General features: G+C 46.5%; 3 protein-coding genes across 3 annotated transcripts in view; 1 reads left to right on the top strand and 2 right to left on the bottom strand.

Annotated features, from left to right (window-relative positions):
* The window catches only part of LOC119387915 (glutamate receptor ionotropic, delta-2), a 21,121-nt gene extending 15,772 nt beyond the window's left edge, over positions 1-5,349 (bottom strand). Inside the window, exons 1-4 of the mRNA XM_049412677.1 lie at positions 5,183-5,349; positions 949-1,043; positions 747-886; positions 365-518 (exon numbers count right to left, since the gene is read on the bottom strand). Coding sequence (XP_049268634.1) covers positions 365-518; positions 747-886; positions 949-1,043; positions 5,183-5,349 — 556 coding nt within the window. The remainder of the gene's footprint in view (positions 1-364; positions 519-746; positions 887-948; positions 1,044-5,182) is intronic.
* A 52,987-nt stretch (positions 5,350-58,336) lies between these two features.
* On the top strand, positions 58,337-61,541 carry LOC125756343 (uncharacterized). Its single transcript, XM_049410915.1, has one exon. It carries the CDS (start codon positions 58,575-58,577, stop codon positions 61,167-61,169), a length of 2,595 nt encoding a protein of 864 aa, XP_049266872.1. The 5' UTR covers positions 58,337-58,574; the 3' UTR covers positions 61,170-61,541.
* A 3,356-nt stretch (positions 61,542-64,897) lies between these two features.
* Positions 64,898-67,578, bottom strand: LOC125757237 (uncharacterized). Its single transcript, XM_049412674.1, has 3 exons — positions 66,978-67,578; positions 66,584-66,813; positions 64,898-65,050 (listed from the first exon to the last, which is right to left on the bottom strand). Exons 1-3 carry the CDS (start codon positions 67,576-67,578, stop codon positions 64,898-64,900), a joined length of 984 nt encoding a protein of 327 aa, XP_049268631.1.
* Between the last annotated feature and the right edge of the window lie 4,511 nt (positions 67,579-72,089).

Here is a 72,089-nt window from a genome sequence, read left to right as displayed (position 1 = left end):
CGAACAATGATAGTCGAAGTAATCGAATAGCCTTTATAAAGCTATTCGGTTTATGAAGGAATGGCTCACTTGAAGGCGTTTATATGCTGCACCGAGGATATTTAGGTATCGTTTTTTTTTTTCATTACGTTAAATTCGTTGAGAACAGAGCCGTTAACCATCACATTGTAGCAGTAGTGCAGGCGGAAGATACGACAGGAAGATGCTGTCAAAGTATATTTGTCTTTTTCTTTTTAGGATGAGGAAAAAGCTTTGTACGAGTTGACATGTGCGTACACACCAGTGAGAATGTATGTGTTTCGTTGATAAAGCAAGGAGTGAACAGTTTTTCTTTAATTATTGCAAGCAAAAAAGAGCCACCTACCTTGTCCCACGAGACTGCTGAATAAAGCCCAGAAGTTTGAAGCAACTTTGCTCGCTAGCTTTCGAGCGTCGCCTTCGGCCTTTGTAGAAATGTGCCTCAGCGCAGGTATTATGAGGCTCAGTGCAGCCACCGAGATCAAAAGGCAGGTCCACGTCTGTAACCGATCCATGGGGATTATTAAATGCGTGAACATCATCGTTACGCGTAACCTCGTTCAGCAAGTACACCACCTCGCAATAGACCACAGCGCACTGCCTATATCAGGGCAACGCCCTTTGAACTGCTTTGGAGAATCGTGTTGTACACGCTTCAAGTTTAACGTCGATGGGGACCGCTAACGAGCGTTTTCCCGTTCACTTGCACGAGACTGAAGTCCACTCACGGTTAAATCAAATGCGCTGAGAATGCGGAAGTTTCCCGTGGCGACATCTTGGACTCCGCTGGTGATTCCTATTTCAACGAAGTCGTACACGTCCGACAAGGTAGTCTTCCATATTGAATGGGCCAAACCCAATGTTCGCCCTCTGAAAGAAAGTCCATTTACATTGTTAGCCCGGACTCCTGGTAAGAAATGCCTTAATCACTCACTTTTAAATACGTATCCCTCAACATGCCGGTGTACACACCTTCGGGACTCTTGGTCCCCCACTGCATGTCTGGAGGTTTCACAATGCGGTAGCTGGAAGTATCAAGCATACTGTAAATACTTTCCGCCACGTTTTGGTGTCGGTGCAAAGTGTTCTGATGTTTGCCAGCGAAACTGGTGCAGTTCCGGACACGCGGTCGCCGAGCGTCGAGCGAAAGTGCCACGTCATTCGTGCCGTTTCAGCGCTACGTCATCGTGAAAGAATGCAAGGCGTGCAAACACGTACACAACTGAACAGAACAAGACTACACAAACGCCGAAGCAGTGCGTCGGAACGGAACGAAAACCAAAAACGAAAAACGAAAAAAAACGAAATTTTGACCGGAACGAAAACGTAATCGAAACGTCATCTATTATTTTGTTCCGGAGCCGGGGAAACCGAAATATTTTTATCGTTTTTCGGTTCACGGAAAAATTTGGCGATGTGGAACAACCGAGGACATGCAACGTGAGCAATAATGCATATTTCAGGGTACAGTATTATTCCAAAGTAAAGATGTGTGAAAATCTTGCGACAAACGAAAACAGTGGCAACCAGAGCTGTTTATATTAACGCAAGTGGACTTTCGTGTCAAGGCCAGCGTGAAGAACGCATTCTCGGCGCTGAAGTATGTTTTATCAGAACAGCGGTCGCATATCAGAGAGTACACTCGATGACAGGCTGTTTCTGAGATCATGCTCACTCCCTTAACACACTGGCAAATTGAGCCTACCCAGAAAATTCGTAATTCAGTTTTGAGAAAATCAAATACTATAATAGAGGGGTACTGTTTTGTGCTAGTTGGTAGGAATTCGTGGTATATGGTTACTTGCACTCCTCTTAAGAATGTGTGAAGAGCGTATTTTACCGCGATCCCATGTTCTTAAGAGGTGCGCAAGTAACTATACCACAAATCCTACGTTTTTATCGTTACTTTAACTTCAAAATTTTCTATACAAATAAAAACCGTTACGAACCGTTACGGATTTTTTTTTCGTTCCGGAACAGAAACGGAACGGAACTTTTTACAGTGGAACGAAACTAAAACCGAAACGAAAAAAAATGTTGCAGTGGCTTAGCTCGGCTATGCCAGGATAACGTAGCGTTAGCAAATGTTCAGCTAATTATTCTTAGCTTTCCTGATTGTCTAGGATTAGCTTGATTATCATGCTTACTGCTGCTCCAATGACACACACGCGGTATACGTATTATGTGGCACATGTATATTTATTTTGCCAGGCAACTACTTCGGTATCCGATGAGTTAAGCTTCTCCGCTGTTCTGCGCCGTTGAGCAGCATTTTCGCTCTCCTTCTCCATGGCTATACCACACTGGCAAACGCCAGTCAGAGGCGCTATCAAGCGGCTGCAGCGCAGTGTCAGAGGGAGACTGCACAGCGAAGGCGAATAGCTGCGCGCGCGCCGGCGCCGATACGTCTGCCACGGCTACAGCGTCACTCCTCTGAAAAGCGCAGACCGGCGGCGGCGAGTCGCGCGCGGCAGCGGCGGAGTGCGCGGGAGGTGCCGGCTCCGGTGCGTGACATCACTGATCCTCGCGCATGCGCAGCACGGCTCTTGAGGAGCCACGCGAAACTGGCTCGGCTAGGCCAGTGTATAGCTAACGCTACAAAACATTTCGTTCCGACACCCTGCGCAGAAGTGCTACGTCATTCGTGTATATAGCTTGCAAGGACAACCGATCCGCCACGACCGACGCCAACATTTATAGCTACAATATAGGAGAGCCCTGAAGACACGTTTATCCAAGGCGGAAGTGCAGCCATCCTGGTCAGTGATCATTAACTCGTCCAGTCAGCTCGCCTGCAGCAGATGGGCGCGAGCTTCAAACCTTCACTGCGACGATCTGCCTCCAGTGAGCACTGCTGAGGGCTGACACACGTCAGAACGAGATCTACGACACTTCTGCAAAAGATGTAACCAAGAAGAGGCGTCCCTGCGTCCTTTCGTGGCACGTTGAAGGAGATGACGATGACCAGCGTCATCAGTGCATGATGAAGTTTTATCGTGTATTGCATTTTATTTTGTTATTACTAAACAATTTATTCTTATTATCACTCTTTTTAATTTATCTTTTTTTTAAGTATTACCAAACTTGCGTAAAATGTGAACTTTTTTTTTTCTTTTTCTTGAAATGTCCTTTCCTTATTTGCCACCGGTTTGGCCAATCCCCCGTAGTGCGATTAGCCAAGAACAAGCAAGCAAGCATGCATGTGTTGTTCGCTGGTCTACTGACGCGCACACCCGCAGCTTACAGACCCAAAACCCAACTGGCAAGCTCACACACCGCAATGCAAACACAGCATGTGTTGCCAACGAAATCTGCTGTGAAAAAAGCCCAGGACAAAAACTATTTTTCGATTTTCGATAGGGCATAATTACTATAGTGTAAAAGGGACAAGGACTAGAACAAGGACTTCTTCTATAGAAAAATGTACGTTTGGCCCAGCAGTCCCAGTAATCCTTGGAAAAAAAAAAATGACGTTACCTTTCCGTCCTCCGCCTTTACAAGCGACACATTGCGCTCACTTGTCCTTGTCGTCGGCTTTTTTTCCTTGCCCCGTCACTTGTTTGCATTGTGAACTCAAGCAAAAAGATGGTAAATGTGCGCCGCTGCCACAATTTAAACGCTGCCATAACGCTGAAGCGACGCGCACACGGAAAGAAGAGTCATGGACGGCGCGGTGCTTTCGAGAGCCCCTTATAATATCATGTAATCAGTCAAGTCGGCGTAGAAATGCGTGAGTATTTCTATGCCGACTAACGAGAAACCTGTGCGTCCATACGTCCGCAATGTAAGACGAATCGCCATAAGTATTTAAAACACCATGGGTTCTCCTGGCGGTAGTGGGTTTCGAACCTACGCCCCCATGCTCATTAGCCGAGTGTCTTACTCATTGGGGTACACATCCACGCTTGCTGAATGTGAATACATCTGAACCATATGATTGCTTTGCACCGGTGATACAAAACAAACAAAAAGACCCACCACGGTGGTCTAGTGGTTATGGTGCTCGACTGTTGACCCGAAGGTAGCGGGATCGAATCCCGGCTGCGGCGGCCGCATTTTCGATGGAGGCGAAAATGCTTGAGACCCGTGTACTTAGATTTAGGTGCACGTTAAAGAACCCCAGGTGGTCGAAATTTCCGGAGCCCTCCACACGGCGTTCCTCATAATCAAATCGTGGTTTTGGGACGTTAAACCCCAACAATTATATAAAAAAAGAACACATTCTGTGAAGGCATTGCTGAAGTGTTTTGTGGCGCGTGTGCGCGCAGTCTAATAAACGAGCAGAATGAACTGCTTTTCACGTGTGGCGACGTTGACAATCATCTTTCCTTCACCGAACATGCGCTAGGCCTTATGGCACTCGCAATCTGGCGATCTCGCTGCACGGCGATGTCATAGAGTGACGCATACGGGCTGATAACGCACGCCCGAGCCTTTCTCAGCAAATGGTGTGCGCTTACTGAGTGTTCCAGATACCATTCCTTTCCCACTTTCGTTCGAGGAAACTAGGAATTCAGCACGGTCATTTGTACGGTCATTTTAGTCACTACACGCGTTATGTAGTCATACTATTAGTTCAGTATCTGAAACGACTGAAAACAGTTTTATTTATAACTAATGACGTACAGAACCGCACGCGTTATCAACCCACGTGCGTGTTCACATTGACCTGCGGCGCAGTGAGACAGCACCTTCTGAGCATGCGTACATTCGGCGAAACAAAAGCGGTTACCGACATCACCGCTGGTTTAAAGTAATGCGCGAAGGTCTGCACGCTTTTTAGGCGACGCATGCTTCTATGCGGACTATGTCGGATTGGGTAATCACCGCAAGACGTTGCCTTTTGGAACGAAGCATAGAGTCACTACGAATCAGCCAACTCGCGCGCTCTTCGCAACAGTCAACGGCACTGCATCATTCAGTGTTCACACTGACAGCGAGGCGGCGAACGCGCGCGATTCTCTCAGTCAAGTCGAGAAAGTTCGATTCTCGTACTCTGGGGCTTAACTTGTTCTCTACAGCAATAAACGTATACATGCTAACGCTGCTGCTGCTGCTGCTGCTGCTGCTGCTGCTGCTGCTGCTGCTGCTGGAGCATTAATAAGCAGGCTCCTGTTGTTGACCATGAAACCAACTAATTCGAACAAACTGTCGACGAACTCACCTGATATTTAGGGCAGCCGTAACATTGTCAATGCCCGAGGCCGACAGTCCGTAGATGCGGGTTTGGCCGTTTCTCTCGTAGTACATCACAAAGGGAGGAAACTGCACGGGACGAAAGTGTAACGAAGGTGAGTATAGAGAGTGAAAACACTGATTAGCGATGGGCATTAGAGAAGTAAAACTACAGTATAAAAGCCGTTTTTAATATTTTTTTTAAGTCAAGAATTCTGCAACGGTAAGCGAGAGTTGAACGATTGGCTTAAGTGAACTAACCGCTTGAGAGACAAGAAGAGATCCATTTTATCGCGAGGATAAAAACTAAATGAAGAAACGGCGGCAATAGAGACAGCAGACAACCTAATCGAGCCGAATCAAAATGTAATATCGTAGCCGGTGACGCCTACCGGTACACACCGTGGCTTCGCCACGCGGTGCTAACAGCTCCGTCTTTCGCGCGCGGCGCCACTTTAAGTGCTTCGATTTTGGATGATGATCGAAAGGCCCATTGCACCGGCGCGTGATCAAGCAAAAGAGAGCGAAACGCCCGAGTGAAATTAACAACAAAAAGGAGCGACCGTCCCTATTTAAAAGTGGTGTGCATGGGAAGCTTGCATACTTGAGCTGCGTCGCGAGAATAAGGTGAGTTCCTTTATCAAGACGAGAGTTCCCACGTGTAGCAAGGATGGATATACTCCCATCCTTGCTTGACACCTTTCAAAGAAAACAAAACCAACGAATGACTTAAGATAGGCTCCTCGTACGGCCAAATGAAGCTACGAGCTTTCAGTATGGTGCAGACAGTGTGTTCATCTGTTTTAACAAGCCGAGCTGTTTAAGCTTTTCGTTGCGCCGGGTAGTGCGAACCGAAATTATCATCATCATTAACCGGCACGCGCTCTCCTCATTCTCTTCTTCATCTTCGTCCCCTTCTTCTTCGCTCCCAGAATACGTGCGCCGATTTGACCGCCGTGGGATGTCCGGCGTGAGAGATTGAGAGGAAATTCTTGGCGAGATGCGAACCCACGTGCCCACGATCCGAAGGCGAGCGTCGTAGCCACTCGGCTATACAGGCTTTTTCTTTTTTTTTTTTACTCGGCTATCCGGGCACGCTAGCAGAGCATAGCATATATAGTATAGTATAGTATAGTATAGTATAGTATAGTATAGTATAGTATAGTATAGTATAGTATAGTATAGTATAGCATAGTATAGTATAGTATAGTATAGTATAGTATAGTATAGTATAGTATAGTATAGTATAGTATAGTATAGTATAGCAAGGAGGTGAGAAAGGAAACTGAGGGTGAGGAGGAGGGAAAAGAGAAAAGGAGAGAGTAAAGCATAGCATAAAAAGAAAGAGAAAAAGAGAAAGCGAAGAACAAAAGAGAGATAGAGAACTAGAGAGATAAGGAGATCGAAAGAAAGAGGAAGCGAAAAATAGAGAGAGAGAGAAACAAGGGAAGAAAGAGAAAGAAAGATAGAAAGGGCGAGAAAGAGAACGATAGAGAGATAAAGAAAGATAGAAACAGAAATAAACAGAGACAAAAATGAAAAATAGAGCAAGCATAGCCATGCATAGTATAGTATAGCAAGGGGTGGGAAAGAGAGAGGTGATAGGGTAAAAGCCTAGCCAAGCCAGGACCAGCTAGGTGGCCACCAGCTCTGCTGTGACCCACCCTTGCGCGACTTAGTCCAAGCTGCGCTAATTTCTTTATAAGAGCGACCCGTAAAGTTCGGAACTTTAAGAAAAATTCTCTCTCCAGGAAATGCAACTGCTGAAAGAACTCAGAACGGATCCGTCCGTCCGTCCGTCCGTCCGTCCGTCCGTCCGTCCGTCCGTCCGTCCGTCCGTCCGTCCGTCTATCTGTCCGTCCGTCCGTCCGTCTGTCTGTCTGTCTGTCTGTCTGTCTGTCTGTCTGTCTGTCTGTCTGTCTGTCTGTCTGTCTGTCTGTCTGTCTGTCTGTCTGTCTGTCTGTGCGTCCGTCCGTCCGTCCGTCCGTCCGTCCGTCCGTCCGTCCGTCCGTCTGTCTGTCTGTCTGTCTGTCTGTCTGTCTGTCTGTCTGTCTGTCTGTCTGTCCGTCCGTCCGTCCGTCCGTCCGTCCGTCCGTCCGTCTGTCTGTCTGTCTGTCTGTCTGTCTGTCTGTCTGTCTGTCTGTCTGTCTGTCTGTCTGTCTGTCTGTCTGTCCGTCCGTCCGTCCGTCCGTCTGTCTGTCTGTCTGTCTGTCTGTCTGTCTGTCTGTCTGTCTGTCTGTCTGTCTGTCTGTCTGTCTGTCCACATTGCAATGACATTGCAGATATAGCTTCGCGTAACGGAACAGTTCTCTTTTTTTTGCGTACGCTTGCCTAGTGTATTCAAAGTAGCATGTTGCGAATGTCGGAACGCATTTGATTCGGTACTGCATAATGGACTGACTGTTTCAATTAGCGAAAAAATGAATATCAACTACGACAAATTTTCCATCACGCGTAAACTAGGGCACAGTTGGCGTACAATGAGCATTTATCAGAAGCGCTACGTGTGTCTCCCTTGTTCGTTCCTGTATGCCATTTCGTCTTGCTTTGTTTTTTTTTTAACTATTTGCCATCTTGCTTACAACAAAGCTTTACTGTGCCGACTCCAGTTAGGGAAGGATTTCCCAAGAGCTTACTCATTCCTTACTGGAATCTCAGACACTTATTTCTATCTGCGACTCGTGCAACTGTGAAAAGATGACAAAACAAACGTTGTGTATTCGTAATCGTTTTAACGTCGAACGCTATGTTCTTCGGAGTGTGCTAAAGCAACTAGACCATAGACCACTTTCACAGCAAGAGTGTCCTTGGAGCACGGACCTACGTGTCTCAGGCGTGTAAATCGACGCGGGCGGTCGCTACAGTTGTTGAATTCGACGGGCCTCAATGATCGATTGTAAGCGTCATGGACAGCCGGACGTGTTAACACGGATAGTCCCTCCCTCTCCTTTCTTTCATCTCTTGATTCCCTTTTCCTAGAGTAGGCCTCCTTTCCGTCCCTGCCTTGCTTCCTCGGCGCTGTACATGCAGGCATTAGTGCAATTCGTCTCTTCATTTACACCTGTTTGAAGAACTTTCGCTCGGTAACTTTTCGTTCCCGAATAATATACGCCTTCTTTATCATTCCGTATTTACATCTGTGCCTGGCGTCTGGCCTCTGTTTTCTCCATGCGACTGGGCCTTTTGTTTTGTTCTTATCATTTCTGTTTCATTGTTGCGACTCACTTCTTTTGCAATTGAGCGAGTTTTTGTTTATTCTGATTTTCTCATTTATGCTTTTGTTTTTCATTCTTCTGAATATTTTTCCTTACTCACTCATTAATTATAAAGCAACTTACACGCGACTTTTCATTTTCACTGTGTGTAATGGAAGTGACTTGGCTTGGAAAACCGGAAAAAAATATAATTACGTTTGTTCTAGACTACCACGTTCCGAACTTACAAAGGAAATTGTGCGGCTTATCCAGCTATTTATTACGGGTGTTAAAAAGGAGGTGAAAACACTCTCCTGCAGTTTAATTCTTTATCCGAAGTATAAATCTTTCTCGGGCCTCATGTGACGCAATTTTAGTACGTGATATGCGGTTGAGCGGAACCCAAGTCTGTCGTTTCCACCAGTTAGGTAGGTGGTGGAATGTCTCGTTGGCCGTCTGTTCAACTTGAAATTGTGGAAAACAGCTTCCGCGATATATTCTAGGATAAGCGGTAAGAGTGGGAGGATCTGAATTGTTTGTTATTCATTCGAGTAACATGCGTCCAAATACGGCAGAAAATGGAGCCAAGGAAACCAAACGGGAAATGCATGCAGGCCTGACGTAAAGAGAACATTGCCACAGAACGACTCAGTACTGAGGCGAAGCCTGCTTAATCAAACTCAGTCAAAATCGCAATCGTCATTGCAAAATACTACTACGGTATATGGGCCAAAAAGAACTATCTAATTAGCACCAACGACTGTGTATTCAGAAGTGCACGATGCGACTTCTTCGACGTGAGTAGGTCTAAGTGGTAACAAAGGAACAAAAAGTTTAGAAACAAGACGCCGAATCGATGTAGAGCTCTCGGTACGCAAAAATTGTTCGTAAGAAACAGGGACAAGCAGCTGACGGGGAAATGTGGTAGGCGTGCAGTGACGTGCGATTATTACTAATGAATTATCCCAAACATCTCGTGAACTCTCAGACATTTATTACATATTCAAAACACTTATGCGGGCAGTTCACAGTGGACCAGGAACGACGAAATGAAGTGCGAAAAGCAGATATTGTAAATCTGTTCGACACGAGAACTAAAAAAAAATTCACCATCTCCCACTAAAGGGAACCATGTGGGGATGCGAAGGAGCGCATGGGTCGACTTGACGTTCCGTTCATCACGGGCACCTTGCCCGATTTAACGCGTCCTTGCATGTGGAGCACACCATGAATTCACTGTATTGCTGTTGCTGTTACTCATCCCGAACTCTTGTTGGGGCACGCCACGCGGGTTCATCGTGCGTCTGCAGAATCTCGTTCTCCGACGCCATCACGTGATTGGTGAAAGAGTGTAAGGGGGAGAGGCCACAGCGTCTTACCCAGCCCCTTACACAGGCCCGAACGCGCTAGCGCGTGCCAGCACACGTGGTTTTGCCTGCGTAACGCTAAGCTTGGATAGCATACGGCAGCCCGGGCCCCTAAAGTGCTCTGCACGTATCATCATCAAGGCGGTCGAAGAACAAGACGAAGAAGACCTCTTTGGCGCGAGCGCGCGCTCAATGTGTTACAGATGGCTATGGTAGGTTTTAGAAAGCGGACGGTCGCCAATGTAACTACGGACAAAGCCCAGCGCAAAAGCTGCTTTGCATCTAAAAGTGCCTCAAATGTGCCAAAGCTGCATCCGCACCAAGTTCTTTCTGCGGGTGGCTCTTAACGTGCACCTAAATCTAAGCACACGGGTCTCAAGCATTTTCGCCTTCATCGAAAATACGGCCGCCGCGGCCGGGATTCGATCCCGCGACCTGCACATGCCTTCAAGTTAAGACAACAGAACCTACCGCTGCGAACAAACTCAGAATATCCAGAAATCGCAAGCGTTACTACACCGTTCTTTCAATAGTTCTAGCAGATTTTTTAAATAAATGTACTCGCCCTCGTAGCACAATCTAGCTCGCTCAAATGGGTTAACTGAATACGCCAACGTTACAAGCACGATAAATCGCTATTATCACTGCCTGATTTTTTTTATTACTCTCTGTAGGGTTCACGTCTTAATTGAAAAATGGAAGCGTAGCACTAAGTAAGCCATGTTAGGTTAGCCAGAAATCTCAAGACTGGCGCCCCTTTCAAGATATACGTCACCACGATATTCCAACACATGCGCTGGCGTTGCCGTCAACATCGTCCCGAACTGCTGAAGGGCGCACGACCGTGCTGGAAACTGGCACACTATTTGCATTTCGTAGGTTTCCCGTTGATTCTCGATTTATATTCTATAGACTGCTCAGATATGAAGCGTTAACGTCGTGCCTTACCGGAAGAGAGGAAAACGTAAGCGTTAGGTTGTCGTAGCGTCCCATATCGCTTCTGAAGGCTCGCGCAGAAGAACAGCTGGAGTCCTCCTTTTTATTCCAGCTCCGACAAGGCCACAGTAGCTTTTCCTACTCCAGCAATCAAGCGCGAAGTCACTCCGGGCGCGCACCCGCTGGTCCGGTAACGTCGATCGGTCAATAGTTGCGATTTCTTACTTTACATTGGGATTACTAAGTCGACATCGGCCGTTACGGAACGACGGAGGCGCCTGCTCTTCATTGTTCTCTACAGAAGCTCGCGGGTTGCCCTTGTTTGCTTTGGGCGCCCAGCCGTTCGGATTGCAAAGACGGCAGCGGCTATAGCTATTCTCGTACTCAAGATGGCCGCTGGCGATTGTAAGGGCACGAATGCCGTCCTCGTAGACGCAGACATCTGCTCAACAGTGCAAACACGCGAGCCGAGTCGTCTGCATCGCAAAGACCTCCTACCACCCGGCTTCTCCTTCATCTGTCTCTCTTTTTTTCATTATCCTTTATCGCATTCAGGGGTCAGCAGCAACTCGTGCTCATCGCGGCATGCAGTCATAAACGCAAAGGAGAAGCATGCGTCAGACATTACGATTACGGTAGAAATGGATCGGCACATTTTTGTGCGCGTGCACGCGGGTGGGTCTTCGAGCGGCACGGAGCAACTCGAGCATAAACAGATGAGCAGTGCGATTGCCTCGGGTTCCAGGGCATGTCGCGAAGATGGAAGCGTCCTTTCCCGTGTATGGCTGTATGCTTTGTGCTCAGGCAGCGCGCGAGCACTGCGCAGATCCTTGTCACAAACTATATAGCTTAAGTCATTGTTCACTTCAGTGTTGAGGTCCCGTGCGTAAGCCGTGCCTTCTGTCTTCGTTGTTTGCGATTAGCCTTAGATTGAAATCAAAGCTACATTGAAACCACGTGCTTATAATCGAAGTAAACCGTCGCGCGGGAGCCGTTGCCATACCTCAACGGATCTATGTGTGGGACGCATGACAAAGAGAGAGAGCGCGCGTTTTTCATTCAATCAAAAGTTATGTCCATCGGAAATTCATTCCCCAAGGCACGCACAATTTTGAATATACATTGTGTCAACTCACGTGGCAGCCGGATATAGGTATATATGGGAAATGAGTGATCACTCTGGAAAAATACTCTTTCTGCCCTCTAGTTGCACAATATCCATGTTCTTGGGTCCTGTGCGAATCCATGCCGTTATAATCTCAGATATAACGCTAGGCTGACGTGGAATATAGCGCGGCGTTATCGCTTTGTAGCCGCATGTTCAACGAACGCAAGCATGCTCAGGTGGTTTGGCGGGCGACATCATACGGCGCGACGCCTCGATCCATGGATCAAATATGCAAAGAACCACCCGCGGCGGTAGCTTAGCAGGCACGGTGTCGCACTGCTAAGTTCGAGGAGGCGTGTTCGATTCCCGGCCTCGGCGGGAGCATTTCGATGGGGCGAAATGCAAGAACGCCAGTACACCTAGGTTTCTGTGCTGGTCCCGGCTCGTCACAATTAATCCCAATTAGCACGTAAAACCTCACAATTTACTTTTTTATTTTTATCGCGACAGCAGCTACATGAACACTCTAGGCCCAACTTTGCTGTCGCCGTCGCCATCATGTTCCATACAAAGTCCAAGGGCCGCGCGTCGTATGTTCTATGCGCGAGGGACGCCGACGAACGCGGCTCAAGCAAATGTGAAACGGGCCGGCCGTCTGCGTCGCGCGAAAGGCGCTTGAGGGGTGCCGCAGGGGGGAGGGGTGGGGGCTGCGTCTGCCCAGAAGGAAATGCGTACCTTGACAAGCCGGGCGTGGTCGCACGCGGTTGCGCGCGCCTTATCTTTAGAGGAGATCAGAAGACGGCTCATACCTTTGTACGAGTTGTGTCATCATCGCAAAGTTTGCGTAGAAGCCATAGACAGCAAGAAGGTCGCTTCGCTCGCTGGAGCGGCCGCGTCTCCTTACGCCGGCGTTTTGTTCAGTTACGCCAACATGCCGTGTGTGCCCGAGTCGGTTCGCGCTGCGGAGCGAGTGGTTGTTGAGTAACGCCAGGTCGCATACTAAAGAAGTGAGCTGCTAGCCTTACTTCGTATAACATTCCAGTTTGTTGCTATCGCATTCACTGCTTCGCCCTTGCGGCGAAACTATGACTTATTTTATATATACCAGGCCCGGTCTTACGGTACGTTATCCTTCCTGCGAATAGAGAAGAACCAGAGTGTGCGCTGCACACGTGCGTTGTCTCTCACAATAAGCTCCCCAGTATAATCCTCGACCACGCTTAAGCCACTAGCGTATACGCTATTTGGTAATGTGTTAGAACACTGGATTGACGTTCGCTCTTTTATTTTCACTTCGATTTCTGCAGAACTTTCCCACAAGATATGCCCGTTTCAACGGTGCTTATGCGGTGCGGGGAAAAAGAAAAGCTACCCTATGCGCAAAGAGCGAATGGGCCCGATATAAGGGTCGAAAAAATACGATGCTCTACAACTCCGTCCTGTCGTCGCCCGCGAAATATGCAGAAGTGCGAACGCAGCGACGAGCAACAGAGCTCCTCATAGCGATACCGCAGGCATCTCGATCGTGCACAGCGAAAACCCAAAGGAGAGCCGCTTGTCCGACACCGGTCATGTATACACGTGTCCTGGCTGAACGCACGCGACACCTATAGGCGCAGGACCCGGGCTATTTGCTTTTCTTCGTATTTTCGCCGAGATAAATATCACGCGGCCGGGCCATTGGTCATTCAGACGTCCGGCGCGGCGGCAGCGATGCGTCACTGTCAGATGCGTTCATTTGTGGCGGCGGCCCGCGCGCGCGGAAGGCTCCATCAATTTGGTCGCTCGCAAGAGAAACAGGCTCGTGCACGCACGCCGCGCGAGATCCTGCAAATGCCTCATTTCTAGTCATGCCAAAAATGGATGGCCGCCGCAGGTCGCATGCATCCGGAGAGAGCGCGTACAACTTCATATGCATGCCTGCCGAACGGACGGCCGTGCTCCACACTGACGCAGCCTGTCTCCTCTTTAGTGCGCCGTTAATCGATCAATGCGTCTCTATTGGACCCGACCGCGCCACTTTGAACTTTAATGACCGGCCCCAATTTTGATTCGAAGCAGCCTCTTCGCGCGGCCCGCCTGGAAACAATGTTTACCCGCTCGCGCGCACGGCGTTCCCTTCTTGTCACGGGGGCGACCCGAGGGCGGGCGGCGCTCTTCCGCGCTCTTTTTTTGCCTCGGACGTTCGTCGGGCGGCTTCGGCAACGGGAATAAGATTAGCAGGCGGCACCACCGCTGCCTATTAAGCCCGGGAAGAGACGGAGCTCGGCACGGTAAAGCCATTTCTAAAGCTCGTGATCTCAATTTCGGTGCGCCAGCATATATTCAGGAATGCTTTGTCCGCAGTGACAACTTTTTTGTTTGTTTGTTTTCGTGGTGAATTGTGTGTGTGTATCGTCACCGAACATCCACGCGAAAGCTAGTGCGTTTGATGTACTTGAAACATATTGGTAGCAAGTTTTAGCCTTGCGTAAATGGCACGGCGGACGCTTTGGTGAAAATAACGGCAATGTCTTTATATATGTGACGTTGCGAAATCGAGAGAGGATATCGTTTTAGTGGTCTTTCCATTATTGCGTCAACAGTGCGCAGCACTGTGCACCATTATGGATTATCCCCGCTAATACACTTGTCAATCAACGGTTTGACAGTCTCACCAGACGTGTACCACTTTTGCATTCTCACGGCGAACCAGGCAGGATGATCTAGGTTTATAGGAGGCACTAGGAGGCTAACGTGAATTCTTGAGGACAGCACAGATCCCATTCAGCAGCTAAAAAGCAATTTAACTCGGATCGCACGCAGTCATGAACTGTCAGATTTCGCCTCCGAAGCGAACGTCTTCACGAAGATAACTTTACCCTGTCGCCCATTTCTATCTTTCCCATTTTCCCTGACGCATGCAGCCATAGGTTATTGTGTCACCGTTTCTTTAAGCAAGATTCATTCACTCATTCAATAATCAACCTCCGGTGGCTCAAATATGCATCCGTAGGGTGAAAAATAACATGGATAGTCGGCTCTAGAAGACAAGTGTAAATCAAGCAAGCATGAAATGGCCACATTAACAGCAACTGAAAGCCAATGGGACAAATGTCTCGAGTGCTATATGCTACTGAGATACAGCAAACACACACCACCTAGTGTGGGAGTTGACGCGCTACTCGAACCTTTCGGCCCACTATACACATTCATACGTGTAACCTCCCACGAATCGGCGCACATCCCAGCGGAGAACTCCACATCGCAAGTACGTCATGGACTAGATTCTGAATTGTCTCCGGGATGCCATTTGTATCTAGACATTTCAAGAAATACCGATACAACTGTCACTGACGGCTGCCGCATTGGCATAGCGCATACACAGAACGTCTATTATACCCCCTAGAACGAACGTCATCTCTGGCTTGCTCCCGTGAAAACGACGGTGATGACATTCGCCATCTACTCCTCAGTAATCCTGAACTCCCTAGATTAAACAGCACCTAGAACAAATTGCTCCACACATGTCTATCAACAACAGCCCAGCGAAAAGCATCGAATGCATTTAAACATTTCTTAAAAACACAGCAATACTAAAGGTTCGTTCAATTCAGAAAAGGTGCGCGACACGACAAACGAAAAAGGTGCAGCATAGGTGCAGGTTTTGGTGCGCCAGGTTACACCCACTCACTGCAATGTTTGAGGATGCACTGCACCGCGCACCGCACCGTGTGACACCTTCCCTGAAACACTAGGCAATCGAGGACGGAGGTGCAAGGTGCGACGATTTGCCCCTGAGAATAAAGGTCCTAAATTCAGCGCACGTGAATAGGTGCAGAAAGTGCAGAGAATCGAATAGACGCAAACAAGATACCCCATAACTGCATTAACGGGCCACCCAACGACATCGACGGCAGCAGAACTTGCCGCTCTTCGCGCTGCACTTTGTGCAGCCAACCGCGAACAGCCTCAACGATGTTCAATTTTCAGCGATTCGAAGGCAGCCCTGCAATCTTTGCTATCAGCCCTGCGGCACGGACCATACCAGTAGGTCTTCGAGGTCAGGTATCTCCTACATACTTCGTTAGAGAAAGGACACCACGTGACATTTCAGTGGCTGCCAAGTCACTGCGGCGTGATAGGCAATGAGCACGCCGACAATGCTGTTCGATAAGCTCTTCAAGGCATCAGGTTCGAGACAATACCCCTTGTTGAAAATAGAATAGTGGGGCATAGTCTTGAGGATGGGGACAGGGTCGAAAGGAGGAGGAGAACGAAGTGGGATTCGGAGCTAGCCTTCATTAAGTAAAGACGTGTTCCTGATCTACGACCACGGGTCCTCGTTATTTATATTTGGTGCCGTGAAACCCGGGAATGGTCATTCGTGGACTACAATGACTTCGGCCGAGCGTCTTCGGAAGGTGCGTGGAACTCTCAGGGTCAGCGTCTCTCGGATTATTACGCTCCTGACAGAACTGCTGCAGAATCCCGATGCCGAAGCGCGCCGTGTCAGGAAGCACGTCAACGTTTTGAAGAGCAAGGAAGCTGAGCTCCGCCAGTTGGACAGGAAGATCCTCGACGTTGTTGAAGACGAGGAACTTGACAAGGAACTCGACGAGTCTGCAGAATACCATGAGAAGGTCTTGTATGCCATCGCTGATGGGCAGTATTTCCTGTCTGAACGCGAACAGTCTGTTCTCCTGCGTGACACGTGCTATCCTCCTTTTGCTTACGCCAGACGTGACAGCGGAAACTACAACCGAGCTGGTTTGTGTAAAATCGCCGACGACTGTGACAGCATCTCCGAAGGTATGCAAAGCGACATGTCAAGTTTCGAAGGCTCAGATTCCAACCACAAAAGCGGATTGTCTGCGAGTCCACAAAGGGATGAAAAAGAGAATAACATCGAATCGGCGGTGATGACCTGCAGAAATATGAAGCCACCGAGAGAGGATGTCTTTTTTGGCAGTGATCAAGCGACGATGATGTGCGTGGAAGGTCCTCCTGAGCAAACGTTGCACGCTGTTAATTGGACAAGAGAGGAACAGCCATTGGAGAACTGTGGCAGTATTCCGAAGAGGGATAAAGAACCGAAAGAGGATCAAGCGATAGCCATTCTCGAAAGTACAGGCGGCAGTCGTGAAAACGGTGGAAGGTGTGGCATGAATAATGAGGTTGAAGTTGATGAACAGTTTGTGTCCAGTGAGCAACTGATGAAGCGTGGAAAGGAAGAAGTTGCCGACAGGTTGCCCACCTGCAACAATGACTCCTTCGATGGAGCTAGCCATCGTGCCGGGTTTTTCTTGGAATCTTCGTCGTTGGATGCACAGCCTGGATGTCAGGATTTTGTTCCGTTCAGCTTCGTGGAACTGGACGAGGTTATGAGTGAGCGAAGGGAGGAGCGCGTACACAAGGAAGAGAAAGCGCTGCTTCTGCCTCGGGAAGAGAAGTGGAGGGTCCCGAAAACGAAGCCGAAGAAATGCCACCACCACGCGAACCTACTGTGCGAGCCTCTCAACGAACATATTCCTACCGAGAAGTGGGAGAGTCAGGCACCGGGACGCGTCACTGACGTGGTGAACCGATCAGGAGAACAAGCGTCGATATCAGCAACCTTCTCGAAATTCGGGACTTCGCAGGGTTCGGGTCGTAGCAAGAAACGTCGCTGCAGCTATCTAGGCACATGGAGAAGACTCCCAAACGCTGCAGTAAACCGTCTGCAGGAGAACCTGAGTGCGGAGTACACCACCAATGCCACACCGAGATGGAAACGACGGAGATGGAAGCGCGCACCTCATTTACACGTCGGATGAGCAGGCTTCATCACCGATTGGCATCTGAGACGCGGTGACAGTGCAAGAACAGCTGTCCGAGTGACGTGACTGCATCACGGACGCGATAGTCACAGCCTGTTCCGTTTGTTTGGCTACGGGCCACGTGGTGAACCGGCCGGTGCAAAACCTGTGTGTAATGGAAGCCACAAAATGACTGATGTGACGTTTTTTGTCCTCTCCCCCTCGGAGGATGTTGAAAATAGAATAGTAGGGCATAGTCTTGAGGATGGGGACAGGGTCGAAAGGAGGAGGAGAACGAAGTGGGATTCGGAGCTAGCCTTCATTAAGTAAAGACGTGTTCCTGATCTACGACCACGGGTCCTCGTTATTTACACCCCTATCAAGGACCGATGCTGCTAGCCAACTTCGAGTGGCCGCACAAGAAATCACTTCCTCCATTTGGAATACAGCAAGCAGACTGCACAACCACCACCGCCACTGCTCGACCACTTTACGTCTTCAGACACCTACTGGGCTACGCCGAAATGATGCCACTGTGCTTTGCCGTCTGTAGCTAAGAGTGGCTTTCACGAAGTCATTCTCCTTTCGAATCGAAATGGCTGACAACCCGTTTTGTGTCAACTGTGGTAGCGAGGAGACACTACAGCACATCTTCTGCGACTGTCCTCGCTACAATGCGCAGAGAAAATCACTCGCAGTAGCTCTTGCTCGCATAGATCCCAGACCGATGACGGCAGAAACCATTCTGGAATGTCGTCCTGAGAGGTCACCCCGGGTGAAGGCGACGAAGGCAGGGCTCAACTTTTTGAAGACATTAGACTTGCACCGTCGGTTATAGACTAACGGCGTTATCATGACTGTGAGATGTGTTTGTGCGTGCGTGCTCTCCTTATCTCAATATTTAAAGCTCCCCCATCCCTTCCCCCGGTGTAAGGTAGCATACTGGTCCTTCTAGACTGGTTACCATCCCTGCCCTTCCTCTCTTTCCTGTTCCTTCCTTCCTTGAGAGGCGACGACGACGCAGCGGTTAGTCGAACCTCGTAGATCACTTTGACACTCGTAGTTGCTTGTGGCTGGTCCAAGGCAACTCTGAGATTTTGTCGATGAAGTGTCTCCATGCGATCATACTGACATTCATACAAAGAGCTCAAAGGCATCTTAAAAAAGCGCGTTTTCGAGAATCAATGCGGAAACTTCATCGTCAACGACGGAAGACTCTCTTACGTTGTCCAGCACACTAATAATATACGTTTACACGCGGTACAATAAAATGTTAACATTGTCCACAGCACGTTGCCAGTTCATCAGTTATGCTGTCGACTAAGCGTACATAAGGTATACGGCGAGCTCTCTTCAGCGTCGCATGCATGGCGTCACGTGCTTTCGTGGTGCTCAGCACTATTCGTCTTCTTGGTCCGGAGTTTTCCAAACAAAGGCATTTTGAAATTTTCCACCTCCACCGAAGGTCCGGAATTTTCCACTTCAGTCATTTTGGTTATACTAAAATCTGAGCAGACAGCTTACCGTTCGTGGAATATACCTGTGCTATACACCTGAGTCCACATTCACAAGGCTTTTAGTTCGTGTAGTGGCCTTCTTCATTAGCTGGCCACGATCGCTAATGATATGCCCGGAATCAGGGTGTGTTGAAACCTTATCTTACGAACAATTCTATATAGAGTGAGAGCTTTATGTGAACATGGGCCCAGCAGCGGAGGCACGTTCGCAATTGGTGTTTCAACACTTGCAGAGAAGCTATGACGAACATAGCGAAGTCTTCACTGACGGTTTGTTCTGTATATAGCGCAACGGCATTTTGTAATCCTGACCTTGGAGGTCCGGCTTGACAGCGTCATCTTGTGACAGTGACAGTATGCGAGTGCATGACCATTGAGAAACCTGGCCGCGTTGTTGTGGCTGTCGAGCAGCAGGCTCGCTCTGCAGATATCGCAGTGAGAGTTTCCTCCACAGATAGCCGAGGTTTGTTACGCCTTCCCAAAGATATGTGCAGCCTCGGATTTAACGCTAAGTTTCATTGGATGCATGTAAGGGTCATGGGAAATCGATTGACCCTGATTGATCTCCTCGCGATGCATCAGATCATAGAATAAAGAGACCCCTCGACACGTTTTGAGACGAGCCATCGCCAGGCATAGCAGCCACCACCACGCCAGTCCTGTGTGACGAAGGGACTGAGCAGGCCAGAAGCCTAGATGTTTTATCGCCTCTGAACTGGGTCAGCGCGTGTACTCTTCATGGATAAAAGAAATCGGAGTTGCCGTATCGCCCTTATGACTGACCAGTAAGACTCAAGGTGGTGTTGAACATTACTTGCTCCAATGCCCTTAACTCGCTACAGAGCACAATGTATTGTTTAAGGCGCTTTATCAATCTATCCTAACGTAGACGATATTTCGTCTCCGCGAAATCAATAACCAAGTCAGTAATTAAAATTAGCATTTTACTTATTGACCTGAAAGCAGTTGTTTTATGGGAAAAACGTAGGGCGCCACAATTTATGGCTTACGCATTCAGTAAGTTGGTTCAGCGAGTTGGTATAGCTTCATACTGGCTAACAGTGTGAGAGAACAGAGACGAAATGCAAAGAAAACGGATGCAACACGGCGCTGACTGCCAACTGAAGTTTATTGGTTGAACCCCACATATATAACGCGCACAAAACGTGACCAAGCCCAGCTCAGGCGAACACAATAGATTATCAATGCACAACTAACAGGGGAAATGATGACAAAGCCGATCATCAAGGAAAACTCGGATACCAAGAAAGCAAGGACGAGCGCTATATATAGCACATATATAGGCATGAATCAACACGCTTTCAATCGTAAATTTTTCGCTATGTTTTCGCATGATTTGCTTCATCGTTGGATACTCAGATACTTAGGAGGCAAAGTGCCTAACAGGGATGAAATTTCCGTTTCTCAACACGGCCGTGCTTCCAAGACCAGCGGTAGTGTTGAAGTTTTCGACGTACGTCGTCTGTACGGGCCTTACCAAGTGCGCCTGTGCGTGCACGAAAACGCAATCATATAGTTATGTATTCATGCAGCGCTGACGGAACAAAGTGGAAGCTAGCCAAATGGTCTCGGCCAAATATTAAATCTCTGTCACGAACACGGCCTTGGTAGCGTTCGCGACGTGTACACTAAAAGCTTGAAAAACGTGTTTGGGAAATGTAAAATTAGCCACATATTCAGAACATAGTTTCCTACAATACTTACGAGGGGGAACTCTGGCGCTAGTGTCTATGGGAGCTGCAATGCATCGCGCTTCAGCCAGCATGGGAATCATGGGTAGTACACGGATTTGTCTAAACTTCGTTCTTTCGGCTCCGTTTGGCTCCGTGTCGCCTGCATCCGCTTTGTCGCAAAGCGAAGTTCAGCAAAAATCAGCAGTTTCACTTCACCACTTTAACTTCTTTAGGCTCACCGATTCAAATCTGGTCACGAAGTTCACAACGATCCATTCTTTTATCCGAAAGAAAACCAAAACATAGCAATAAACAAAGCCACAAGTGCGTTCGAAGCCCACAAGCACGAAGACTAGGCAAATCTGTGTACTACCCATCATTCCCATGGTGGCTGAACGATCGCAGCGCCAGAGTTCCCTCTAGGTCATTTTAGGAAACTCTATGATTCAGAAGACTGGGCGATCTTAACAAATTCTAAAGGCACTGACTACAGTCACTATGGTGACGGGACCCGTCAGCGCAGTACCATCGTAAAAGTGAGGGGTCCCGTCGTTGTAGTGTAAATCGTAATGGTCCGTCATAATAGCGATCCAACCACGGGCCCGTCACCGTAAAGCAGTGACTACGGTGGCGGGGCCCGTCAGCGTAGTGATAATGTAAAAGTGAGGGGACCCGTCAGCGCAGTAAAATCGTAAAAAAAATCACAGCATATCCACGGAGTGAATGATGATGAGTGGGCAAAGCTGCGGAGGTTCATCGGTAAACCGTGAATCTTCCGTGAATTCTGCCCAGTACATCATCACCGACGTGAGATCGGGCGCGTTTATACTAAAGGTTCGATGAGTTATGACGACTTGCAGCTCACTTTAATTTTACATGTACACTGTGAATTTTCATTGTTTAGAAAACCATTGCTTTAGAAAAATCTGGCGTCTTTCGTTAAGCAGCTGGCGTCTTTTCGTTTTGCTTTAGAAACATCTGGCGTTCTTTCGTTTTGCTTTTACAAAACATCTGGCGTCTTTCGTTGGTTTATTTCATCAATCAACGGCGTTTTGAACAAAATTTTTATTGTTTAATCACGCACAGGAGAAATCTCTCCAGGCACTACCTTGGAGGTAAACAATGGCTGCTAATGGGAATGAGAGACAGAAGAAGTCGGCTTTTAGCTAACACTTACACTTCTACTTCTATTAAAGTTTCCTACTGGAACATGCCAATGGCTGCTAATGGGGAATGAGAGACAGAAGAATTCGGCTTTTAGTTAACGCGCACGCTGCGAATTTTTTATTGTTCAACAACGCACAGGAAAAATCTCCCACCGGCACCACCTTGGAGGTCAAAGCGTAAGACTTGTTACGGACTACGACTACTACTACTACTACTACTACGACGACGACTACGAGGGACGAACGGGTGGCGCCTTAAGGAGCTTCGCCCCTAAAATGAGGGGTCCCGTCACTGTAGTGTAATGGTAAAAATGAGGGGGCCCGTTACCGTAAATTTGTAATCGTTTTAGACGCTACCGTGCGGCGACTTTGGTGGCGTAGTGGGTCAGAGCGCTGTAGAAAAAAATCACGCCATATCCACGAAGTCAATGATGATTGAGGAGTTGGCTCGGAGATAATCGGGTAAACCGTGAATGCTCCGTACAATTCCTGTAGTGTCATATAAAGACGTGACACGTTGTTATAGTAGCGATTGTGGTCAGGTTGTTGTCGAACGACAAGCGCATAACCAGGAATTCGGGACATCGCTTTTAGTTCACCTTTTTTCACACCACGTGGCGTACGGACCTTCAACGTTCAAAATTCGCGCGATGACGCGTGCCGTAGTCGCGCGAATTGAGAAAACCACAATACATTAAAAAAAAGCACGACGACGATATCCGCTACAAGCAGCGAGCGCGAATCTAAATCGACGACTGATAACCGCAGCGCATGCAAGGAGCGGCCGGTTGGGCTGCTCGACCATGAATCAGCAGTTCTGTTGCAATGAAAGGAGGCTTACATGTCGCTTGGCTGCGCTCGCTGCGCTTGATAACGACGAGCTCTCGAAAGAGCGTGCTGCCCTTCTTCGCATCCCCTGCCTCTTCCATATATTTCGTCCGATTATATTGTTGTTGGCTCCCACGGGTTTCTTAAAAGTTCTAAAGAACGTCCTTTAGCACTGCTGTTTTTGTAGTGTGAAAAAACCTAACTTCCAGAAAATAATACAAGCTTGTGAGGCGGTGATGACGATCGCGGGTTTCAAAATGTGTAGACAGACGCTTGCCGTCCCTAATTTCAGTTGGTCTCAATTTATGAATTCAATATTTTGCTCTTTTACAAGACGTCTTGCCATGTTATATTCGCTGCCCACAGACATTTTTCTTTAAAGCTCAATTACCAGCAGAGGTAAAGCAACAATACCTTTGCAAGCACAATATTGTTCAATGATCTTGTTAAAAAGAATCATTTTAATAAAGTCACCTTAGTTTCAACAGCGCCCCTAACAAGCTCTCGCGGCTATGCGCCCGTGTGTCTGAGAAAAACAATAAGGCCGCCTGTGACATACAGCATGTAAAACCGTATTGCCCATGCGTAGTTGGGGTGGTTTACGAAATACCCCTCAGCTGTGGTAGGACATACATCGGCCAGACTGGTCGATGTTTAAATATCCGATTAATGGAACATGAAGCCTCCCTTAACAATGTTTCTGGTTTACACTTTCCTTCGCACTGCAAGTTCTGCGCATGCGCGCCCCGGTTTTTCGAAACCAGGTGGCCAGAGAATTGTTGGAGGCTTTTTGCATAAATAAGAAGGGTGCCCAATGTGTTAGTGTGCCTTCCTTGAATTTATATCGCAACGAATTGCACTTTTTAGACAAGTCTTGATAACTCAATGTAGGTTGCCATTCTGTTACCGTGATTGTCAATGTGACTCGCCCATGCGCGTGAAGCTACCTGGAATGGAATGTTCTTTCCAATAAAACAGTTTTTAGTTTGGCACCAGTCCTGTCATTCCTTGTCCTCGTTCCTTTGTGCCTCCAAATTTTTCTCAGACCATGCACCAACTAGCCCAAGAACGCGTTTTAGTCGATAACTAAAGACGCCGGAAATCACCGACTTCATTATGCTCATGACATGCTATCCAGGCCGCGTTTTCCTCTCCGCTAAGTGTTGGTGAAAGAGGGATGAAACAGATTAGACAGATATAAAGTATCGTGCAACCCGCCTTCTTGTTTGCTGCCTATGCTGATCTGCAACCCTTCAGGGTGGTCTAGTGAATAAGGTGCTCGACTGCTGACCCGCAGGTCGCGGGATCGAATCCCTGCCGCGGCCGGTCGCATTTTTGATGGAGGCAAAAATGCTTGAGGTCCGTGTACTCAGATTTAGGTGCACGTTAAAGAACCCCAGGTGGTCGAAATTTCCGGAGCCCTCCACTACGGCGTCTCTGATAATCATATCGTGGTTTTGGGACGTTAAACCCCAGGTTATATTGGAGAGCTTTAGCACTGGGGACCCCAAGCTACCTGCGTACGCACGCTCCTGCGTTCCTTTGTACTCCCAGCCGCATCCAGCGGGAATACAAAAGAGCGCAAGGGCCCGCGCGCCCCGAAGCCCGCGGGAACCCAGCACTAAAACTCTCTATTATTGCACTGAGTCGCGCAAACCTTGGCTAGAGCAGAGCTGGTCGGCACTTGGCTGGTCTTGGCTAGACTAGACACACGTGCATTCACACGACGATGCACGAAGTCTTCACGGGGTCACAATGGTAATCACGAGTATAGACTAGGCGTTGATCGGGTTCGATTGGGTATCGCTCGGCAGTCACAACGCCAAATAGGTTAATTAGCTTAATCAGATTAGTTGGAACAATCAGCGTAATAGGTCTAATTTGCACATTTGGAACTTGGTCTAGCTTAACTTGCATCCCCAGTCAAGCTAGCATTAATTATATTTTAGTTAGCTTAATTATGCTAATGAGCTTAATTAGTATAATCTACATACTCGAGGCTTCATCTCGACAAGCTTTCACCACAAGTCAGTCTAGACCTAATGCGTTAATTAACGTAATTAACGCTAATTAGACTCATTCAGAATTAATATATCGGTATTGCTCGGCATCTCTTGCCGAGCTCAGCATGACAACGCAGACTAGAATCTGAACTCGGCTTAATTAGGGCTAATTAGCCTTCTCGCTGTATTATGCTTGGCTAATTAGTTTTCATCGTGCTCAACCAAACTTAATTACAATTGGCTATGATTAACATAACTATGATTAACTAGGCACAGCTATGCTGAGTGCGCCGGCATAATGATGACTGTGTTTTGTCTACATCGCGAGTAGTACAAAGCGTGGCCATAACTCTGCTGTAAAAAATTTTAATATTATTTACGCTGCAGAGCCCCTAAATGCCAATTAGCACACATTCCAAATGTATTCAGCCTCTTCCTATATGCTTTCATTTGATGCATTACTATGTTGTCGGCCTATTAATTTATTGACCATATACCCGCACTTGGCAACCGCCTACAACGATCACTAATAAACTATAATCGTCATCTTTAATTGCTAGGTTCCATAGATTTTCCCCAAATTATCCCTGATTACTAATTATTGATAACTATCACTAAAGATAATTGCATGTTACTATCTATCTCGGATGTTAATTTCATACATTGAATACCCTATATATATCATGTACATATCCTTCTATACTGAAAGATTTCTATTATAGCCTTAAAATTGGTGAATTCATTACAAGTTATTACTTATATGGTCAGGGTGCAAATGTGCATAATGTTGCTGAGTAAATCTCACTCAGTGTGAATTCTTGGGGGTCATTGTCAACTCTGTTAATTTTTCATAGTAATTAAGCTGAAAGACCCCTAATCACTAATTAGCAACCTAAGATTCTTATATATTTGATCCTCTTCGTCTCCACTTTCATGTGATACATTGCAACGCAATCCTTGGATTAGTTGATTCTTATTGACCCCTTTTCTATTTACTTCAAGGTGTAAGTATTAATAATGAGAGAGTACAATTACCATATCTCTTATACCTTTGATTACTAATTAGCTATAACAGTATCTACTGCTAGTTACTTGCATGCGACAGCCATCTAATATTAATGGCGTGCATTGCAATACTATATCTAAATATATATATATATATATAATATACATGTCCTTCTATACTAACCGCTTTCACCAATAAGTTTTAAGTAAATTGTTAAATTCATTAATACCCTTGATTACTTACACGCAGTGGAGCAAAATTCGTATCCGTATCAATATATCTTGTCATTTCTTACTTACGTTGAATTACGAGGAGCTATTCTCATTTTTTACCATCTGCTCTAATTAACCTAAGACTTCTCATTGCTAATTAACAACTTAATACCTCCACAGTATTCATACCCTCCATATCTTTAGCAGCTTCAAGAAAAGCAAGATTATATAAAAACACTGACATTTTCACCTGTTTTAGGGCAACCGTAAACACTATGAAGCGTATGCACCTTAGACAAAAGTTCCCGTCGAACCTCAGAAACTTCGCCGACATCCGCCAAACTTCACAGGTACGAATATTGAATCATCGAGATTGGGTCCCTTCAGTGATTTAAGCAGGTGAGGGCGCATTGTTTTTATATAAATTTTTAAATTATCTCCTATGGAGTTTCACATAGCACATAAAAGTGGCTCTCGAACCCAGCAAGTTAATGGGAATAAAGCAAAACTTCTCGCACTGTGGCATAATGACTCCCATATTATATGGACGAAGTGATTTAAGCGTACATTGAAGCGTTACACTACAATAAATGTTCAAAGGTCGGTTCCCATTGAGTGACGGTGCCACTTAGCAGCCCACACAACAGATGGCGCTAGTTGTCGATGTCCCGAATTCCTGGACATGGTCGCAGACGTTGCAGCTGTGGCCGAACTTGTGGCCGAGGAAATCGCGCTTGAAGCGTGCGTCGGCGCCACCAACTTCAGGTAGCGACCGCTTTCGGCGCTTGGCCGCTACATCCCGAACCCGTACCTCTTCGAGGTTCTCTTGCCACCGCTTCCGCGCTGCTTCGGCTTCGCGGGCTTTTATCTCGGGGTCCTCAGGACGCAGACGTCTCTCTGCGGCCTCGCGAGCTCTCACCGTAGGGTCTTGGCGGCGAGCCTGCGCTGCTCCTGCCTTGCAAGCACTCCGCTCCGCCGCCTTGTCTTCTTCGTTCATGTTATTAGTATCGAAACGCAATGAGCGACGACTGCCGAAAGAGAGAGGAAGCGCGCAGTTGTGGCCCTCTAACAGTCTGCTATCAAACTAGAGCACGAGTCGGTGTGGAGGGAGCGCCGCATGCTACAGTTGGCTATGCTATATGTGGTTTTGCCTGCGTTGGTATTGTCATCAAGGCGCTCGAAGAACAAGAGGAAGAAGTCCTCTTTCGCGCGAGCTGCGCCGGTAGCGATCGCCTCTGGAACTAAGGTTACGCGTACGGCGCGGGACTTCACCCCAGCTTAAGAACCTGGCGAGCCAGCTCCTAAAAGCGGTAGTGCTGCAGGTCATCAGATGAATCCCTGTTTTGTCAATTTTCTTTTTTTTTTTCAGAGTAATGCGTCTACAATGACGTTACTGCCCTGAAGGAGCTGTAATTTTTCCTTTTAAAAGGAAATCATGTTGCTGTCTGCGGCGGTTGTTGATTTCGAGGCGCAGTGGGCAATGCATGATGAGTTGTTGGTGTGCGACCTCGGTTAGAATCGCGCTGACCAAGTAAATTTGTCTTTTTTATTTTGTTTTCAATATTCTTTAAGTAATGTTACGTAAAGGTGTTCGCGTCGGGCAACATGGAGCGATCGGAGGAGCCGCTGGCCAGCGAGAGCCTGGACTATAGTGTACTAGAATTATTCTGGTACACTATAGCCTGGACGATCAGCTGAGTCCAGCTGACTGAACGGGCTCACAGAGTGACAGCCGCAGCGAAGCCCTGGTCTGAGCTCCCCCCACTGCAAGCTCCGCAGCAATGCCGCAGATAATAAGTTTTCACCACCACATTAAAAGCGCGCAGACACTTCCCCATCGAGTCAATACAGACGTAATGACGTCGTAATAGTGAGGTGGCCCGTCATAACAGCGCTCACAGCGGTGCTGTCGGTACTCTTACTGAAGTGATTGGAGCAGTTTTTATCGTTTTTGTTATTTACTGCTGCACGAGGTGACGGCGTTCAGGCTCGCTACGGTTCCCTCCCTTCAGCGTAGGATACAGCCACGCTGCTAGACGCACGTTCATTCTTTCGTATTCGGTTCATCACCTTGGTCACACCTTGTGGTTTATCCAAGCCCGTAGCCGCACCGGCCGGCACTTGCAGCCGCTACGACCGGTCACGCCCGCGTCTTCGGTGCGTTCGCATTTGAATCGATGGACCATACGGAAGACACCTAAATACCGTGGGAAAAGCGCCGTATCAGGATTGGAAGACAGCGACAGAGAACGCACCATAGTACGAGTATGTACCGCAATGTGGAGAGCTCGCATGTCTAACGACGTTTGTATTGTAGCAGCACACATTGATGAAACGAAAGCGACGTGCATATCCCCTTGTGTAAAGGAGCCAATTTGGTCACATCAAGCCCGTGTGTATGATTTCAGGCGAAGTAGTCCCGAAATGAGTTGCATGTGTATTGTAGTTTTGGAACTACACAGCCCTCGGGTTTGAAACACATTTTATGTCGACCTGCGCTAAGTTTGGCATCAGGCCATATGTCCTGTCTATTCAGCGACACAAAAATTAAAGTTGACAAAGTTGTCTATGTAGCAGTACAAAAATTAACAGAGAGAGAGAGATAATAAAACGAGAGAAAGGCAGGGAGGTTAACCAGAATTGTAGCATCCGGTTTGCTACCCTACACTAAGGGGAGGGCGAAAGGGAAAGAAAGATGGAAAGGAAAGTTCACAAAACAGGGAATGATCTGGCGACCAGCAGCACTACCGCATTTCGAAAAGTGCGCTGACCCACTACGCCACCAAAGCCGTACGACGGAAGTGTCTGAAACGACTACAAATTTACGGTAGCGCGCCCCCCCCCCCTCATTTTTACCATTACACTACGGTGACGGGCCCCCTCATTTTTACGATTTCACTGCGCTGACGAGTCCCCTCACTTTTACGTTATCACTACGCCGACGGGCCCCATCACCGGGGCCCGTCACTACAGTGTATCGCTATTATGACGGGCCCCCTCACTATTATGATTTACACTCTGATGACGGGCCCCCATAGGGGCCCCATCATTCTTACGATGGTACTGCGCTGACAGGTCCCGTCACCGTAGTCAGTGGCAATTCTAAAACTTCAACACTAGAAAAAAGGCACGAACGCATCACGCAGTACAGGCTTAACGTGGTCAGAATCTACGTAAGCTAAAAAGAGCGCGCGGTTGACCTGTCTCATACACCTGAGTTAGAAGTCCCTGTCTATCGTATCGCGAAGTTGCTAAACACAGGTGTACATAATATAATGCTCCCTGCAAGCGGTACTGGAAGTGCACCGTCGACGTGTTGTTTGCGCGCAACGCCCAAGTGCGGGGCTTCTCATGGAATCTAAGATGTTCTAGACCTCCAAGCTTGAGTATCGGAAGAATTGTGACGTCGCCTTCAGAGATTTCCTGCAGTATATGACGAGCACCACTGCAGTCACATAAGAACAGGCTGCATGTCTGCTAGAATATTGCGCACACAACGTATCGGCGTCTATCCATTGAATTTTTCAATTGAAGACAATTAGTTCGGGCCTGGCAGATGACAATGAATTCAGATACGTTTAGTCGCGACATTGCATAATGTAACTGAAGTCATCAATTTCGTAAAGGGCCCAGAACTGAGTATGCTCGCGTCATACTAGACGAGAGCACATATACGGTTCGCCCATCGCATTAACATGTAACGTGCTCAGCAATAACTTGTAAAGGGTGCAAACGAACAAAAAAAGAAAGAAAAATAAAGACTAGATGTTTCATAACCACGCACGCACCGCAGAAAGGATACCGGCTGGCTACGTTCGACTACGCGCACGCTTCTGTATAAATGCTTGTTTCTGGCGTGTGCGCATATGACGCGGACAAGCTCAAATCTGTCTATGTAGAAGAGCGATTAGATTCATTCATCACCGTTACGACCGATGATCTTGGCCCTCATCTCGCGTTTTCATGCGCCATCCCGCGGCGGCGCGTGGAGAGCGTGCCATTATGGGCGCCCGCGCGAGCCTACATCGCACGCACACTCGTCGAACGGCCATTCGAGTACCTTTCTCGTTCATAAATCATTCTGCGCGCGCGCTGCACGGCAGAAGCGATCCGCCGAACTTGAGATAATTTGCCTTCGCCTTTCTTGGAGCCCGTTGCATATACGCGCGCTGACTGGCACCCACTGGGAAGTGGGTTTTTGTTTGGACACTGGTATATATAGTATGTACGCTTTCGAGACGGGCGGCGAACCGTTTGAATCTCGCTTTATCTCCGCTCCAAGAAACAGCCGAAATGTTATTGGGCTCCTTCTATAGAGCTGGCGTGATCGGGTTCCACACCCTTCGGCCTCGCATGCACGGGAAAAGGACCTCCCTGGCACGGTCGGGCGCACAGGCGCGGAGCGTCGCCGCTGAATGGGACGAAGGGGTGGATGAGATGAGGCCCAGCAGAAAAGAACATGCGCCTCGGGGGGCAACTGAGATAAGGTCGAGCGAAGACGCACGCACACAAGCAGAGATAGGCATAAGAAGAGGGGAGGAGAAACGTGTTTTTGAAAACACGTACGGTGCCGTCAGAGGATACTACAAATACACAATGAACAACGCAAACGCTCCGGTATCGAAAAGAAATAAAAACAATTTAAGGAGATGAAGAAGAAGCGCACGGCCTGGCCCGTATGGGCTGAAAACGAAGGGAGCACGCCGAAGTACGATCTGCTCCGCCGCGGCGCCACTTGACGGGCTCGGATGTCTGCGCCGAGCGCGGTGATTTTAAATGCACGAAAATGCGGTTCGCGCGTACGCAGAATACGATTGCTGAGATATTACCGAAATTACCATATCGGAAACGCGAGCTTTGTAATAATAATACGAATGATCCCGCAGATGCGCCGTGGCCTGTGTGAGAGACTTCATAATAGAGGGCTCCAGATTAACTTTCGATCCACTGCAGTGCGTGAAAACAGAATGCGAGCGCCGCGACCTCGCTCTCGCGCAACGAATAAACTATACAGACGCACCGTCACCGCAGTGGACCGCGAATTTTGTTACGCTCGCGCGTGTCCCACAGCACGAATGTCGCCCAACTCTCTGTCAGCTGTCGCAGGAGACTGGAGACGGAAAAAGCAGCCCACTTACTTCTTGGTCTGTTACTCCGGAAGTGTATATAGTAAAACCTCGGTGACACGGCTCGTACGAATTTCGGTGTGATACGAATTTTTCTGTGGTCCCGGCCAAGGCCCATTAGCCTGCAGTGTATTGGAGTACGGTTGTTGCGAACCGATTTGTACCCTGCGACGTTTGATACGAACGTACGCTAGCGCACAGGTATACGAACAGGTGCTGCCCGCGCTGTCGTGGAAGACGCGGCAGTCACGTGCGGGCGCGGTCATGCGCGCTGCGCGACCATCAACGGTGCGTCGTTGCCTCCGAGATAGTGTGCGCGAATCTTGGAGGCCTTTAGGCGCCTTCGCGTTTAGATTACAGATGACGTTGACGACGCGCTTTTTTTTTTTTTCGGCGCGTTGACGCGTGCTCGAGGCAGCAGCGTCCTTGTACTGTGTTAACACGTGCCTGCCACGTCGATGCAAGCCATGTCCCCGCAAACAGACGTTCTGTGAAACAAGACTGAAACTTGGGCTGCGGGTCCGTCATGAAGTCCCATTAAAGGTGGATGAAGACCCCAAGAGACGAAACGGTCTTGGCGAAGGAGCTTGGTCTCTATCAATCGTGTACAAAGCGCTTCTTAAGTCACTTTCGCCGCAGTACTCCGTTGTCATGCAGAAAGGCGTAGTAAGATTAGGAAGGGGCTACTAGCGGTCACGGGGCACAACACATCTGGTTCATTAATTACACACGCGGGCATGCACCGTATATTTACGACTACAAGTATGATCGTTGACGTCTAAAAACTTTACTGGCAATCATTCAGAGCTGTTCATGACGCCGCTGCGGCCCTGAGAAACACTGAATCAAAACGTATGCAAACTTTCTTTTGTCGCATACTAATTTTCCATGTTTTCTGGTGATACGAATTTGATACGAATATTTTTGGTAACCCCACGAGATTCGTATCACCGAGGTTTTACTGTAGTATAGATAAAATCAGTTTTGTTACTGCTCTGTGCAGGATTCCGAAAATACGGAGTTTTTCGCACTGTTAAAGTAAACAATGATTGATCAAGGAGATTCATTCATTCATTCATTCATTCATTCATTCATTCATTCATTCATTCATTCATTCATATTAATTTTTTTCCACTTTTTCTTAACGCAGAGAAAAAGTTACATGCGACCGCATGCACCATTTATCGCAATAAGTGCAAATTTATGACGCCATCGCGAATAAGCCCACATTGAACAAAAATCAGTGTCTAACATAGGCGACCCTTTTTAAACTTGGGTCCGGCGGTATTCAAGAAAAAAAAAACAAAGAAAAGCTTTTGCGCTGCTGTTTCACAGCGATAGCTCTACTCCTTTTGGTAAAAACCCAGAAAACGCCTGTTTCATTGAATCTGACCTTGAAGCTCAGAAAAGGTCATGCTAGTTCGCATATTGCCCACGAGATGGCGCAAAGTTCTCGCCAAGCGCCTCGCGTGTCGTCGCAACGCTGGCCAAATAGCTTCAGCGAAACGCCAGTGCGGCGCGCTCGAGAAAACGAAGAGCGGCTCAAGGTCAGTTTTTCGCCAGAGGTGCTGGCTGCATCCAAGGGCTGAGACAGGGATGTCCTTTGTCCCCGCTGTTATTCGTGCTGTACATGGCGAGGATGGAAAAAGCGCTAGAAGGTAACAACATTGGTTTTAATCTGTCACACAAACAGGGCGGGGTGATGACTGAGCAGAAGCTACCAGGTTTATTTTATGCGGACTATATTGTCTTATTTGCGGACAATCGAGGTGATATACAGCGGCTGGCGGATATATGTGGAAAGGAAGGTGAAGCTCTTGGGCTAGGATTTAATGTAACGAAGTGTGGATTGATGGTATTCAATAATCCTTGTAATCAGACGGTGTCAATACAAGGCCAAGAAATACTGAGGGTAAGCGAATACAAGTACCTCAGAGTATGGGTCAATGAGAGTGATAGATACATGGAGGTACAGGAAAAAGCCTCGGCAGCAAAGGGAAAGAGGAATGCTGCAGTAATGAAGCCCAGAGCGTTATGGGGATACAATAGGTACGAGGTGCTTCGAGGTCTGTAGAAAGGTATAATGGTTCCGGGGCTTGCATTTGGGCAGTTTGAGATTGGGCTAGTTGGTAATCCATCTTCAACAACCAGCGCAGAACGGACAAGGGACAAGCAAGGAAACAGAGACAAGCGCTGTCTTTATATGCAACGGCTTTATATGCAACGTTGCTGTGCTGTGCGAGAAAGCGAATAAATTGAGAGCAATTGTTAACCAGAAACGGGTCACCGAAGTGAAGCAATTTCAGTTTCCCTTGCAACCAAAGCGCCACTGACCTTTGCCAAGTATCCTGCTCAGACACGATTACACGAAAAGGTACGTCAACTTTGTTTGTTTTTGCTGAAAAGAACATTCGTAGCGCCAATTTCACTTTCTTTCCAACAGACTGAGCCAAACCTGTTAGGTTCAATTCCTCGCACAGCTTTTAACGTGATGTCTGTGCACAGGTCGAAAACAGCGCTTGTCTCTGTTTCCTTTCTTGTCCCTTGTCCGTTCTGCGCTGGTTGTTGAAGAAAAAAAAAGTTACATTTGGGAACTCAGTGGTGTGCATGAGGTCAAAAGTACAATCAGGAATGGATGCGAATCAAAGGACTGTGGGACGCCTCGCGTTGGGCGCTCACGGGAAGACGACAAATGAGGCTGCAAAGGGCGATATGAGATGGGCAAGTTTTGATGTGAGGGAAGCTCAGAGCAAAAATAAGGTTCGAAGAGAGGCTAAGGAATGTGAAAAAGAGCAAACGGGCAGAGAAGGTATAGAGGGGCAGAGAATTTGTATAGGAAGAGCGTTGACACACAGTGGAGAAAAAGAACTAGGAGGCCCACCAGTAGATACACGGCTGGCAGTTTAACGCTATGGAAAACAAAGAGCGTTAAACGAAAAGTCAGAGAGGCGGAGAAGATATATTGGATGGCAGCGATGAAAAAAAAAAAAAAACGGTTCTGAGTAACTACCGAAAGATCAAAAGGGAAATAGTGAGGGAGGCATCTATGATAATTCGAGGGGAAGCGCTTTACTGTTTGAAGCGAGAGCGGGTTGCCTTAGAACGCGTAATTATAAAGCGAGATTCAGTAAAGAAGAAGAACAATGCATATGCTGTGGGGAAGATAAGGAAACAATGGAGCATGTTCCGATTGAATGTGGAGATATCCAGCCAGGTGTACGTTTGGGCACGAGCCTACATGAAGCCTTGGGTTTTAGAGACAATGGAAAGCTGAACACACCCGCGATTGAAATAAGTAAGAGACGGTTAGAGTATTGGTAGCAGAAAACTAGAGAGAAAGGACAAAAATAAACAGTGTGAAAGGTAAGGACATTCTGCCCTAAGGGGCAGAGAATTGGACTGTGAATTCATTTTTGTTTTTCTCCATAGTAAGATTGATTTAATCGTAGTAGACAGGGCATTACGCCAACCTAAAAAAAGAAAGGGGGTGGGAGAAAGAAAGCGTTTTTTTCTTTTTTTGTCGAGCCTGGTGGCACACATGTCGCCACCCCGTTATAAAGGGGACGCTCATAGCATCTATCCATCCGTCCATCCATTCACTGCGCGTTCACGCCGAGAGCGCCGAGCAGCGTCTGTGTGCTGTCTTGTTTTGCAATTGTCGATGCGGATGCGATACTTGCTGCAACAAAAGCGGCTGTGTGCATAAACCAAGGCATTCAATTAAGTTAAATATCTGCAAACCAACCTCTTTCCCAACGCAAGCGAAACCGAGCTATCGTTCGACAAACTTGCTTTAAAAGCGTTCAACCACGGCAATTTTTGTTTGTTTGTTTGTTTGTTTTTCGTTTGTTTTTTGTTGGTAAGAGGAAATGTCAGTCGATCCTGTCGCTGGTCAGGTAAGGTGGTCGGTCAATGTTGACGAGCACAAACGAACGATCGCCATGTTAGGGGCTCGTTTTCAATTTAAATCAAAGGAATCAAGGGATCGTGCAGTCCAAAACTTGATACCAGATTTTCTTTAAGGGGGCGCGGTAGGGTAGATCGACCAAAAAAGCATTTTTTTTTTATTTTATTACTAAAAAACAATACACACTGAGGAGCAAAACCATGCATTGGCGAGCGCGTAGGTGTGCTCCAAGCCCTTTAAAAATGGCGCCAAACATCGCGCCTCCTAACGAATGCGCGGGCTCTTTTCCATCATTGTTTCTTCGTGTATGCATTTTTTTATAATAACTATGGCTAGATCGGTTGGATATATTCACTTCCTACCATTTTCATACTTTGTGATCGCAAATTTTCTCACCAAAATGCTTTTTTAGCGTAATTATTGCTGTACGTTGTGAGGATGTTCCGCACGTGTTTTTAAGCATAAAATCGTGTTTTTCTTACGATCAATTTCTTGAAAATTTTCCAAACTTGATGTACCTTCTCTGGAAAACTATCAGACCGATCGCACAGAAATTTTCTCAGATTACACCTGAATCCCTTTGAAATAGTCTGAACCTAAAACTTTGAAAACTATTTAAGTTATAAATTATAATTAAGAAAAAAATGATTAATAGAAAATTCTCCCTCGCGGCATGTGTCAAGTGAGGACAATATTTCTTTTTTCTGGTGAGATAAATGTAGCCCGTTTTTATAAGTTGTGATTAATACCAATAGCATGTTGGATAGGCGTGCCAAATTTCACAGTCATACTGCTTTTTGTTTTCTAGAAAAGGTACATTTCATTTTGTGCACTAGTCTAAAATTTGGTATTCGACCAGAAGCAAGTAAGAAAAGCTACAGAGTCAAAATTTCACAGGCTGAATGCCACAAGCTCTCTTATTGAGCACGCAAAATTTCACAACAAAATATGGTACATTTCCTGAGATATAAAGCTGAAACCAGGACAAGCTGTTTACCAAACCATACCTCCTAAATGATACTCGCAATAGCTCGCAGATTTAGGTGGCCAGATGCCAAATACATGAAGCCTTCAATTCGTATAAGTGCCCTTTGGCATTAGCCGACCGGCTTTATTAATGATATGTCCAACACCAGTATTGGCTGAAACTTCCTCTTACGAGAACTTCTTTAACATTTTGGGTGTGCGTGCGTGCGTGCGTGTGTGCGCGCGTGTGTGTTTGTGTGTGTGTTTGTTGCGAATACGGGCCCAGTTTTCTTTACAGTATTCATGCACATTCGAATAGCAGCGTATCAACAAGGGTCACAAAACCAAAAGTGCGCACTAACTTTCTTGATGATATGCGGGAAGGGCTACAGTAAATGAAAAAGAAAAGCAGTCATTGGCATTCAGCAACTTTCAACACCAACCACACTACGGCTCATTATGCTGAACCTGCACCCATCTTCTCGATAAATCTCGACCCCGTTATCCTCCCCCCCCCCCCAAAAAAAACAATTCTCAAGCAAAAAATTATTCTTATAAGAGCAGATGTAAGCCAAACGTACCATAATTTGTGGAAAGGTGTCCAATATTTCCTTTTTCTTAATGTGTGTGGGGGGGAGAGGGGAAAGGGGGAGGAGGGGGGTTGCTTACGAAGTTTGACTATCGAAAATTTCAGCGGACTCTTGACAGCTGTTATAAAAACGGATTCCTTGTACTTATGTGTAGCTGTTTCTATGCGTGTGCACAAATTTCATGTATATTCCATTTTCTAGTACCATCTCGTTTAACCCTGATTATATTGATCCGGGTACGTGGCGGCGACAGAGGGCTATAATTATAAATTATAGGCGATAGTGGCCCTTAGTTGTCCCGTTCTTCCTTCTTTCCCGTTAATTCCTTCTTTAAAGGGACCGACAAGCAATTTTTAGGGCACCTGTTTTCTTCAGCACAACATAAAGCTTACCGGTCAGAGTGTCTAATGACGGAATGGCATACGCGGAAAGCGCCGTGAAACATTTATAATATTTTTTTTTTCTATTTGCGGCGACACTGAAGTCGTATACACATAACACATGCTGCAAACTGTAGGAGGTGAGCGCGAAAGCAGTTCGAGCTTGTGCACGGCGGTTTGCTGCGCATGCACCGCGGCTCGACATGGTCCACTAGTTGCCGCGAAGGCAGCGCCGCTTCTCAGCCTGCAACTTATTTTACCTCGTAATAAGGTCGAAGTCTGGGTCAGTTGGTACATGACGCTGAGGCAAAAACCAGTCAAAAAGACGCCGGACAAGGGGAAGAAGTGACACACACAAGGACTGGACTAGCAACTGTGCTTTATTAGCTGACAGCACCTCCCAGAAGAACCACGGCGCATGCGCTAATCACGTAAACCCATGAAGTAAAAACCCAAAACAAGAAAAAGCAAAAGCAGAAATTGGCCTACAAACGGCCAAGAATCTACCGCCAGAGTGACAGGAACTCGCATTCCTTCTGCAGTAATGAAAAGATGTACTGCTTACACAATCATCGCGGTGCGTGTTTATATGATAAGCCTCAAGGATTTCGCGCTCCTCCTTGCCACCCCCTCTACCTAAAATCTTAACATTGGAAAACAGCGGCATACAACCACAGATCTGGCAGTGGCGGGGAAGATTAGCTCCGTCTGACGTGTTCAACGAATTGTGGTGCTCGCGCAGTCGTTCATTCAAGCATCGGCCAGTTTGGCCGATGTATACTTTTTCGCATGTTAGCGGAATCGCATACACATGTACTTGGTTTTATGCCGAATAGAACACACCGGAGTGCTAGTGTTTCCGCGAGCGACACGTGCACACAGCGCAGAAAGTTTGCAAGGCGCCGAAAAGACAACATCTACGCCCTGTCTCTACGCCCTGTCCCAGCGCAAGAGTGTTGTAGTGATGCCTTACATACATAAGGTTTCCCACGATGTGAAAAAAGTTGCTTTGAGACAGGGCGTAGATGTTGTCTTTTCGGCGCCTTGCAAACTTTCTGCGCTGTGTGTACGTGTCGCTCGCGGAAACACTAGCACTCCGGTGTGTTCTATTCGGCATAAAACCAAGTACACTACCTGCGCGAAACATGTTGTGTATGCGATTCCGCTAACATGCGAAAAAGTATACATCGGCCAAACTGGCCGATGCTTGAATGAACGACTGCGCGAGCACCACAATTCGTTGAACACGTCAGACGGAGCTAATCTTCCCCGCCACTGCCAGATCTGTGGTTGTATGCCGCTGTTTTCCAATGTTAAGATTTTAGGTAGAGGGGGTGGCAAGGAGGAGCGCGAAATCCTTGAGGCTTATCATATAAACACGCACCGCGATGATTGTGTAAGCAGTACATCTTTTTCATTACTGCAGAAGGAATGCGAGTTCCTGTCACTCTGGCGGTAGATTCTTGGCCGTTATGTAGGCCAATTTCTGCTTTTGCTTTTTCTTGTTTTGGGTTTTTACTTCATGGGTTTACGTGATTAGCGCATGCGCCGTGGTTCTTCTGGGAGGTGCTGTCAGCTAATAAAGCACAGTTGCTAGTCCAGTCCTTGTGTGTGTCACTTCTTCCCCTTGTCCGGCGTCTTTTTGACTGGTTTTTGCCTTACCTCGTAAGCAGCACAAAATAGAGTGGGGATGGATAATAATACACATACTCTAATTTTAAGCACTAATTGTGGTGCGCGTGAAAGCATCAGACTACGTACAGCAACGTGAACGACTCCACAATCCAGCTTCAAGGAACCACCGCAAGGCTGCGCGGCACACCGGTCCTTTGTAAAGTACCTCTAGTTCTTTGCGACTTTTAAACGTGATTTGAAAATATAAATCCTACTCAGATCGCGAAAAGTATGCTTGAATATGTCACTATAATACCACCAGGATGTAATCACCCGTTCTGGCCAGTTGTCGGTCCCTTTGACTCCTGTTGCACGCAGAAGCCCTTCGCTGAAGTAAGGCTCTTGGAACCTGTAGCCTGTACGAGGCTAAGAAAAATCTCTTCTTATATACATGGCTGTGCTACGCTTTCTTTCTCTCTCTTTCTGAGTTTCTCTCTCTCTCTATTCCTTCCTTTCTCCCTTTTTTTTTCTTTCTCTCGCCCATAGCAACGCAATCATATGGTTCCAGTAAATGCTTGTTCTGCTGGCGTGCCTGGATAGCCAAGTGGTTACGACGCTCGCCTTCGGACCGTGGGTGCCCGGGTTCGAATCTCGCCTCGCCAAGGTTTACTTCGTTTTATTCACTTATTTTCCTCCTCTCCAATTTTCTTCTCCTCCTCATTTCCTTCCTCCAACGCGTTGCTAGGCGGCGCATGGTGACGTCATCGCTCAACGAGGTTTTTCTGCGCACACCGAACGGCCTAACCTCTGGCTTAAACAGCTTCGCTGTTAAAGGCTGAGGCCTAAATAAAATACGAATAAAGTTGCAACAGACACTGCAGGCGAGGAAAACTACCGGTTTATCAAAGATAAGGAGAGCTGAGTTCGTGCGGTAACGCGATGAAACAGCATCAAAAACGAACCCGAACAAAATAAGCAACAGGACCGTCAGGACGGTATATGCTCCCACATGTGAAGTTTAAAAGAGCAAACTTCACTTTTGAGAGCTGGCGTGCTGTCTTGTTGCTTGCTTTTAAGCCACGGATGTGGCTATTTCGCGCAAAGAAATCACAAGGGAAGGGTTAAGGGGAGCGCAATGACACGGACCCACTGTAGAAGAAATGTAATCCAGAAGCACACGTTAACCCTTCCCTTGTGATTTCTTTGCGCGAAATAACCACATCTGTGGCTTCTGAAAGTACTCACAACTTACCTGGAGTGGCGGATTCGTGCCTTGAGCAGGAACAGCATTGTCATCGCCATTATGATCGCCTTTCTTTGGAGGATGAGTATTTGGCAGGTTAATAAAGTGGGCGCGCAGCAGGTGATATACTCAATTTCCGTTGTTGGCTTAGAACACTGTTTACCACAGTTATCACACTTGTCAGTCTTCGTCTTCGCATCTTGTGTGAACAAGGTCCACATCGCGCTTCTCTACTGATTGCATGAAATTATGGCATGACAAACATAATAACTGTGTACACAACGTAATAGAGCGCGCACACGTGTACTCCGCCAACTGTTAACCCGCGCACAATGGAAGGAAGGAGGGGGAGTGGGGGTCAATGTGGTAGACTGCGAGCCGTAGAGAAGCGGGCAAGCGCCATTTCTGCCTCCATGGGGGAGGGCTGCCTCCTACCCGGGTTTGAAAACTTTTTGGAGGGCTTGGAGGCAGTTGGAAGCGTACGCCCTAGGCGACGGAGATCAACTGGGTCAGCGGCGGGCGAGTGCACTTCAGCCTCTATGGGGGACTATTGCCTGCTATTGTCGCTATTGTACAAACATGCGCTGTGATGAAAGAAAGATGCGCGCGACTTCGGCGTCTCGGCGGTGTTTGGCGGGGTTGAGAGGGGGGCTGTAATTGGTCAATCACGAAATTGTAATCGATTAATTCGATTAAATGAAACACGAACATCGATGCCGATTAATCGTTTTGCGGCACACTTTTAATCGAATATTCGTTCATTGCTTTCACCATCTACAGAGGGAATCTGGTATGCAATCTTGGAGGCCACGTCAAACGGCGATATGCGGCATTCGATTCGATTCTGCTCGCTAGGGGAGTAATAGGCGTTGGCGTCGAGGGCAAAGACGACTGTTGACTCTCAGCGCACGTGGAAAGTGAATGTTCGCGGTGAACTTGAGTTTGCTCGCGTTGTCTTTTCGAGAGCTTGTGAGAGCGAGCATTGCCGTACGCTTTTCCCGGACATAACCGGTACGTATCGCTCAGAACGACATGGACGACTGGACCTACACGCTGACCGGGTTCGGCGACTTCCTCGAACTGCGTCGCGTCTCGTTCGCTGAACCGATGGCGGCCACCCGCGTGTGCGGCGTCTGCGGTCTCCTGCCTTCCCGCGTTCAGGTGCTTCCGTGCGAGCACGTTGTGTGCGATCTCTGTTACTCGCACATAGGCAGCTCCGAGCGCTGTCCCGTGGACGGTAAAAAGCTCGAGTTCCCCACCGAAGTTCACACGATCACCTTCAAGCTTTCCGAACTCGAGCAGAGTCGCGTCTTTTGCGCAGCCGCCAGCGGTGGCTGCGGCTTCGCCGGCAAGCTGTGTGAACTCAAAAACCACCTGACCCTGTGCGGCGGCGGCGAGGTCAGGTGCGGCAAATGCCGCCGACCCATCGTTCGGGGCTTAGCCGGGCACCACGTGCGGGCATGCCCTGGTGAGACAGTCGAACAGCGAAAGGCGGCGGTTGAATATCGTAGTCGCAGCGCAGGACTCAAGTGCTTAGTTAAACGAGTGGCTAGCCTCGAACGCGAGTTGCGCGAGATGCGGGACGGACGTAACAGCGGTGACGAACAACGAGACTCGTCTTATCCACCAGATTGGAAGAAGAGAAAGTCGGTGCCGATTATCGTGGGGCCGTTCCGCGCCGCTTCGGCAGCCGGCGTCTTGATCACCACCTGCAAGTTTGCCGACGTCTACGCCTCGCACGAGTCCCTGAACGAGCACAAGAAGGAGCGGAGGATATCGAGCGACACGTACACTTTGGGCGGTTACACGTTCCGACTCGATTGCGAGTTCTCCAAAGGCGAGTCCGAGACGTACTACGTGCGCTTCATCCTCTTCCTGCGAGACGGCGAGTGGGACAGTTACGTAGAGTGGCCCTTCAGCAAGAAGGTGACCCTGATCGTGATGCATCCCAGGGACGCCGCGAACGACATCCGCCTGCCGCTGGCCATGAATGAGTGCAGGGTGGTGAAGAGACCTCGGTCGGGCTCTTGGAACTGGGGGCGGTGGACGGACAAGATAAACTGGGAGAGCGTCGAACTGCGAGGCTTTGTCGACAGGGGGATCCTGTACGTCAACGTAGAGTTCGAGTAACGCGCGAATTGGTTTGCGGGACGTTCGCGCGTTTCAGTCGCCGGCAAGTTCCGCCTCGCTTATGCTCCGTGTATTGATCTCATCTAATCGTTTCTCTACGTTTCACAGCCGAGTAAGGTGGCGCGAAAGATCGTTGTCATAGAGTTTCCTACAATTATGAAATCCTAGCACCGTTGTGGTTTCCGCGACTGCAAAACGTCGGGCGTGCGTATATTGTGTGAACTACAGAATGACTCTTGTTTGCCGTTTTAATAAAATGTTGATGACAATTGACGTGCGGCTTCGTCGCATTGAAATTTGGAAGTTCCCACACCAACATGCAGTGACGGCCCGTATTTAGAAGGCGTCTGCTTGAGCATCGCATCCCTATCAAAATGAACGACAGTCTGTTCTAAAGACCAAAGAAGACATACATAGGTGCGCGCAGGGTTCTCTAGTAGAAGCAAAGACCCCCCCCCCCCCCCAGCCCCCTGGCATTGGACAAGTCTTAAAATAAAGCAGGCTATGTAATGAATGCAAAAATGAATGACGTGCTGCTCACAACGACTTCCCTTGGTCCCTGTCATTATCGTCAAAATCTTCCATATAATCCTGCACTTTGATCGACGGGACAAGTCCAACTGAGTAAAAATATGGGGCTAACTTAACCCCCCTATAATTGCGCCCCCCTTTGCGCACGACAGTGGAGAGATACAGTAAACATGGCTAGCTTGGAGAACATTTATTGGGCTAACATGACCCAAAACACCTCCAAATCTGTGACGTCAAACAGTATCGGCACGAAATATTAAAAAAAGACCTTTAACAGTCGTTCTCACAACAGTCGAAATTTTATGCGAAACGACTAAACGTATTCTTTGATACCTCAATATTAAGAGTTTATTTAATGCTTCCCTTTATTGCCCTTTTAATCACCTTGGCAACCGTCTGGAGCGCACTACACCCTGAAACCGAAAGTATACGCTTCGCTTAAAGGGGTTCTGCAACAGTTTTCCAAGTAATCGTCAAATGGTTTCACCAAAAGAGCTTATTGCCTCACGAATCAACTGCCGCAAAAATGTTTAGAGTCCGTCGAATGCGAGCGCAGTTACAGGTATACTTGTCGCAAGCTTCAAGCGCTTTCTCTCTCCTTTCGTGCCAGCGAGCGCGCTGAAAGCTATGCAGGGAGGGGGATGGCAAGGGGGCATGAAGATGCGTCCCTTCGTCAGCGCGCGTCATGACCTTAGCGCTTTCTTGTTTTTCTTTGAACGCGCGGCTTACTTTCAGTGTGATCGCGGTACCGCTCAAGGTCCGCACCGTTTGGTGTGAACGTCAGGGCACGTGTCGAATTTCGGCCACGGTAACTATGCAGCCCACGAGGCTCAAATCAGCCAATGGCCGTGGACTTTGGGTTTATGGCGCGGTCATTTGGGTTTATGGCATCATTTGTTGAGAGAAGAGAGAACAGTTTATAGCTCGCTCTGAGAATTAATTATAAATTCCAGGCCACGTGCTGCGCTATAATGTTCGGTTCGCGTGTTCTCAGGAGCCTCGACTACCATAGGCGTGCGCAGGGTTCCCCTTCAGGGGGGTGCGAAGGTTCGTCGCAGCGCCCCCCCCCCCCCGTCCCAATTATGTCAATGTATGGCGCTGACATTGCGCCCCCCCCCCCTAGTCGTGGGGCTGACTTTGTGCCCCCCCCCCCTCTTGAGTGAATAGGGGTGGCGCCCCCCCTTTGACCCCCCTCCCCCCGTGCGCACGCCTATGTCGACTACCGATCGGCAGCGTTTTCTGACCATGCTGAAAAAGTGTTGCAGGCCTTTAAAGGAGCTATGACACGGTCACCCAACAATTTGTGGTTTTCAGCGAAAAATAGAAGTAGAGTGCCTATTATGCCTATACCTACATGAAAAGTAGACTGTACAAGAATATTTCAGTGCAAAACAAGCCCGAAGTCGCCGGCTATAAACCCCGCCCACCGCCGGCGACTGTCATTTTGCCATGGCGTGTGTGACGTTATGTGCTGCATGGAGCGGAGCCGTCGTCTTCTACCAAAGTTTCAGCCGCTGCAAATCGTTCAATTTCAGTGCCAAGCTGAAGAAAGCTAAAATATCTTGATTTCACGCGCATCTGACCACGGAACAATATCGTTCGCCGGAATGCAACGCTCGCACAGAAAGCTGCTTGTTACATCATGGCTCGCGAGTGCGCCAGTGTAGCCCAACTCTCAGGCCGCTCGCGTGTTTATAAAAATATTCAACTATATAATATGTGCTCGACCAATGCGCTAAAATTTCGCTAGCTTATTTGTGAACGCACAAGGATTAACCCACATAACACAGACTGTGATCGAAAATCGGGTGTCATGGCCCCTTCAAGTTTCCATGTACACGACGACGTTGAACGCGGGCTAAACTTGAACTGTTACGCGTGGTTCAAATAAGACACCTCCGAAAGAACGAAATCTCGGAATTCTCGAAAGAACGAAAGCGTCGCGACACCATGTGACCCGTGACAGCCAATGATTTCACCCGTCTGGCCTCAAAGTAAAGCAAAATCTAGAAACCTAACTTCACCTGGTCGACACCAGGCTCGCATTGATGCTCAATGTCGAAATGTGCATCCTTAGGAGCGCCGCTTAAGCCTTCGTATCTTCTCTCCGGCATAGTTTCGATATTGAAGAAAACAGACTGGCGCGCTTTTCCCGTCGCGCGGTACTCTCGCGCTGCACCCTTCAATGGGTCCCGTTGAATGATACGGCTGCAGGGGCGTAGCCAGAAATTTTTTCAGGGAGGTGTGGGGAAGGGGTTCAACCAACATTTATGTATGTTCGTGCGTGTGTTAATTTTATGTGTGTGCATGTGTACATACACAAGCGAAACTGAAATTTTCAGTGGAGTTGGCCATGCTCAGACGCGTTGATTTATAAAGACTGTGTTTCGCAACAGACAAATGTAGATTTCAACACGCACAGTATAAGCACGAATGAAATGTACTGGTGATTCAGTATGTTCAAAAAGAATGAATTCATTTCGGAGCACCTCGCTGTACGTGCTGAGTTCCTACATCGATTCTTTAGGGGACTACCCTCCTTCGTCTGACGATTTCTCGTCGTCCTTCGGGTTGCACAGATGCGGTGGGCATCCACCCCTCATGCGTGAGCCAGTTATAACAAAACGCGACGCTTTCGTTTTGTCGAAGAAGCGATCAACCATTCTTTTTTCTACATTACTGGTGGGACATTGGAACGAAAAGCTTTTCATTTTAATTTCAATGCACGCAATAAATAAATAAACACTCGGAAAAAACAATGACGCTTAAACGGCTCATTGCGCCTTTTGTTTGCGTGCAAAGAAATTTCAATCTGATGTAAGGATAAAAACATGGTATTTATTACTTTTCAAAAAAGAATTCCGGTAAAGGCACCGCGGGGAAGAATGCCTTGCGTCATAATTGGCGTCAGGGGGGGGGGGTGATAGGCGGTGGGTTGGCTCAAACCATTACCCCTGAAAACATTTGACACCCGATGCATGTACAGGTGCTCACAGGACCGTTCGGAACACCGGACAGGCGACCTCTCGCCGGCGGAGCGCGCCGGTGGAAAACATAGTGCCATGGTCTGCGCGTGCACGGTCTCCCTAGCAAGCAAGCCTCGCTAATAATAATAATAATAATATCTGGGGTTTAACGTCCCAAAAGCAAGCCTCGCTCCCTAGCGCATCTGGAATGGCGTTGTGTTGTGCCAGAAGGCCTGTGCTTCTTTGCGCTAAGCAAAACGCCGGGCTTCACCAACGCTAGTGACAGTCGCGCGCTATAAATCACTGCCCAATCAAGATAGTGATGGCGAAAGCATACCTAGCGCCCGCAAGCACTCGAACACGCGTTCAACGAGGTCCTGAACCACTTCCTCAAATGAGCTCAGTAGCGGAGTTTATTGCTTCACAAATCGATCGTCGCACAAATTCTTCTAATCTGTCAAGAACGAGCGGAGTTACAGAGATATGTCACACGCTTTAAGCGCTTTCTCTCTTCTTTCGTCCCGACGAGCGCGCTGGAAGCTACACGGAGGGGGAATGACAAACAGGCAGCAATCTACATCAGGGCGCGTCATGAAACGCGATCGCTCCGTCCCGGTGTGGTTCCGGTGCGTGCTATAGTACTGCTACTCTGTAATTTTAGCACATATAGAGCACGGCAGGCCCGTAGCCAGGAAAGTTTTCGGGGGGGGGGGGGGGGGCACTTGCTGAAAGCTTTGACTATTTGAGAAAAACGCCTATTTTCATTATTTATTTTCGGTAAAACACCATGTATCATAAAAATTTCGGGGGGGGCGCCCCGCCCCCCCTGGCTACGGGCCTGGAGCGCGGTACTGGCACCCAGTGGTAAGAAACGCATATCTGATCCAAACGCTGCTCATGATTTATGTCGGCTATCGGTCAATAGCGCCAATCTGCTGTATGACGCCATACAGCAGCAGCCGGCAGCTCCGAAGAGCGCTGAGCACAGGCCTCTGATGAAAGGGGCTTGACAAAGTGGCAACTTCGCGGTCCGCTTGTACGCTCTCCTTGCTGCGCGCATGCAAGATTTGGATTGCAAGACTTTCGCAGAATGTGTTTTTTCACCAAGCACGAGGTTCAGGACCCTTTAAATCAAGACTTTTTTAGCATGACACAGCTGAAGCGGGCACTTCATTTTTTCATCCAGACAACATATTCTTCTCATATAAATCCGTTTGAGGGTCATTTTCCTGAATGTTTGACCTGTCCATATTTGCTTTAGGGCGCATGAGAACACATTCACGAGAAAAGACGCGGCACAGAGCGCCTAGTTCTGATTTTGTTCTCTTGCTTAAAGCAAATATGAACGTACACCAACTCGCCCAACAAAAAGTTCTCTTAAGTTTGACCTGTCACTGGCCCAAGATCCAGAATTTAAAAGCATGAAAGGAAAAAGAAGCGGGAATAAACAGGCCCCTGTGAAATAGCTGCCAGACAAGACGACCAGCAGTCCAATGTCGATGGGCGCCGACCCAAGCCAAGCTATTAAAATAAATCCTGGGTCGGAGCCGGGGGTTGGGGTGCAACCATAGAAATAAAATAAAGAGAAAATTGCAATTTCTAGCCCCTCGTCACCCATAGATAATTTTTGTTGGTGTAGTACGTGTACGTACACAACCGTGTGCAGTGACATGGATCGCGACAGCCGCATTTATCCACCTTGAAGACGCTACCTTTTTTTTTTCATTTATGTATTTAACTTCACCATGCAACTAGTACACGTACAATGAGCATAGGCATGCGCGGGGGGGGGGGGGGGGCGACACGGCTCCCCCCCCCCTTTTAATCTAAAGTGGGGCGCCAAGTCTGCCTCATAACTTTACTCAGTCGGACCTTTCACGTAAGTTTTTAATGCGCAGGGTTATGTCTACGCATGTTGTTTGATGATAATGGCGACCAAGGATCCCTGATGTTGCATTCAAAGAACTGTTTACTTCGTCCTTTACTTCGAAAAGCAGGAGACCAATGGCAGGCCTTTGTGAGCAGCCCGTCATCGCTTCATTTCCATTTTTGCATACTTTGCGGAGCTCGTTTTCTTTCGGACTCGACCTTGGGACGGGGCGCTGCGGTGAAACTTAATACCCCCCCCCCCCCCCTAATGGAGAATCCTGTGCACGCCTATGACATTGAGGCTACACTCTACTGTCAGTTCCGTCTTCAGGTGTCCGCATCTATAGCCGGACCGTTACACGGCGGCCAGCAGTAATTTCCTCAGTTCATGTTATACAAAAATCGAAATCCAATTACTATTACTACTCGCCCTCAAAGTTTCGGAATCCAACGCTTAATTCAGCTCAGTGCGTGAGGGTGCCGGTGTCTGGAACTTCAAGGAACCACCTGCCGCCGAACTGTCTCGCTCAGTGCGGAGAAACGATTCGACAGCAGGGTATTCTTTAACTTATTCCGCGCCAGAGGAGTGAGTCATCAGCGCGCTGCGTTCCAAGCTTGTCTCTTACAAATAATGACAGAGTGAAGGGCATCTTTGCTTAGCTGAACTCGCGAATACCGACGCATACAGGCGCAACGCCGGTTCGCCGGTTCCGCACGACTCGAAAGAATGGAGGAGGAGAAAGGAGGAGGGAGAGGGCTGTAGAGATGAAACGAAGGAGAGAGATTTTCTTTCTTTATGCATGGATGTATGTATAGCCTAAACAGTATGGCGCCGTCTTGGCGGATTCACAATAAGTGATGTAGGTGACGTTATAGTGCATGCTATAGTGTCTCTATCTTCTTATCTCCACGCGTAGAGCATGCGCTGTCGTCGCTGTCGTTGCCGGGTCGTAAGCCAGTTCCCTCCAACGTTATTTCATGCGGTCCTTATGGCGTTGTGGTCCCGGTGGCAACAAATCGGGGATGAGTGTGAGTTAAATGTTATTTGTAGATGAGTTTCGCGTTCGCTTAGTGACCACTGAAATACGCCAGGCCAATTGGCTCGATCTCACGTTGAGGTTTGCGTATTTTAATGACCTTGGGTTTAAGATGGTCGTTGAAAGCGAGCGTATGACCGCATATGTCTGTGACCTTTGCAAGCATGCTCCTTCATCCGAACTAGGCCTTTCAATCGCACGTGGCGATGAAGCCGATAGCCGCCCCTTGCGTGTTGTTATTTACCAACTTTACTTCAAACGCGCCTACATTGTTCTTTTGTACGTTCACGGTCAGCAGGTCGTGTGATCGGTTGTGAGCCTGCATGCTAACTACGCATGACCAGCATGACTCACCAGACCGTGAAATGCCCAATCACGGCATCGGCGCGTCAGTCACGAGGAAGCACTTAATTGTCAGTTTCTCGTCGGACTGGACGCCGTTGGCATCAAGAGTACCAGTTACCTCACTGGTGTGCCATTTGTTGAGGAGAAACCGGCGATGAAACATTTTCTCATATGGCGGTCGCCGGTGTCGTGATGTGTCCGAAACGGATCGTTTGAACGGTGTGATGGCCTAGTCCAACCGCAATCGACATGAGAGCACGAGCTCAGCAGAAGACACGGGCATGTGGCAGTGATGCCAGCGGCCAGCCTACGTCAATGCTTTATTCCCAGATTGACCTCCGAAAATTCCCTAAAGAAAAATTCCTAGATTGACTCCTCAATGTCGTTATTCAGGCTAATTCACCTTTAACAAAGTCTAACGATAGTTTGGCCCATTTCTTCTGAATATTATTAGAAGTAAAGGCAGCTTCGCACTAGTGGTGCCAAGCCTGGAGCGGAGCTGGGCGGCCTTCCTTGTTATCTCTTAATTTTTTTTATTCCTTTCTTCTCTTTCTCTCTCTGTTTCTGTGTCGGGTTTTTTTTTTTGTACCTGTTGCTTTCTACTTCTTTCTTTCTCGTTCTTTCTATCTTCATTTCACTTTCCTTTCTCTCTTTCTCTGCTTCTTCCTCTCTCTTTATTTGTTTTTAGTTCTGTCTTGCTCTCTGTTTTCTGTCTTTCTCTCTGTTTTTTTTTTATCTCTTTGTTGTGTCTGTTTCTTTCTATGTCTTTCTATCTTTCTCTCTCTCTTTGTTTCTCTGTATTTCTCTCTTTTTTCTCTTTCGGTCTTGCTTTCTCTTTTTCCATTCCTTTTTCGTGTGTTTCTCTCTCTTTCTTCCTGTGTTTTTCTCTTTTTATGACTTTATTCCCTTTATTTCTTTGTATTTTCCTCTTTTTCTTTCCTTCTGTTGCTTTCTTTCTTTCTCTCCTTTTCTATCTTTCTCTATCTCTCTCACGTGTTTCATGTGCTCCACTTCGCCAAGCAGAGTTTTGGTTTAACGCTTGCACCTGTTGTACTCGGTAGTGGGACTTGCACAATTCCTGTGGCGCATACCCATCTGTGGTTTTCTGCGGACACCAAAGTTTTTACGGCCAGCTTTAACAATTCCGCTGTTAAAAAGAGTATATTAGCAACTACTGAAGGTCTTTCTACATTTTCTCTGGAATAATTGCACATAAGGGCTTGCAGATGGCGCCATTTGCTACAGAGATGGGCAGATTTGTCAAGATCGCTTTGCCCACTCATGGAAGGCATGGATGTAATGGTCCAGGTCAATTGCAAGTCTCTAGTGCCTTTCTTGTGCTTGCAGCTTGCAAGCTGGTGGTCAATTTGTAATTTCCCACATTTGCAATTAGCGTTGCATGATTTGCAGTAGAAATACAGGGGTGCTTTTTTACTGGCTGATAGCCATGCTGTGTACTTTCGATCAGCTTCCCATTTGGCCAAAAGCTTTTATCACTACTTTCGCTCTGAAAGACTGAAAACACACAGTCTTTTCGTCTCTTTCCATATGGCAATTTCCATAATGAATCTCTACCAACTCGCCCAATTGTTAGTCCTACTTTCGCTCTCTTTATATCATAGTCTCCTGGTCCAGAAGTTATTTGACATGGAGAAACTTTGCACGACGAAGGCATGCAGCGAGCATGAACTTGGCATGTTTTTCTGTGCACTAAAAGGCAAAATTGCTGCTAGTGTCACAGAGCAGCAATCACTTAGCGCGCTCATGATGATATGCATGGCCAAGCTAAACACTCACGGCAGTTTCATTCCCCACCTTCCAATACTCAGCATGTGACAATCTTGCATTACAGAAGTGCTATCGCCTTCACTCTGCAAATACCAAAAATTATCGTTTTTTAAAGCCCAGTTGAAAACTTTTGATTACTCACTAACGCCTGTCATTAGGCTGCGTAAAGTAACATTTTCAGAGCCTTACAAAAATCCCTAGATTCAATAAAAGGACGCCAAATCCCTGAAAGAGATAGACAACTCTTAGATCTAGGAATAAATTCCTAAGGTTGGCATCACTCTCTGGTGGTTAGCAAATATGAAATTGCTCTTGTAACCGCATGCACTTGCATGCTAATCTGTACCATGGGCATCGGCAGGATTTTGTCTTGGGTGGTGCAAATCCGCATTGCACCGCGGTGGGGGGGAGCGCTGGTGGGGCTTGAGGGTCAAGTGCTGATGTGGCTGGTATGGCAAAGGAAATATTTGCCGCACTCTGCAAATAGCAAAAATTATCGTTTTTTAAAGCCCTTCTAGTTGAAAACGTGATTACTCACAAACGCCTGCATATCTTACTGTACGGCGCAACCATGCATGGACGTAACCGAGCGTTGGTTTTCAGCTTACTGGGTTCAGCATTTATCTCCATGGTCGGAAATGGTTGAGTTTTTTTACTTTTAGTATTAAACATTTCACTCTCCGTAGGACTTTTTTTTTCTCCTTTTTTGTGCATCCACTCGCGTTGTGCCCGGAATTGAATTTTAGTTGGCTTTTAATATGATAATGAAATGAGACCTACAAGGAAAAAAAGAACCATGTACGTAGCAAAAGAGGGAGCATGAATTTTATTAGATGTGAAGCATCTTATAGTGAAGTTCAATCCGGTGGTGGTGGTGGTGTGCGGCGTGACTCCCTTATTGCGCATGCGCAAACCCTCTCCACTTCCCCTCCCCACACCCCTCTCTCCTCCCCTCCCATTTACCCCTCCCCTCTCCACATCACCTCTCCCCTCCCCCACTCCACATCACCTCTCCCCTTCCCTTTTCCTTTCCCCTCTCCACTTCCCCTCTCTCCTTTCCCCCTCACCACACCACCTCTGAAACGCGGGCTCTACATGCCGAAACACTGCTTCGCATCGCCTCATGGTCCCCTTTAGCGGGAGATGGTGTGATTTTTTTCTATGACACTTATGGCAGCATTAATATCAAGGTGGGCTTGCCTGCCCTTTACAAGAAAAAATCTCTAGGGAAGCTCTGTGAATACCGTTTTCTTGCCTAGTTACTGAGCGACAACACTGCTATTGCCTGAACTCTTCAAGACATTTTGCACACCAGGCACAGTGCTTCTTGATGCTATGTGAATGGTGACTGCACCATTCCACTTTCATTTGAATATATGCTTGTCACTTGTTTGCATGTGTGCACTTGTGTATACATGCACACACATACCGTGCAGCCATGAAAAGTTACCAAGCCCATAAACTCCAGAGACTAAATACGTACACATACAATTCTCATATCTGTGGATACTATGGATGCATTTTCCATTGCAGGAGCAGCCCAGGCAACATCTGTAGGGGCTGCTTACTGTGAACCTGAACCGCATCCTGCCCACGCGCTGGATTCCATCCAGCACCGATTTGCCTTATCATCGCATCTCATCATGTGGTGAGCTTTTGTCTGGTTTCTAGCAACCCAACTGCTTTGTTAAACTTGGCCAACCAGTGTTCAAATAATGACATATTTTAAGTTTTTGCACCAAGCATTGACGACTGCGCAAGTGTAGTGTATTTCCCTAGGCCATAAAATTAAACCCCAAGAATAAAAATACCACTTGCAGTAACTGCGGTGTATAGTTTTCGTCTAGCCCATATACATGGTAGCTTGATGGGTTAGGATGACAAAAAGTTGAGCGAGTTGGTAGGGAGTCATAATACTGAGTTTCAATTAGTAAAGAAGAAACAGCAAGCGCAAGGATTTAGTGTTAACATTAGTGTTGCGTGCCCCACACTGCACATCTACTGAACATAAAACGTGGTCAGAGCTCTTACATACGCTGTTTTTGGAATATACAGTAAACTCTCACTTGTACGAACGTCGGTTTAACGAATATTTCAGAATAACGAACTTTTAGAAAATCCCCGGCGATTTTCTTATGCATTCTATGCAAGAATCTTTCAGTTAAACGAATTTCAGAATAATGAATTTTTCAGTTGAATGAACTTGATCCGCGGACCCAGGCTCATTTTTTAAATCAATTCAACGAAGTTTTGTGCACTGCAGCACTGGCATAGCCGATGCGAGCCGCCACTAAATCGCCCATCCATCGGCGGCGGCGCGACACAGCTGGACGCTGACAGTGGTGCTTCATTTGAGGACTATGTGCAGTGTGACAGTGATCATGTCACTTGTGCAGAACTATCTGATTTGGAAATTGTTTCGAGTGTTCGTCCGGAACCAGAAGAAGAAGAGTGCGACGAGGAAGTCGTGACGGCTGAGGCAGGTTCAAATCCTGTAACTCTAGCCGAGGCGGTACAGTATGTTAGAAAGTTGCGAGACTTCGTGTCTCAGCAACAAGCTGTGCCAGAGGCAGCGCACAGAAACGTAGACTCTCTGGAAAGCTTTGTCTCTTCTTGCGCTTTAAGGGCACCAGTCCAAATGAAAATTACAGATTTCTTTTCAAAATAAATTGCATTTCACACTTTTGACTCTAATGTCTGCTGTGCCCAATGCTGTTCCATATTCTAGTGAATATTCAGTTTAGTGAACTTTCAGTTAAGTGAACTATTTCCTTGGGTCCCTTGAAGTTCACTCAATTGAGAGTTCACTGTAGTTATCAACGTTGACACCAGGGGCGTAGCAAGGTGGGGGGTTGGGGGGGTTCAACCCCCCCCCCCCCCCGAAATTTTTCGATTTTGCTTGCCTATATATACACGCACACATACAAACACATGCACAAACATACATAAAGTACGGTTGAAACCCCCCCCCCCCCCGAAAAAAATTTCTGGCTACGCCCTTGGCTGACACATGCAAGGGATTCCGCATGTCGGGCGAAATCGCGGCACCTGTCGAAGTGAAAGCTGTCTGCTTCGGATCTTTCGAGATGTCAGCCTGCATTTTTAAGCTAATTCATTTGCCACTAATGCTCATATTTGATTTATATTTGAGTAATGATGCTTCACCAGCCACGCACTGCTGACACAATAGCTCTGTTTTCAAGATACTCTCTTGATTATCAGCACATACCTGGCCAACTCTCCCAGTTTATTTTGAGCACTCCTCCTGAATAGAGAGGCATGGCCATAAATCTGCAGAAAAACTGCGCTAACACCACCGTGAAAAGAAAATAATAGCTAAGACGTCGGTTCTAAAATTTTCCGTTTATGTGTGGAACGCTTGTCACTTTCACTGCAATACACTGATGTCCGGTGGAAAAGCACATTAAGATTGGCAAGGGGCTACTAGCTGACACTGGGTGCAGCACATTTTCTCCCTTTCCCATCACGTGTCCAGCCCCCCCCCCCCCCCCATTTTCTGAGCATTTAGCTTTTGCTGCAGCTTTCTTATGGATATATTGGTCACCACGTCATTAATTGAACAGCTGGTGGGTTAGGTTGGAGTTCTTCGTGAAGTAAGCATATTAGACAATATGTCAACCACTAGGGTATTTTTGCTATAGTGGTGTATGTGTGTGTGTCTGTGCAGTATAAACAAGAGCAGGAAAATAACATTGAATAGTTATTTAATCAAGCAAGACAAGGCACTGTATGGAAGCATGAAAAAATGAGTTCGGATGGAAAACACTCCAATGCAACGTAGTTTAGCTTTTATTATTCCATGAATTCACGTCAGCTGCATTCTCATTTTTTATATGAAATTCATATCGCAGTTTGTTAAGAGTTAGTGTATATTAGAGAGGTAACGTATATTTTGTTGTTCTTTTACCTACTTCTGCTTCATGCCAAATGGTACCAACAGTAGGATTGATTCATTAATAGCACAGACATTTTGCAAGCCTTCATTGTACATTGTCTTAGACCTGCACTACAATTTTTTTCTGTATGCAAAGCTTCCACAATGGGAAGAAGTACTCCTCCAAGGTGCAGTGTTTATATATATATATATATATATATATATATATATATATATATATATATATATATATATATATATATATATATATATATATATGAAACTTTGGCATAAGCACAAGCTTTGCAACAAAATCTGCTGAATTCTAGTGTCTATATTCTTCTGTGATGTACCACTGCCCCAGTTTTAGAACAGGTTGTTTTCTATGTGTTCACATAGATGAGTCAGGTGGATGGCAGTTTTCCCGTTTATGAACTTCCCTCCACGTTGTGGGCTTTGGCACAACTTATTTGCTCTTTTTTGTGCCCCTGTTCTTAGAGAATTTGGCCTTGGTCTGTGATCTGATACAGGGGTGCAACAGTTGCTCCAATTTTGCCAATTAGATACAATTCCTTACTTTATCGCCGAGTGGAGCCAAAACCGTGAAATTTGTTAAAATTGCGCTACGCTGCGCCAAAATGCCAAGTCAGCCTCAAAATTTTCTCAGTTGCATTAGTTTTAGCAAAAAATGGAGGCTGCATTGGCCATGTGCAGTTTGGGCATCATCATCTTATTCAATCCAGACATGCAGACCCTAACCCTAACCCTACAGCAAAAGAAAAGAAAAAAAGGACAGCGGTTCTACAATTTCCTGGCCTTGTTCTATTGCAGGCAGAACGCTTCTTAAGGCACTTAAATTTCTCTACAGTGCGCCGTTTCCTTGGAGAAAAGGGTACTAAGATTTAGAAGTACTAGCCGCCACGGGACACAGCACATGTTGTTCCTAGTTACACATACACGAGTTACACATAATTACACCTGTCCAATGATTTGACAGGCACTCCAAATGGTAATGTGAACTTTGTCATTGTTTGCACTGTGGAGTGGTTCAACACATCGCTTTTATTGAAATAGCACTGCTCCCTTGCTCTGTGCACGAGTTACCTGATGTTGAATGGTTTGTACATGGTTTTATTTATTTTCTTAAAGTAAGTCTTCTTTGTTATACTGCTTCAAATTTGGGATTTCATGCTAAAAAAATGGAGTTCTTCTTTTTCGTAACCTGCTCCAAATTTGCATTTTCGTGCTCCAAAAATTGCGCCAAATCCTATTTTGGCTGTTGCACCCCTGCTGATAGCTTTTTAGTAAAGCTCACATGGTGAACCAACCACCTGAAAAAGGTGTTTGTCACATTCACTTCATGTTTCATCACCTTGAGCAAATTATATGAGCCAACATACATCCCCACCTCAAGGTGCAAGGAAATCCTTGATACAATGAACATTTTATTTGTGGACTTCAGCTTCAATGCTAGCCAATTATAATTACTTTCTCCATTTCATTGACTATATATATATATATATATATATATATAGTATATATAGAGTTCATAGGGATTGTCATTGCTCAGAACTGGCCATAGGTTTGTGGGAATGAGAAGATTGCGTGGCTTATTGATGGGAATGAGTCTGCTTGTGTTCCATAAACAGAGAATTGTATATATTTAATTCTGCTAAGTAAGCCAGAAATGATAGGTGACGTCACTTTGTGATGACACAGCATGAACCAATTCATGTGCCATCACATAACCAAAACTTCTCGCAGGGAAAATTATTGATACAGTAATTTATTACTTGAAACTGTACTGTCGGCCACAAAAGTTTGCGGGATCTGCAGCATGTGGCGGAGCGACGAAAACTGCATTGCTGCATCATCTACCATGACGTGGCGTGATGTTGAGGCTATCGGCCGCGGCCTTGGCAATCAGCAACCGCGCGTTTACACAACACGCCGTTGCCGGATATAATCGCAGAGACCGTGGCCGATAGCCTCAACACCATGTTGCGACACGGTAGGTGACGCAGCAACGCAGTTTTCCGTCGCTCCGCCATGCGCTGCAGATCCCGCAAACTTTTGCGGCCGACGGTACTTTATGATGGATATTTCCAATGACATGTGATGTATCTTGAATGTGCCTGGCCATTTTGTTCTTTATGCAATTCCTGGAAAAACCGTCGTCGAGGGTTGAGAAGTAAGCATATAAGTAAGTCAGTTCTGCCAATGCAGCCACAGCATCGACAGGAACAAGCAGCCCTGATGAGGAAAGGACACAGTCCCCGTGAAAGAGCATTTTGCACGCCTTATCCTGGTATGCAAGACCACTTAAAGGTGGGCACTACTACATTCTTAAATGACTCTGTAGGTTAACAATGCAACAGTACAAAAAAAACTAAATTTACTTAGGTGAAAAAAATTAATTTTCTTAATTCTCAGATCCGGCGACCACAGCTTGATGCTTTGCCGGTGAAGACCTTTTTTACAGCCGCTGAACGTCACGCGTGAACCCAAAAGAAATGAAGGTCTAACGTACTGTGCTAATAGAGTGTAGGCGAAGCTATCACGCCTGTTCTGCTGCCTGCGGTTTGTCATGAAAACCTTGGGTGTTGCCTGGAGTAGTGCGACGATGATGCTATCATGTTCAACAAACTGTATTGCTTTCCACTCGCTTCGGTATACATGCAATGTCGGTAGCCGCCGCACGCCACAAGACCGAAAAAATCTGCAGTCTAAAGCTTCACAAAAGCAAAGCAATGACCTGGATTAATCAGCCATATTACCACTAGCCCCAGCAAAAGCTTAAATTTAATACCTCAGTTTTCCTCTGCGGCAGCACTGAGATTTTGTTATTGAAATAACGTGTAAACATGCTTCATTATATTGAGGTTAAAAATATATGGGGTTCTGTTGACATGAAGTTGTGAAAAGCGAAATACTTTGTTATATAGAGAATTCGTTATATTGAAGTTTGTTATATCGAGGTTTTACTGTATATGCTTCCAAGCACGGCAATTTCCAGTTGCTATAAAACACAGACTACAAATGAATTTATAAGCTCCTCGGTGACTGAATTAATGTGCATCTCTTGTGTTTGCACCATGCTGTTATTCTTTTGTGGGGAGGTTTATGCGATGTCGGAAGGAAGCTTATGCAGACATCGAAGGTGTAGCTGTTGCGAACAGTGAAATAAAATTAATAACGATTATGATACTCCCTGTAATGCAAAATTTGAGCGCAACTCGATGCATATTTTCTGTGTTGCCAGACAGCGTAAATCCCAATGGCATGAATTGTGTGCGTTTCCACACAGATACGTAGTGCACTCTTAAAAAATTGCCAAACACCATGATAAGAATGATTATCATGTAATTGTTGAATGTTGCTTTATCTATTTCAAACACTATACAGTGACAGCGAGAAGCGAAAGGTGGACAAGATGCGTGTGCTGGCACTGTTGAGAAAATGTTCTGCCAAGATGCACAGAAGGGCAGGGCCACCTGGCGGCTTCGCAACAAACCAAAATGTCACACCAAGTGACTGTGTTGTGAACTTTGATTAGCAGACGTGCACATGTTGTGTGCGCATGTGTGTGCGCTCGGTTGACAAGGTACACCAATGCTCTATGCAGGAACAGGTGCCCAAAAGCTGCGCTCGAAAGTGGTGAAATATAAAGTAGTCAACGACACATTTCTCTGTCTAACCTATTCTCCCCTCTCTTTATTTTTGCATCTGCAGTAAACAAATCTTTCAAGTGGCTTATTGAAAATGTCTGTGGAGTGGAACTTCGAAGCCACTTCCGAAATTGAGACAGTAAAAATGCAGTGCCTATGCTTTGTTGCATGTGTCTATTATTATTTCTTTATGTATTGCACTCTTGTAGTTAACTATGAAGCAGGTACCAAAAGCAGTCATTCACCTCCCTGCTTTTCACATGTGTGCAGGGTTCCCATATGTGTGGGCGACAACGTATGTGACCTACGAAAGCTGGAGGCTCTCGACCCCACTGAGTCCACAAGCGAGCTCAGGACTCAACTCGCCAGCACCCTGTCTCCAACTTTGTTCCGAGTTGCACGGCTTTGCAGTCACCAGAACATCTGAGACTGACACCTTCACCAGGTCACTGTGACTGCAGCATCCTTATCTGTACCTACTGGCATAATTAGCTTTAGCAGGGTGCCATAGTATTATAATGGCAGAAGACTTGGAAGCTCAGAAAGTAATCATCACTTCGATACTGTGCGCACATAATGGAAGCATGTCGCTTTCCAAATTTCAAAAGGAGTACAAGTCAATTGAAGGTCATGTACCCTTCACAAAGTTCGGTTGTGCCACTATTCACCAGTTTCTAAACAAAATATCTGATACTGTTGAGGTTGTACACATGTTCGGTGGAAAAGTAGCACTATGTGCTAAAGCAAATCATGGTGTTGATAAAGTGGTCAAGCAGCAAAAGCCAAATGCAGAAAAACTTCGAAAGCAGCACAAAAACAGTGCCTCAACTCACAAAGAGCATACGTATGTGCAGAGTCTATGTGTATCTTTAAAAAAGGAGTGTCCAGCACTCGTTCAGGAAAGTATTCCCGTCACAATGCAACCTTTCAAGAGGTTGGCAGGAGACACTTGCATTGACACAAAATGCTGTACTGACATTAACTGTCAGAGTCAAGACAAGGGATTATATGCGCAAGCAACGCACATCATTCCAAGTGGTCACACACATGAGCCTAGATCCCTTGAACAGAGTATAATGGCTGGTGCTCAGACTGAAAATGCACCATCCTTTCCAAGTAGACGTTCTGATGAAACAGGGCAGGTGCTTATTGTCCGTGAACAGAAGGATAACAAAACGTCAAGTGATTTGGTCGTTGGTGTACCTGATGTAGTCGCAGCTTGCATTAAAAGACTATTACAGGAATATCGGAATGGACTTGAGCTTGGAGAACTGTTGGAAAAGTGCAAGGAGAAAGTTGGCAACAGTGCTTACTTCATGCAAAGGAAACACATTGAAGTCATTCAAGATGTCTTGTTCTCAATGTCTTCAGTTTGTGTTGTTGCAGACTCTGAGCAGAAATTTAGGGTTATGATTCATAAAAGTGGAACAGATGAACAAAATCCAGCTACTTCCTTGTCTGACCAGCTCATCTGTCAACTGATGTCTGTTCTTATTGAGCACCCTCAAGGTCTTGAAATTTCAGAGCTGCTCAAACTGCATCATGCGCAGTTTGGGGAGCATGGCTATATTAAGGACCTTGGCCCAAGTACAAGTGATTTTGTTCAGAATTTGCTCATTAAAGTTCCGCACACTGTAGTAATTAATCATGGCAATGGGACATACAGTGTCAAGCTCCACAGAGAATGCCAAATCCATCATCCACACGTACAGCAGCGACCAGCATCATTTGCAAGTGCTGAAAATACCAGTGTTCCATACATTACAAGGGCATACTGTGTGCAGGAATTGCCAAACAGCTTGATATTCCCAGTGGCTGTTGGAGAAGTGTTCTCTCCATCTGAATTTTATATATTGCTAACTGATGATTCCTTGGTCAGCAAGCTGAATTATCTAGTAGAAGAACTGAACTTATTTTACTCCACGGTCCCTGCTGATTTTTGCTCTGTGAGCTCCGAGGATTTGAAGCCAGGCTTAGTATGTGCTGCACTTTGTGCACATAATGGCATACAGGTCTGGCAAAGAGTAATTGTACGAAGAGTCACCAATCATAATGTACGTGTGTCCCGCATTGATCGTGGCACAGTCGCACTTGTCAGCATTCACAACATACGAAGGCTTCGAAGTGACTTCCTACAGCTTCCTGCGCAAGCTATCAAAGCCTCTCTTGCAAATGTAAAGCCCAGAAGTCAAAAGTCATGGTTACGTGAAGCCAAATATCGCTTCTTGCAGTTTGTCTCAAAGAATGACTGCATGTGCTCCATGGTAAGCAGGAAAGACGACATATATTTGGTAGAGTTAACACGGGCTACTGATGGAGCTGACCATGCGTCCTCTCTCACAGATATGCTTGTTGATGAGGGATTGGCACAAAGCACGAAAATGAGTGAAGAAAGAATGTCTGGAAACTTCATGGACGCATGGATGCTGTCAGAAGGTCACCATGTCAATGTGATCACATGGAATTCAGTGAAATATATGTCTGCACTGGGTATCTCAAAGCTTTTCGGTTGTGACAGTGATTTGGTCTCACGTAAGCTTACAGAGAAGGGCATCTCTTTTCGAAGAGCTGTTTTGGACAGAAAATGTGACCCAGCATTTCATTACAGGATATGCCTGTGCGATGGCACTTTCACTGATGATGGTATCCAGTTGTACCTTTTGGTAAATGTTCCAGACATTCTCAGACTCTTACAGCATCCATCGAAAGATTTGGCCGATGAGTTAGAGAGCAGGTCGCTGGAACCAGGTGCTATTGTCGACATTTCGTCTACACTTTCGCCTCCAGATGCAGTGGAAGAGGACGACCTGCAGATGAAATTAGACTTTTACATGCAGACACAAGATGCTTTAAGAATGGCAGCATGCCAGAACCCAAGCCCTTCCACTGTGTCTCAGCTGAACTATGTGAAACAAAAGGTGCACTCACTTGTGTGCTTGTTGGAACAACGGGACAGGATGGATGTACACCAACAGGAACAAGAAAAAGAACCAACTCTTGAAAGTGAACTAGTCATGGAATGTTCCGACAGCATCACGGAAAATTCTGAAGATAGTGCTGCCACAATTGTCGTTGGAGATTTCTGCGACTGTATTCTAGAGCAAACCTGTTGAAGCATAAAGCATTGAGTGCTTCCAAATAGAAATTGGATACTTCCAAGAGCTAAATGTTGTGGAAAATATACAGTACAAATTTTTGCAATTTCTGATGCCTTCAAAGCAGAAGCAAATAACTAAGAAGTGTGAACTTAGTCTGCATAGTGTGGCCTTGCAAACAAATTTTAAAGAAAGCGTTCGCATTTTCTGATGAAAGTGAGGCAGAAGGGAATGTGAACTTTTTTTTTTTTTGCCTTCTTTTCCGGTGAAGACATTTTAAACTTCTGCAAGTTTGACATATGACTTCAAAGCAGAAGTGAATGACATTTTTACCTTGTGTTCTATTTTCTTTGTGTACCTGCTACATTGAATAAATTTTTACATTTTTTATATTATGCACCACATGAATCAATGGAGTGATTTTTGTGTGAACTTACTCAGCTATCTGCTAGGGGTGTAGCCAGAAATTTTTTGGAGGGTTGGGGTTCAACCAACCTTTATTTATATTTGTGTGTGTGTTTGTATGTGGGCATGTACATATAAAGATGCAAAATTGAACATTTGGGGGGGGGGGGGGGGGCTGACCCCGCCCCCCCTCTCGCTATGCCAATGCTGTGTAAATCACGTCTTTCTGGCCAAACATGTTCAAAGGCAAGCAATTGAGTACCACAGTATTTCAGTGTGTAATATAGGCTACTTAGGAAAACCAATAAAATGCCAAGGAATTTCACAAGTTCGTTCACAAATACCTCAAAAAGAGTGGAATATTTCGGGGTTGCCTGCGAAGTGATCGCGAACATGCCTTGAGAACTCTCTTGCTGCAATTGCGTGCTTGCAGCTTCTTAAATAAGCAGTTGAAAGTAATAAATTTCTTCCCATTTAGCCAAGAAGTTTTTGTAATTGGAAATACTTGGTCAGCTCTTCAAAATATACAAATGATCGAACAGTTTTCTCTGAAGATCAACGCACACAAGTGGACATGGATGTTCGACGGTGTGTGTGCGTGTGTACGTTGGAACAGCCTCCTCGCATGAAGGGGATCCACTGAAACCAGCTTGTTCCCTAGGTTGATTAAGGTCAATTGTGGCCCTTATCCTATGCGAAATTATGTTCGTGAATATTTTAACAGCACTGAAAAAAGGCTGATAGGTCTGTAGTTCTTCAAGCCTTTCACATCTCCCTTTTTGAGTATATTAGCAAAATACTGGCGTCTTTCTGACCTGCTGGTAGATTTGAACTTTTAAAAGGTATAATGTGTAGAGTGTCACAAGCTTCTTAAATAGAAAATCTCCTCCATCTTTGATCAAATCGGTTGTTATACTGTCTTCTCTGACCGCTTTTCTGCGGGACATGCCTCGTAGGGCCTTGCTAACCATACATATGCATGCATGCGTGCAAACAGTGGCGTAAATCATGGGGGGGGGGGGGGTCAGGGGGTTCCTGACCCCCCTTGTGTTCAGGCTGGGAGGGACACCTCTTGCAAGTGACCCCTCTTGAGATTTACCTTTCAAACATCCTATTGGAATTTCATGACAGTTAACGACAGCGCATTCACTGTAAAAGCAACTCTGAAATCTGAAGCCCTTCCAGTGAGCAGAAACGAAGTATAAAAAGTAAAAGCTCCTTGTTGTTTCAAAAAGCACTGTAGAGCACAAGCTTTCTGAAATGCTACTGGTTGCTCCTGATGTGCCGCAAATGTTTGTTATGTTGGGCTTGAAAATTTAACGTAAATAATCTCGAATCATCTACCGTTACTTAGGTCGACAATTTGCTGAAAACCATTCACAATGTAAGTATACATCCGATTGCTCAACTATGATAGTGTTATTTTTTTAAACATTACCGGTGAATATAAGAATGCTTTACAAAAAATTTTCCAGCGGTAAATCGTGCCAGGCTATGGGGAATGCAGCTGAAGTTAAAGATGAGCTGTACCTTCACGCGTTATCACCAAAAAGGGCTAGCTTGTCGTTTCGTGGTTTGACCTGAATGATATGGCAGGAAATATGCTAGAGCCTACCTACGTGTTACACTTAGAAACAAACTTCGCCATGCAACGTACGCTTATGTACTGTTGGTTGCTCACGCTCGTTATTTTTAAATTTTCATTTGAAAGCATAATCTTAGTTTTGATATAAATAAAAATAAACCTCTTTACAAAAACAAAATGGCCACCATTGCACCACGTGCATCCCCCCTTGTTTTTTGGGGATTTATGCCACTGCGTACAAATATCCCTGCCCTGTACATATATGCAAGCAGCTTGCCCATGTGGGTTGGGGGCCCATTAATGTAGCCATAGAGGAAGGAAAAAGACTTGGAGGGAGCGTCACGTGACAGTACTGAAGCCTGTCTTCATCGTGTGATAGGCGATCACTACTATTGGTCAGCTCGCTTTGGTTGCGTTTGCTGTGGGCACTGCGGGTAATCCTGCCCTAGAGTTCCTGTATATGCTACCTTTTGGTAACCCTATCCTCCCCAAAAGAGCCTGAATGGTGAATGGGTCAGGTGACCGGTGATATACCGAATGTCTAACGACGCGGAATGTCCGATTGAGAAGGGAGGAATAAGTGCAAGTCAAAAATTGTCAAACAGCTCATTCATTAGGTTGAGATTGATTAAAGACAACATGTCATTGTTTCAGTGTTTTTTAAATACTGGCTGTCGTGCTATATTATTTTTTTCCTTGATAAGGCCAAAGTGTCATTCGAACGTGACCTTGAGTGAAAGTGGGCATGTGGTACAAAAAGTCGCATGACCGCCTCATGACTTGAGGCTCGCATGCTGCTCGTTCAGTTAGTCTCTGCAGCATTCGCGTGACCAAAAAAAAAATAATAAGCGGTGTTCATGTGATATAAAGTGCACGGTAAAATGACCTCACTGAACGGCTTTCGCCTTCGAGTCATCTTGGGCGAATGCATAAGGAACCTTATGAGTTTTTGTAATTTGCTTTATTTACATTGAAGCTGTATATGGCTAGAACAATACGTTAGTTTTTGAGCAGTACTTCAGCAAGCAGAACCTCCTAGCGTCCTCTGGGGAGCAGCGAAAGGATTAATGTGTATTGAAGCATTAAAGTGAGACCCCTGGCGCTCTCTATGAAGCGGCGGAATAAACTGATGTATTAATGGGAAAACTTTTGCTTCCGATGCAGGGCCGCGCCCTCACGCTCCGAAGGCAATTGTCTTAGCCACTATAGGCTACACACATGCTAGCGAAATGAACACAGTAAAATATCACTTGAACGAATGTCAGTTAAACGAACTGCTCAGTTGGACAAATTTCCCTTAAATCCCCCACGAAAGCACCATTGAAACCAATGCTAACTCACTTCAGTTTAACAAAATTCACTGCAAAGTGCATTTCAGTTCTACGAACATATTTTCTGACACCATCCATTGCCTCCCAGGTCATGTTGATCTCTTCAATAAATGCAACCGCACTTTTTGTAGCACTTGTTTACTGTGGCCTTCGCGATCAGCTCTGCGAACGGCATTTCATGACCACGTGACGAAAAGTGGGCCCTATGTCCTTGAACTCAATTGGCTGCCTACATATTTTCGAAGCCAGCCAGAGTCATAGCCGCCAGGGGCGTAGCCAGGGGGTGGGGGGTTCAACCGCCCCCCCCCCCCCCCGAAATTTTTCAGTTTTGCTTGCGTATATATACACGTGCACATACAAACGCACGCACGAGCATACATAAAGTATGGTTGACCACCCCCCCCCCCCCCGAAAAAAATTTCTGGCTACGCCCCTGATAGCCGCACAATCTTAGCATATACAACTGAATTCTTGTTGTCATAAGTGCCAAATGGAAGCACATGTCTCTGGATGAAAAACTGGATGTTTTTCGTAGAAGCACTGATACACTTGAAGTAACTGTCCAGCGGAGTGTTGTGCTGAGGAAGGTCCATGAGAACTTGGCCACAGTAATGTTGAATTCCAATGGCGGAGTCGGAGCAAGGTTTTCTGCGCCTTTTGGAGCAAGTATGTTCTAATGGCAGAGTGAGGGCGGGAGTCAAGCATTCCAATGAAAGAGTTGGAGTAGATTCAGAGCGGGAGTCGCTCCGTGGAATAGGAAACGTTGCTCCGCCAAAATCAGCGGAGTCGACTGGAACTCGCCGTGACATACTTCCTTTAACACGTTGTCCTGCTTGAGGGGGCGCTGCCGCTGTCACGTGCTTTGACAGTAATGGCGTGCGACATGGGCGTCTGGGCAAATCGTGTGGCATTGCTTCCGCTGATCGATAGCGACAGCTCTGAGTCAGAAAACTCCAGTTTCTGCATGAGTGATTTATCGGATAGTGACAACGACGCTGAAACTACTGCGTACGAGTGGAAATTCGACAGCGGAATTAGCAGAATGGAATAACTACACGCAAGGTATTCTGGGCAACTCAAGCACTTCCGCTTCCTTGCTCCCTTGCTTGCTCCGGCGGCGTGTATTGTTTTGCAGTCGTGGATTTGGAGGCATTGCTCTGCGCCAGAGTCAAGTGCTCGCTCGCAGTCTATAGGCTGCTCCGACTCTGCCATTGGAATTCAATATAACTCAATTCGTGGCCAGTGCAGTGTTATAAACACAAGTGCAGCAAAAAATACTGTATTAATTTTTTGCAAGATTCTCAGTAAGCACAAATTCACAATCAAATGAGCATCATGACAAATAAATAAGTGAAATTTCATTTCAACACCTGATGTTTCCTTCAGCTTGTGATAAGCTACAACAGAGCTGTTTCAGTTCAGTGAACTTTCATTTTAACGAAATTTTTGCTGAGGTCCCTTCAAGTTCATTCAAGTGAAGTTTCACTGTATATCTGAACCATATGAATGCCCTGTATTTTCGAAGAGCAACGTGCCTATGAGGAAAGACAAGGAAAATGGCAACGGGAATGTCAACAGTGCCTTGGTGCGGCAGTAAATAATTCATTAAATAAGAAAAAAAAGAAGGTCCTAAGGATTTCACGCCCTTGATATAAGGCGAAAAATGTCTTGCCAGCAGTGCATTTGTGTTAAGAAATGAAGCCAACTTTAGGAGGATGGGTGTAAGCTTGATTTTCGTACGCTGGCTTTCCCATGTCGTGTGTTGCAGTGAAGCTTACCTATAACCTCGATGGTGGTGTCGTCTTCAGTGTGTCGGGGTAGGGTCTGCACAGTTGGTTTGATGTTGATGGACACATACACAACCTGGTATTTGATACCAAACTAGCCTCCGCTGTGTCACCTCTGTACGTGCCCTGTGCTCAATAGCTTCGCTGGTCATCCACCTTCGCAGAGTGGAATGGCCGATTTTTTTTTCTTGTCTTGACAGCACGCTTGTTATGTTTCCACTTGGGAACAAGTGCAATGGCGAACACCAGATTTTGGTTATCAATTGTCCGGCACTTTGGATTCTTGATCGCTTTGATCAGTGCTTCACTGGATGGGAACTTCACCTGGGCATAGCCATCCTTCTGCACCTTGAGCACTTCGCCTGTGGGGAATAGGGCAGCCAGCTTATTCTTGTTTAAGTACACGCTGTCGTCACTGGCCCTGCTATGCTCGTCGTCTTCGTCCTCCCTGTGATGCAGATGCTCCCGAGACTGTTGCATTTCTTCCTGACACTGACGCTTTAGGCACCCGCCGTATATCCAATGTGTCGGGCTGAAACTGAGGGCGCGCTGGGCTGTTCCATCGTCCACCACAATAGGAAGCCTTGATAGCAGCTCCCTTTAGGTTAGCCCCTCGCAGTGAGTGCACAGCTGCCACAGCTTCTTCCTTGTTGGCATATTGCATGCACAAAAGCACACGCAAGTTTCTTGTTTTGGTGTATTTGTCGAACTACATTGCCATTCTTGCAGAGCTTCTTGATATCATCCTTCGTGACCCCATCAGTAAATGAAGTCAGCATTACATCACGCAAGTCTCGTTCCTTATAGTCAAGGACAAAAAATGCTGGAATGTGATCTTCTAATCGAATTTTCTTTGCCGGAGAGGATCCTGCATCAAACTCTGCCGTACGCTTGCCATTGACAGCTGCCACCACAGGAACTTTCTCCTTTGGCGTCTGTGGTGATTGCTTCACAGGACTTTTCTGCTGCTGACCTTGTGCCTTTGTTGCAGCAGATTCTTGTTTTGTGGCCTTCGGAGCTGGCACGTCCTCATCTTTAGACTCCTCGTCAAGTTCTTCATCATCCAGCTCTTCATCATCAAGGCCTTCATCATCGAGCTCCTCATCATCAAGCTCTTCATTGTCTAAGTCTTCATCAGCTCCGCTGAGATCAGAGTCTTCGTCCATAGAAAAATCGTCGTCTTCCTCATCCAAATCATCGTCATCATCATCCAGACTCGCTGCCAGCGGTTTCTTGGTGGGAGGTGCCTTCTTTCCAGCCTGACTGGCACTTTTCGGGCCAGACTTCTGAGCTTGTGCGGGACCTTTCTTGAAAGCCATATCAACTACTGTATGCAAAAAAAAATTATTTTAAGAGAACGAGAAGGCCAAAGCTCCTATACACTGTTATACAGCACGTCGTCTCACGCAGCTCATGTAGCTCAAGCCTACCTCACAAAAGACTTGCCTTGTCCAAATAGCTCGTGGCACGCGCAAACATGGGAGCTTGCACATTGCACAAATTCATAAAAGAGTTAAAGGCTCTGACTTGATGTATATACCAACCAAGACGACAATGCCTGGGAGAGGTGTGGGTGGGGGGAGGCATCAGAACATAAGTAACAGTTTTAATTAGAGCTGTGCGAATAGCAGAATTTTGGGTGCGAAGCGAATTCGAATAATAAAGATTGAGTGCGAATCGAATCGAATAATTTCGAATAATTTTCGAATATTTCTCAAACATTTTTCGAATAATTCGAAGTAAAATTACAGAAAAATTTGCAGAGAATCCCTAAGTATGTTCTTGTGAGATCGCAACATGAAAGTGTTTCTTTTCGCTAGGTTGATGAAGTGCTGGTGGGGTCATATTTCATAGTTGTCTTTCTTATCAAGAGTGAGGCAATGTAGAGGCCGAATTGTATTTATGTACATGATTTAGTGCAACCAAAGTGTTGCCGACAACACTTTACACTTGATAGGCAGAGATGCCATTTCCTCAGCCTCTCCTCCTCTTTCAACTGCTGTGGAAGGCCAACTGATGTGGCGGACAAGGGTGTGCTCCCTTCAAGTCCGAAGTTCCAAATCTGCCTCGTAGACGTCGATATATAAGAGCATCTGAAATTTTGGATGCTAAAAATCTTCAGCGTCCGATTTTTCGGACTTCCTGCCCAAATTTCAGGTCCAAAACAGCATTAATTGAGCCCCCAACACTGCCACATCTTTCATCTCCATATTGGAACCAGCGTTTTCTTGAGTTAATACATTTGCGACCGTAGCGGAGCTTGAAAGGCAGCTTTGCCGCAATACGGGGGTGTGATGAGGTGAAGCATATTGAAAAATCTAGGGACCACTTCCAAACGGACGTTGACTGTCTCTTGGCTAAGTTCGACCGTAACGGACCTTGAAAGGCAGCTTTGCCGCAATACGGGAGTGTGAGGAGGTGAAGCATATTGAAAATTTAGGGACCACTTCCAATCGGACATAGACTGCGTCTTGGCCAAGTTCGACCGTAAAGGAGCTTGAAAGGCAGCTTTGCCGCAATACGAGAGTGTGATGAGGTGAAGCATATTAAAAATTTCTAGGGGTCATTTTAAATCCGACGCTAACTGTACTTGTTTTTAGGAAGTTCGAATAGTTCGAATAGTAAAATTCCAGTGCGAATCAAATCGAATAGCAAACGCTATTCGAAAAATATTCGAAATTTCGAATATTCGCACGCCCCTAGTTTTAATCGAAATATTATGTTTATGTACGCAAAGTTTATTCCAGCAGTCTACTAAATGAAGAGAGTTTAGCTGGCAATTCTGCTAATGACTGTGGCTTAAGGGGTGGGCAGCATGACGAGGGAGCAGGGGACAATTGTTCGCACGGGTGGAATTGTTCGCACATACTGCAAGATTACATTATTAAGTTGAGTACAAATAGTTTTTAACTGTTCTGGAGTTAGAGAAATGTCATCTGTGTTGAATTAGAAGCTTTTGTAGGATGACAGTCTTTTGCTCAATTGTACAGTGAAACCTCGGTGATACGAATCTCGCGGGGTTACCAAAAATATTCGTATCATCCGAAATTCGTATCACCAGAAAACATGGAAAATTAGTATGCGACAAAAGAAAGTTGGCATACGTTTTGATTCAGTGTCTCTCAGGGCCGCAGCGACGTCATAAACAGCTCTGAATGATTGCTAGTAAAGTTTTTAAACAACAATGATCATACTTGTACTCGTATATAAGGTGCATGCGCGCGTGTGTAATTGACCGCTAGTAGCACCTTCCTAATGTTACTACGCTTTTTTGCATGACACTGAAGTGCTGCGGCGAAAGTGACTTAAGAAGCGCTTTGCACACGATAGATGGAGGACAAGCTCCTTCGCAAAGACCATTCGCTTCGTCTCTTGGGGTTTTCGTCCACCTTTAATGGGACTTCATGGTAGACCCACAACCCAAGTTTTAGTCTTGTTTCATAGAACGTTTGATTGTGGGGACATAGCTTGCATCGACGTGGCAGGCACGTGTTAACACAGTACAGAGAGAGACGCTGCTGCCTCGAGCACAGGAGCACGCGTCAACGCGGCGAAAAAAAAAAAAGCGCGACGTCAACATCATTCGTAACCTAAACGCGAAGGCGCCTAAAGACCTCCAATATTCGCGCGCACTATATCGGAAGCAACGACGCACCGTTGATGGTCGCGCAGCGCGCATGCCCGCGCCCGCGCGTGACTGCCGCGTCTTCTGCGACAGCGCGGGCCGCACCTGTTCGTACCTGTGCGCTAGCGTACGTTCGTATCAAACGTTGCGGGTGAAATTCGGTTTGCAACAATCGTACTGGAATACATTGCAGGCTAATGGGCCCTGGCCGGGACCACAGAAAAATTCGTATCACCCCGAAATTCGTAAGAGCCGTGATCGTATCACCGAGGTTTTACTGTAGTTATACGAGCATGTTCTTGAAGAGACCGTCTTGTATTAGTTTGCTTTCTTTATATACTTTGCGCTGTTTATTGTAATTGACTTCCAGAAATGTTCATGCCGGGTGCATAAGTTTTTATAATATACATTGTACGGTAAAGATTTATCAACAATTCTACCCACTGGGGGATTTTGCTGAAAACATGTGGTCTCACAGTATACCAGTGTCTAGGTTGGGCTTCTCGAATGCGGCAAATGTTCATGTTAAAGAACTTGTCAAAATTAAACACACTGCATTTTATTACCGCAAATTTCATGGGACACAAGTAGACTTTAGCCAAATAATCCACTTTAAAATCCTTTATTTTACTGCAATGCAATGTCAGCGAAAAAATGCAAATGTCCGCGAACCAGGATCCCTTCAACTTGTCCGCAAAGGTACGACAGCAGGCATTTCACCACACAACGAAGGTGTAGGTTGTGCTAAAAGCACAAATACCATCAGAATAGTTCTTTTCAGTAGTAAAAAGAACACACACAGAATTTAAACAGCTTGCTCTTCCAATGTTGTAATAAAAGTATCAGTTAGAAAGCCTGATTCAATTAAATTTTAAATGGATTGCTGAGAAATATTAGATCGCCCTAGGTCACGAGACTAAAAAGAAACTTAGGGATGTCTGCAGGAAGACAAAGACCAGTAACCTAATTTTATATTTTAGAACATGATGAATAAATATGCATGCATGCCATATATATGTCAATTTCACTAAACTGTGCGACGTACTGCTCCAGCTTGGAGATTAAATATTTGCGCTCGAAAATGTAAGAATGGTAACTGCTCCAAGAGACCAATTTACTGCTCAAATGTGAGGCTTTAGCTGCTCCAGAAGCTGCGCCGCAATGGCTTTGGTCAATCACATCACGGAGCATGCTGCACTGTTGGACACCAGCTCGTCTAACTTTGACCATCTGTAGATAACAAGTTGTTGTGATGGCATGTCGGTTACCAAGGAAGCCCGGACTGTTCTGTACATGCGGACCAGTGGTGTACGTAGGCAGAAATTTGTTGGGGGCACTTCCTTGATCTAAGTGGGGGACAGACAGGCAAGTGTGGTTGAGTGTCATATTGTGCTCTGTATCCCATGGCGCAGAAAGAAATATTCCCGGGGGGAAGGGGGTGGGCATGTGCCCAGTGTGCCACCCTCTGGCTACGACACTAGTGCTGCGGACAACTTTTCTTAGCAAGGAAGAGAAGACTACAGAGCCAAATTCTTTATACCGCTTATGAATGTAGTCCCACAACTCCGTCCGCGTTTTCCACGTGAGAAATCAAAAGAAAAAAAGAAAAAGAAAGAAAAAAAACGTTGCTGCCTTTTCTACTGGGAGCTATCCGAAAAAGGACGGCATTACCAGTGAAATACGTTTCTAAAAAAAAAAAAAAAAGGTTTGCAGATGAGCGTACGTCACCTTCTTCTGCTTCTGCAGGCTCTTCCGTCTACTGAAATCAGCAGTAAGGTGGGTCCTAGCTCATTCGTTTTAGCAGTGCAAGCTGCTAGAATGAATGACAGCTCATACACGTGAAGCGTGATCTGTGACGTGCGCAAAAAACAGCGCACGTACATATATGAAATATATATAAAACTGTATCTGTCTTGAGGTAAACTCACTTGATGTCTAGTGCGCGCATGTGCACGTCTTCTGAGCTGCTTGTGAAACTTGTATAAAGGGAGAGGCGGCACGAAAACTTATTCGGATAAAACGAAAAAAAAAAAAATATTCAGGCAGTTATGTTCTGGCCGTCAGTCTGCAGCGGAGGAGGCAAATGATATGCAACGTTCATGCCGCGGCCGAGACATCGCGGGTTTCCACATCGGTACGAAACGCGCGCCAAACTGGACAACTTCGCGCGGGTCGCAACCCCGCCACGGTGGTCTAGCGGTTACG

This window comes from Rhipicephalus sanguineus, chromosome 1, assembly GCF_013339695.2.
Source record: "Rhipicephalus sanguineus isolate Rsan-2018 chromosome 1, BIME_Rsan_1.4, whole genome shotgun sequence".
Lineage (NCBI taxonomy): Eukaryota > Metazoa > Arthropoda > Arachnida > Ixodida > Ixodidae > Rhipicephalus > Rhipicephalus sanguineus.
The sequence above is the reverse complement of the archived record's forward strand: the minus strand, read 5'-3'. Positions and strand labels throughout refer to the sequence as shown.

What these genes read in the sequence shown, in the direction of transcription:
- LOC125757237 (XM_049412674.1), bottom strand. Translation starts at nt 67,578, where the DNA reads ATGGCTTTCAAGAAAGGTCCCGCACAAGCTCAGAAGTCTGGCCCGAAA. An exon ending in CAAGAAGCTCTGCAAGAATG is followed by an intron (nt 66,814 to 66,977) that starts GCAATGTAGTTC and finishes ACGATGGAACAG; the next exon opens with CCCAGCGCGCCCTCAGTTTC. An exon ending in AGAAGGATGGCTATGCCCAG is followed by an intron (nt 65,051 to 66,583) that starts GTGAAGTTCCCA and finishes GACCTTCCTCAG; the next exon opens with CACAACACTCCGCTGGACAG.
- LOC125756343 (XM_049410915.1), top strand. Translation starts at nt 58,575, where the DNA reads ATGGCAGAAGACTTGGAAGCTCAGAAAGTAATCATCACTTCGATACTG.